We start from the raw sequence: 72,089 nt of genomic DNA on the forward strand, positions 1-72,089 counted from the left end.
AAACTGATAATATCAATATGTTTTTATGTTCATTGCTATGCAATCATCACCAATACCTAACCAAAAGCCTTGTACTCCAGCACAAGACATGTCGCCAGACAGGGATCAGGTGTCTATCCCCCAGGCGACATTGCAGGGCTAAAGCTGTACAGACACATCACAAGCCTGCAGGCTAGTAATGCATTCTGTTACTACTATGCAGGGGAGGTCCAATGCAGTGGTGCAGGAGTAACATCACGTGGTTGCTGGGGTTGCTGGGGTGAATGGGGAGAACAATGCTCTCAGCCAGCATTCATACGAATGGATCTGCCGGGCTGATCACTGGCCATGGGAATGGATGAAGTTGAGGGCCGATGTACTCACACTACAGCCATGGCAGTGGCTGTTGTTATTGGCTGCCTTAGCCAAGTTTCATCCAGCATGTGTACGAGGCTTTAAGGGCAATGACAATAAGAAGATTCATCTCTTGTGATTGATGCTTCTGCTCAGATTGGTTGGCCAGGAATTTCTGTATAACCTGTGGTAGTTTGCATCCTAAACCTGTGGTAGTTCCCAGGCCATCTCCCTATCTTCCTGTTATTTTCAAGATGCAGCAACAGTCATTTTAAATAGATGCAAAACGAGGATTCCATCTAGCAAAAAACTAACTCCCATACAATTGGCATAAAATTAAGTAAGCATTTTAATTTAACCACTTGAGGATCGCCTCACGGCAATTGGCGTGAGCATGGCGGCAGCCCCAGGACCACCTAACGCCAAGTGGCATGCAGTCCCGGGGGGTGGAGATTGCAGGAGATCGCGCGTGGTGTGAGCCATGAGGTGATCGCCGCTGGGAGACTGTTAGATGGCGAAATCGCCGTCTTTTATCAATGTACAGTGCTGCGATCTAAGGCAGCGCTGTACTGGGGACAGCTGTGTGACACGGCTGTCCCCCTGGTAGGCTTAGAGGTGATCCACTGTCATAGGCTGAAGCCTATGACAGCCGATCACAGTGATTAGCTGGCGGAGGGAGGGTGGGCTTGTAAAAAATAAAATATAAACAAAAAGGACATTTTTATTTAAAGAAAATCATATAAATATTTACTAAAAAATAAATAAACATTGGAGGAGTGATCAGACCCCACCAACAGAAAGCTCTGTTGGTGGGAAAGAAAGGGGGGAATCACTTGTGTGCTGACATGTGTGTGCGGCCCTGCAGCGAGGCCTTAAAGCTGCAATGGTCTAGTTATTGAAAAATGGTCTGGTCTTTAGGGGGGTTTAACACTGCGGTGGTAAAAAAAAAAAAGTTCAACAATGTATGAAAAGATGTGGAAAGCTGTAATTTATTGAATCAACCAGATGTGGAAATAAAAAAAAATCTACATAATGTTCTGCTGCAGTATGTAAAACTATGTTAGGTTCTTTCTTTCTTTCTTTCTTTCTTTCTTTCTTTCTTTCTTTCTTTCTTTCTTTCTTTCTTTCTTTCTTTCTTTCTTTCTTCTTCTCAAGAGAGGTCAAATTCAAAATCAGCACCAGAAGTTATGTTCTTTAAAAAACCCTATTTTAATTAGTGTTCATGTATAGTCCTTAGTATTTTTTTATTTAATTTTAATGAAGTCTTGAAGTCCACTTACTGGCTCAGCAGTTGAGAGCAGCACCATCTTGAGAAATATGAATGTACCATAGATGATGAGCCTCCCTCTCCATGTGTGGCCATGCAAGACTATGTTAACTGTATGATGATACTCACTAGACTAGAATAACTATATTATGTGGAATATCTGTAGAACATTATTGAAGAACCAATTGTCATACACTTAAAACACTAATTTCAAGTTACTGAGCCGAATCGGAATTACTTTTTTATATTAACAAAGAATTGACATCTAAGGGTCATGAGAACATGAGTCCTGTGGTGTATTGCAATTGAGGGGGAAAACCATAAAGGTCACGCGCTGCTGGGGAATGTCAGCTCTCTGATGAAGTCAGTATTCTACAGCTGGGAACTGACATCATTCTTTTTTTTTCTGTAAACCATTGTGTTTGACTATATTCTATGTCAGTAGGGTCCATTAGGGAGTGCTGAATCTGGATCATTGCTGGAAGGGATTTGTAAACACACTACTATATCTTTATGAAGTTACTTTCTCAACAACTTTCAAAGTTTGTAGACTAGAGTTTTATTTTTTGTTTTTGTTTTTACAGACTTGTCTGGAGCTCCCGCTAAGCACTGGCTATTAGAGGATCTTTCTTCTACACACCTATCTTTGTTTAATTGGAATATGTACAGTTTGAGCCACAGTGAAGTCTTTATATTTGAATTTAAACAGAAGAAAAAAAAAGATTTATTTAAAGTGCAATATTGCCTACTACTTCGGTAAATTATATGAAGCCTAGCTTTCTTTGCTCACACATGATTACTGATTCTGCTTTGGCAAATCATTTTGTCACAGTTAAAATCATACAGGGAGGAAGTGGCTAGTGCAACATAAGCAGCAGTATCGTGTGTGTGTGTGTGTGTGTGTGTGTGTGTGTGTGTGTGTGTGTGTGTGTGTGTGTGTGTGTGTTTTTAAGACCCATAACCACCATGCCATTTTCCTGACAATTTTTCCAAAGACTGGTGATTTTTTGAGCGACAAGTGGTGATTTCTGTGATGTTGCGATATGGGTATAGGCGCACGATCACATGACCGATGCTTAGTGACACCCCGATAACGACCGTCACGGTGGATCAGATCTTTAAGTTCCCCAGTGACTCAGAGCAAAGTACCACAATCGCTTGGCTTCCTGTTCGCACCTGTCATATGCTGTCGTGTAACGCTGTGTGATGTTGCAAGCAGGAAAAGAAGAACCAATGAACGCTTGTCGGTAGGGGAGTATTCTGCTTAAGATCAGTGATAAGGAACAACAAGTCTGAGTGAACAGAGAAAACATAAGTAATTATCTTTTTTTCCTGCTTTTTCTCCCTGGAGGTAATTTTTCATCCTCTCTTAAAAATAATTTTTCAGCACTTTGCAAGTGAAAACATATCAAAAAGTAGATGAAAAAGTACTATCAAAATATTTTTTTAGTATTGTATTGTTTGCTGGTGGTTTAAAGTGCATTATTTTTGACAAGGTGTTAACTATCACGTACCTGAATTGTAGGAGACGGATGTGTTAAGGGCAGCAACTATTACAACTAACTGACTGGAGTCCCAGGAGTTGGAACAGGGACCTACTGTAAGCAAGGGGAAGAAGCGCTTAAAGAACCGATAGTGTGATGAGCAGGCATGTGACCAGGAAGGTCCAGCAATGCTCCCACAGGTTCAGTCTAGTGATGCAATGATTCAACAACCAACCTGGTCAAGAGGTGAGCATAAGTTCGGCAACAAAGTTAATTGCATTAGTCAGACAAACCCTCAGCTTCTTCTTTCCCTATCAATTATTGAGACAGCTATGGTCCCTCAGCTACATACTGGGCCCATATATTGCAGATTACAATCAGAAAGGATTATGGGAAATGAAATGAAATAACTTTACAAACAAACTACAAGCGGCCAACTTTTTTGGGGGGGAATAATGAGCACAGAGATTTCAGCAACTCTGCTACAGATTCTGTTCATGCAGACAGGTTAATTAGAATTCCAATTTAAAGCATTTGCACCATAATCACCATCATGAAAAAATAAATAGCTTAAGGAAATATTGCCTGAAGTGATAAAATACCAGAACAAACACAGAACTTATTTGTACTCTTTGATTTATAACCAAGCATTGATGTGCATATGCTATAAATTAATTAACAAAAACAATGCTTTAAAACAAGAAAAATCCTTGCTGTGATTTGATATTTTGTGTTGTTCAGGCTGACAACTTAACCAGTTCACCCCCAAGGGTTTTTATCCTAACGGACCAGAGCAATTTTCAGTTGTCAGCGCTCCTCCCTTTTATTCCCTAATAACTTTATTACTACTTATCACAAGAAAATGATCTATACCTCGTTTTTTTCGCCACCAATTAGGCTTTCTGTGGATAGTACATTTTGCTAAGAATTTTTTTATTCTAAATGCATTTTAATGAGAAAAACAGAAAAAAAAAGAAAAAAATCATTATTTCTCAGTGTTCAGCCTTTATAGTTTTAAAATTAAACATTCTCCTGTGGATAAAACAAACACGTTGTATTTGCCCTGTGGTCCCGATAATTAAACCGTTTAGATTATGTCCCTACCACAATGTATGGCGACAGTATATTATTTTGAAATATAAGTGGTTATTTTTCTGTTTGTTCTGGCCATAATTACAAGCCCCTATGTAATAAATTAAAATTAATTTTCCCCCATAAAATATAGAATAAAAAAAGCTGAATCCCTAAGGCAACTATTTTTTTTTTTTTTTTAAGCTGATTTTTTTTTTACAAGTGTTTTTTTTGGGGGGGAGGGTTGGAAGTGTAATTTTATTAATGATGTGTATATACTTGAAAATGTATGTATTTTGTAAGTGTAATATACTTTTTGGCCACAAGATGGCGCTGGTGAACACTCATAGGACGTGTTCACTTTTTTTTTTTTTTTTTTTACACACTTTATTAAACTGTTACATTTCCTGTTTATGTGAACGGACGTAGCCGCTGTTCGCGGTCACGTCCATTCACTCCAGGCACTGCGATTGGGTAGAGGACTGTTCAGTCCTCTTCCCCAATCGCCCAGCACGGGATCCCGACGGTAATGGCGGCGGTAGCGGCGGACACACGGCGGTAGCAGCGGCGGGAATGCGCGACGTATTAAAACGTCATGTTGCTGTTAATAGCGGTAAGCATGACGTTTTAATACGTTAGGATGGCGGTAAATGGTTAAATAACTGGCTATTTGTGACATTAGAAAAAATATATGTAACTACATCTCTCAGAGTACTGAGGGTTCATTTCCCATCCCCATGAGGCAATATTGTCCACCACAATAAATATTTAAAATTAAACAAATACTTATGGAACTCATATACGGAATTGAACTGCACTGGCTAATTGATCTCCTGGATACTTGCATGACTAAAGTATTGTTCAACTCTGTGCTGTATTGTAGCTGTAGTTATGGTTTAATAATACTGACTGAATTCTTCTAAACTGAGAAAGCACTAGCAATGCCCAAGGGAGTTGATCAGGAAAAGGTTTAACACAAAAAAATAAAAACAATGCCCACTCATGAACTGATGGTAGATAATCGTCCACTTGATTAGTATAAGAAGAATGGGGACAAAAAAAAAACAGTAAGCAGTATTCAAGCTTTAAAACATTTTCTCCACACTGACATTGTGCTTTTCACTGGATGTTTTTAACTTGCTTTTGAGTCTGATGCGAATGTACTCACATGCTAATGCATTGAGTGAAAAATGAGTTGCTTTTATTATGTGTTCATGGCACATTGGTGATGTGACGGCAATAAATTTACAAAGCCTTCGTGGTGACAGCAATACAAGAAAAATAAGCCATTGAGATGCCGCACAATAGGATAGGTTGGATTTGATTTAGAATGACAGGTGCTAAGAAAACTGGAGAAAAACTGGAGCAGTTTAATGATCCTCATTAGAATCTGTTTTAATTTAATGAACAAAGTTGATTGGTTACTCTGGGAAAATGTCAATTTTTTTTCATTGCATCTGTTTTTGTAAATAAGCTCATTGCCATACAAGTGAAAGCATATCAAAATTTAAAAAAAAAAAAAAGCAGTACAGCATATAAGGCTTTCTAAACAGGCTAAATTGAAATTGGTCAAGGTGGCCATTAATGACCATCTCAGCCGAGATACAGTCTGTACCAGTGTCTTCCAATGTTGTTTAAAGTGTACATCAGATGAATAAAATGAATAAAAAAAATGTCATACATATCTAGGTCTTCCACCAGCCCCCTTGGCCTGATCGCTCCCCTGCCATGCTCCTTGTCCAGTCGAGGCCAGTCGGCTCTTTAGTACTGCGCAGGTACAGTACGATCCCAGTGACAGGAGCCACGTATGCGTAGTTAATGGGAGATTTGGGAACCATAACGGAGGTTCCAGAAGGTAGAGGATGACAAGGGAGCGACCAGGCCTAAGGGGGTCCCAGGTATGTATGATCTTTTTTTTTTTTTGTATTATTATTTATCGCAGGTTCTCTTTAAAGACTTGACAACCTGGATTTCTAAGCACTGGTAGTGAATGAGTGAATTATTCCCCTTTCTTATATTGGTTACACACTATGAGATTTTATGGTCGATTTACTGTCAGATCGATTATCTCCAACATGTCCGTTTTGCTTTCCGATCGATTTCCGAGCATTTTCCGATTGATTTCCTGTTAACGGAAATCTATCGGAAAATGCTCGGAAATTGATCGGAAAGCAAAACGGACATGTTGGAAATAATTGATCTGACAGTAAATCAACCATAAAATCTCATAGTGTGTACCCAGCATTACCTTATGGCCAAAAGTGAGTGCACCGTGCCATTGTCCCTCCTTCCATCCCCATAGCCACACTATGCAACAAATCCTTTGCCAGAGATCTGCACCTTGACAGTGGTTTTAACTTTTCCCTGTTGTACAATAACATTTGTATTTATTTCTGTACCTGTTGGGAAGACTTACCCACATCCTGTCAAGACTGACACTGAAGGGGGTTATCCAAGATCAATACACAAACAACCATAAAAACCTAAAAAAAGGTTTAAACTCTCATTTCTACACGATCAAGAACTAAAATAAATTATGTTTACCGGAGTCAGATATTAACCAGTTAGCGACTAAGGAGTTTTTCCCTTTATTGACCAGAACAATTTTCACCTGTCAGAGCTCCTCCCATTCATTTGTCAATAACTTTATTACTACGTATCACAACAAAATATTCTATATCTTTTTCTTTTGCCACCAATTAGGCTATTTTTGGGTGGTACATTTTGCTAAGTTATTTTATTCTAAATGCCTAAATGCATTTTAAAGGGACACTTAAGTGTGTGGAAAAAATGGAGTTTTACTCACCTGGGGCTTCCAGCAGCCCCCTACAGCTGTATCGTGCCCATGCAGACTTCATCAGATGCTCCTGGCCCGCGCCGGCAGCCACTTCCAGTTTCGGCGACAGGAGCCGACAGGCAGGGAACGCGAGTGATTCTTCGCGTTCCCAGCCACAATAGCGCCCTCTATGCGTTATGATATATACTCTATGCTATAGCAGCATAGAGGGCGCTATTGTGGCTGGGAACACGAAGAATAACTCCCATTCCCTGCCTGTTGGCTCCTGTCGCCGAAACTGGAAGTGGCTGCCGGCAGGGCCAGGAGCTTTTGATGGAGTCTGCGTGGGCACAATACAGCTGCAGGGGGCTGCTGGAAGTCCCAGGTGAGTAAAACTAATTTTTTTCAGTCATTATAGTTTTAAAATAATACATGCTACTGTAATTAAAACCCACGTATTTTACTTGCCCATTTGTTCGGGTTATTACACCATTTAAATTTTGTCCCTATCACAATGTATGGCGACAATATTTTGGGGGAAATAAAGGTGTATTTTTTCAGTTTTGCATCCTATTTACAAGCCCTTATTTGCAAAAGTATCAGTAAATAAACCCTCATGACATACATATTTTAAAAAGTTGAGTCCTTAAAGTAACTATTTATGTATTTTTTTTTAAAGTTACCTTTTTTATATACACAAGTGTTTTTTTTTGGTAACTATTGGAAGAGTGGGGGGAGCTAAGGGGTTTACTAATGGAGTATTTTATGTATTTTTATTCATTGGGATGTATGTAAGTGTAACTTTACTATTTGGATACTAGATGTGACCTCCACTTTATTCCTCCTGTGCACTGTGAGCAGTACACATGAAATAGCGTGTGTATGTTTTACTTTTGTCAATGACCACTGGCATCTCATTGATGCTGGTGAACACTTAGATCGGTGAATGGGAACTATGTTCACGTTTACTGATCAGTGTACTAACGAGCAGAAATGAGAATGAGCGTGGTCGATTGGCAGATGAATATCTGCATCCCTGGAACTTTACATGAAGTCCTGTGGGGTGCAGATATACTTCCACAGGAATATTAAGTAGTTATACTGCATGTAAAGCACACAATGTAATATATTAAGAAATACCAAACTGCCTGTTTGCTTAGAGGCATCCAACCATACACTAAATGAAATGAGACAAAGGACATTTTATAATTTCTTCATGTTAGTGGTCCTTTAAGGTTGAACATTAGAGTTAACTTTTCTCCTTAATTTTCTCCAGGGAGAAAAAGGTTTTCTTATTTACGGAAAAAAACGTTTCAATACCCGGTAATTGAAATTGTACTAAAAAGTGGGTAAAGAAGTAAAAATTAAAATGAGTTTGAGTATTTTTTTGCTAGCCAGGGGCTTAAAAGGTTTATTGATGAAATATGAAAAAATCTCATACGAGAAAACTCAGAAGAAAAGTTAATTGAATAGGGGCTGAGGAGACAGTTAATGGGCCTGATCTCATTCACTTTTCCTCCTATGTTTTCTCCTAGAAGATAAATGTTCATCTTCTCATTAAAGTAACTTTTCAAAAAAGTATTTTCTTGCTTGCTGGTGGCTTAAAAGACATTTTATTCAGAAGATGTGAAAATATCAACTAAGAGAAAACTCAGGAGAAAAAGTGGATTGGATCAGACACAAGGGCCCATATGCAATTCACCTTCTCTCCTGAGTTTTGTTCTAGGTGACATTTTCAAACTAGCCAATAAAATTCCTTTTAAACCACCAACAAACAAAAAAATACTCCAACTAATTTTGATAGTACTTTTTAACCATCTTTTAACTTTTTGGTACTTTTTCCATTGCAATCGAAGATGAAAAATGATCTCCTAGGAGAAAAAGTTAATTGCATATGAACCAATTAGTTAAAAGTTTGGGTAAGGCACAAAGCAGGTGGTTAGGGCTAAAAATTATTTGAACTCTTATGTTACCATCACGGCAATGCAGGAAAAACTTACAAAATTTAAATATCTATGCTGAAAGCTCAGCAGTGCACAGATAGCAAATTCTGTATATGTTGCAAAAAGGACAAATCTTGTTCCCACAACAACCACAGAATGATCAGCGTTTTCATAGAACTTCATCTGCTAAAAACAAATATAAATGGATATGTAATATTATTTAATTCTGATCTGATTAACAAAATAAAGTACAAAAACTATATTTTTGGTACTAAATGTAATGAGTAGATGCAAAAAAAAAGTAAAAACACAACCCCCCCCCCCCCTTCCACAAACACACAAATGTAGCACTTCCTTGTAATGAGAAAAGAAATGTTGTTTGCTAGCAACTGAACCAGCTTATTTGATGCTACATCAGAAGTCAATACGGCAAACTATTGACTGGGAGAAAGGAATGCACAGCAATTTGGTTCTAATTGGTGTAAGAAAAAAATTCTTAACTTTTAAACTTCAAAAGTAATTATTGTTTTTAATTGACGCATCAGTAAAGTTTACATAGCCAATACAAGTGACAAAGGGACAATAAGTTCACATAAAGGTCAAAGAAGCCAGCATTCCTGTTTTTTGTCAAGCTGTTCTGTACACTTGTGAGATAACACTATGGATAACAGGAGCATTCAAACACCTTTTAACAGCAGCTGTGGTATATCTGTTGTAAATGTACAGCATTTTGGACACAAACGAATGGAAATCGATCGGATAATCGATCGGCCAGTAAATCTGCCCAAAAAAAACCCTTATTGTGCAATTCATTGTTCCTGTTCTATGTAGTTTATATCAAAGGGATACTGACCAGGTTTAAAAAACACAAGTTGTACTTACCTGGGGCTTCCTCCAGCCCACCATAGGCCGCAAGATCTCCCAACATCCTCCTGGCTCCTCTCCCGGTCCTCCCGCTGGCAGCTTCATTGGTTTGAGACTTCTGCTTAACCTTGCCAGCACAAGTCCGCGCGGTGCACGTTACACGTCATCACGCCAGCCGCTGTGATGACATGTAGTGGCCGGCGTGAGCTGGTCAGTATCCCTTTAACTATTATAATAAATAAATAAACTTAAGAAACACATCAGCAGGCACAAAATCAAAACATATAGTCTGAATTTATTCAAATATATTACAAAGCTCAATAGTACTTTTTAAATTATGATACACAGTTCAATTAAATATATGCTGAATAAATACGAAATTAAATATTCCTCCCATAGGAAGGGTTAATCACATTGTATGTGTGCAATCCAACAAATTATTTTGCCAAATAAACAAGCCAACAAGTTATTGATGGGATGTTAGACAAGTCGCAATTAATGAAACAGAAACTAAAATGAAAGCATTTGTGCTGAAATGTAACATTGCTCTACTTGAATGCAGTTCTATGAAAACATCATCAGTTGTAGGATCTAAGGAAAAAAATGAAAAGAGTATTAGTTTTAAAATTATATACAGTTCTGTTCATCTTACTTCAATATTGGGTGCAAATTACAGTCAGGAGTGATGGATATTCACAGATAACTAGGTGCACAGCTGTCAGTCAATGGGTTTTTTTCCCTGTACAATGACAGTAATAATGTCTGCTTTCTATGAATCCCTTCATGTCTACTTTATCTAGAGTAAATATCACAGAGATAAGCTGTATTAAGATGAAATGTGAATAAAATGCAAGCTAAGTACTGTATAGAAAGAAAAAATGCATCAAACCTGCCCATTTTATGTCAAACTAAAAATGCTCAATAAATAAATGCTCAATGCAAATAAATACTCAACACAGTTCTCTACCGGATAATATTTTGCCAAGCATTCAGCTGAAATATGGATCAGTATCTATGGCGCTTAGGCACAGTAAAGTTTGGCACAGATATTTGGGGACCGTGCATTTTTGACACATGATAATCAGTATGGGCATATCCCTTCTTGCTAAGTTTTCCAAATATTTATTTGAATAGTGTGACCTACAAATTTGTAGATCAGAAAAATGGCACTGCTAATGAAGAAGAGTGTGATACATTCGTTTTAAAGGCCTAAGATTAGGACTACACATCACAGCACACAATAAAAATTATTTATTCCACATATAGTTGCTAAAGTAATTCACTTCTCTATGTTCTGTGTTTGTTTAGCCAGATCAAAATGTCTAATTTCTCATCAGCAACTATGAATAGACTGAAGGAGAGCTCTGACAAGGCAGCTCTCCCTACAGCAAACACTGAGGCTTTTCCTTTTCTGTGCTCCCTGCAAAAGTGAAACCGAGTAAAACTTCAGTGTTTTTTAAGGATTCTATAAATTGTACTAAAGATTTATTTTCCATAAAGGTTATCATGCTGTTGCTAATCTTTTAGAGCAGAGAGAAAATTCTGAGTTTAGTTACACTGGTTTGCTAAGTAAGGTACATGCTCACATCAAACTGTTTATGCCCTAATGGTCATTTATGATCTTTTTGGTAAATGCTTTAAAGGGACTCTGAGCACTTCTCATGGGCATGCCTTTAAGACTCCGACCAGTACGGCAAAGTACTTAAAGATGCATACCTTTCTGTAGCTTCTGCTCTCTACTTTCATTTGATTCCTGAATTACTGTTCTACACCAAATAGTTTTCGTTCAATTTAAATCAATTCTTGGCTATGTTATAACTTCCAGGTCACCCCGTCTTCTCAGTTAGAGAAGTGCATCACTGAATGAAGCAGGAAGAGGAAGTGACACACATGGCCTTTGCAAGAGGCTCCTCCAGAGGGGTCATAGCATGACTTTGTTGGAAGTCGTCTGTCTTAAAGGCATGCCCATGAGAGGTGCTCGGAGTTCCTTTAATGTCCTTTCAGTTATCCCCTCTCTTCTCCACTCATCTTTAGGGTTCATTCAAATAGACTGTTGTCAGACAATTTTATGCAGCGGAATGCCAGTGTCTTTAAACCCTACACATGTCAGGAATTGGCATGGAGTGAGGTTACGTGGCATTGTGCACTTCCTCAGCGCCTGGCAGGAGCACTGGAACAGATGACTGGTGGGGAGTTGGCCCTAATACAGGCAACGAGCAATCAACATGGACAAATATTTGTATATTATTTCTTTGTGCATGGGAGCCTCCTGCATCTAGTTCCCCTCCTCCCTCCATAGTACTTTAAATGCCACTTTACTAAGCCAAGCAGGCAACATGGTGACGTAGCCATTGTAGATAGCATTCTTGCCTTGCTGGGGTCTCTGATTCAAATCTGGGCCAGGAAACTATTTGCAAGAAGCTTGTATGTTCTCACTGTGTTGTGTGTGTTTCTTCTGAACACTCCAACTTCCTTCTAAATACCAAAAACATACATATAAGTTATTAAGTCCCCTTCAAAATTGTCCTAAGCCTATGTACACATCCTACACTGGTGCTGCTCATCAGAATTGAGCTTGCTCAAGCATGAGTGGTGTACAGACACATTAAGGGGGGTAAGGGCAGTCCCGGATTTACATCACAGGAGCCTATAGGCACAGATGTTCGAAGTTGTTTAAAGATCTGGCAAGGCTTTCTGATCTAGTTTTAGACTGAGAAGGTTGTTTAAAGATCTGGCAAGGTTTTTTGATCTGGTTTTAGACTGAGAAGGGCCCAAATGGCCACCTTGGCTTTTAGTTTAGTATTGCGTATAGCATGTGTATGCAGTTTTAGTCAGAGACAGGGACCATAGGGACATAGATGTATTTGGTTGTGAGCTATTCTTAGAAACAGTTATCGGCATAGCTATGTACTCCATGAATCACTGCAGAATATGTCAGCATTCTATGAATACATAGTTATAATAACTGTCAGCGGCAAACTGTTTGAAAAAATGATCGCAAACCTAAAAATAGTTGCATGTCTGTGTGTGATTTAGGTAAAAGAGAATGGGATGGTTAATGAAAGGTCAGGGGAAAATGTTAGTGTAAAGGTGTGTACATGCCTTCATTATGTGTTGTACGTCAAAACTGAGCCTGATTCTGCAGGAGACACTCTGAGGTAATATGCACATACATGCCCAATGCAAGGCTACAGCCAAGCAATGAATTTGTTGCCATGTGTGCTTCTAGCAGGCAGGATAAGGAGTGCTTAGTGGTCACAGTCACTTAAAAATCTTTAAATAAGATGAGGGGACGCATGCATGAAATAGAGTTTGAAAACTGGGTGACGGTGAAGCCAATAATGGTGTATACCATAAATACCATTGTGAATTGGGCATCAAATGAAAATGAACAAATATTTCTACTGGTAACGACGATTGTAAAACACTGATTATTTTACTACAACTAAACCTAACCCTGCTATCCCTCTGAATCCTAAGTTTAAAACCTCCCTTCCTGACGCCTAACCCTAAAACCACCTTCCTGACACCCAACTCTAAAACCCCGCCCACTGGTGCCTAACCTTAAGCCCCCCCTCCCTCCTTCCTTCCTAACCTTATCATTTTTAAACCGATAATTTGCAAAAACGAAAAAATTGTGGCACCCTTTCTAAAAGACAATTGTAGTGCCCTGTACAATCGATCAGGACACTTAGGGCAAAAGCTGACCCTGCTTAAAAGTTTGCTATATCTTACTTGTCTCTGGACTCTGGAGATGCCAAAACTGGATTTGCATAGCAATGCCACATTTTTCACTTGCAGCCTTTTTTGAAAAGTCAGTAGTTTCGTTTTACAGAAATGTTGTAAACAACAACGTCTCTTCCAGTGTCACATACGAGCCTGAAAACCGCCACTATATCTGTGTCACAAATACGACACACGGCAGGAATGGAATATTTGCAAAGCCCCAGCCTGTGGCACATACTCATTGTCAGGCAATTTCGTTTCTTCAGTAGTTTGAATGATAATGGTTGATTCTAATTTACTGTTAATGAGCTGTTAATATGTAACTCATCCTGGAAGTGTCTGCATAGTAGTGAGCTTCCTCTGGTTAAAAGATAATTCACTATTTGTCCATGGTTCAATCATTTATCACACTCACCTGTTCATTCTCTCATCACAAAGTAAACTTACCACAGTTAGTTTGCAGGTGTTCTGCCAAGCAGTGAAGAATACCATAAGTGCACCGGCACAATTTGCAGCCTTGTTGTACCCAGTCTCCATGTTTGACTTTCACAGCACAGTTCCTAAGTACCAAAACATATTTCATTCAACGTTCAATATTTCACATGCAAAACTAAACAAAATCATTAGTGTGATTCCTAATGGCAAGATTTTCATTGCGAGAGAATCAGGTTTTTGACTTTCTGGTGGACTGGACTATCGAGGGTGAGGATTGCTTTCACATTATATCAGATTTGCACTAAATAATTTTCATATTTGTCCAGAAGGCCTCCTAAAAATATATATAGCCTCTTTCAAAGGTAAGATTTGCCATTGATGTCCCAGGGTGGTCCCCTCTCACTTCCTGTCTATGTGACAGTTGATAGTGAAATAGACAGTAGCTGACAGCAGATATAATGATCTTTTCCCACTCAAACTGTACTTTAATGTTTAATGGTCATGCACACTGAGCCTCTGGTTTCTGAAGCCCCAATAAAATTTACGGTACTCAAAAACTGTCACCTGTTAAGACAAAAGCTTGCAATCCTAGAATAATCCACATAATAAGTTTGTAGTAGATCATGGAACCAGTTATTAATTCACTAACCTATACCTTGCACCACTTGATAAGATAAAATTTCAGAAGGAATCAGACCTAATTCCAAATACACAACTGATTAAAGGACTGAGCATCATTAAAGAGGGCCTTAGTTACTTTCTATTAGGTTTTTATTAGGTTCTATGCCTTCATTATAATATAATCTATTACATTTTAGTAAAGTGTATGGGTATCTTTACCTAGATCAAATCAGAATGCAGTAAGGGTTACTGAAAGGTGAGGGAAATAGCAGTCATGGAACTAGTCATGTGCAGCAACTTCCATGCAAATGTATTGTAGTAAATCTAGGTAGTCCTGGGGTTTTTACTTGAAGGATATTTCCGAGATTATAAAAAAATGAGATCTACTTACCTGGGGTTTCCTTTAGCCCCTGGAAGCTGATCTGTCCTTCACTGCAGCTCTGGTGTCCCGGTATCCCCTCCGTTGGTGATGCCGACCTTACCAGGTGGCCTGGAGTGCAGGCCACATGAGCACAATTGCAAGCGGTGCCGATCTGCACCTGTGCAAGCACAGAAGATCCTGACCTGGCGAGGTCAGCATCACCAATAGCGGGGATCCCAGGACGGCGAAGGACAGATCAGCTGCCAGGGGTTTAAGGAAGTCTCAGGAAAGTAGATCTTGTTTTTTTTAATCATCTCCGATGTATCCTTTAAAGTGTTCACTGCAGTCTAGGGGCAACTCTAGGCGTGGACCTCAAAGCTGAACTTCTGATTGCAGTACATATAGATTCATACACATACGTGTAACATTTGGGCTTTGATGCACTATACTGTACATTTTTTTTCCTGCATTTTCTCACAGGAGATATTTTCTTATCTCAACCTACAACATTTTTTTTCTTTCTTTCTTTTTTTTTTTTTTTTTAAAGCAGTGGGGACAGCCTAACTATTCCCGGGAAAAAAAGAACACCTATAAGTAGATAAAGTACATAAGTAGATAAATACCTGTTCTACTTACATTTAATTTTATATAGCAAATACAGAGAAAATTGTTCCAGGTATTTCCATCTTTACTGCCTCTGACTGAAGTCAATCCTGATGTCATTTCTTCCCTTACTCTTTTTTTTTCGCCTAGAAAAGGTGAGGTGTATGTCCCTTCTCAGCCTCCTGTCACACTGAACAGCCTCAGCCAATCAGTGAGGAGCAGGAATGGGGAAGGGGAGATAACAAGCTTCCTTCTACCCGGCAATGTACCAGAAAGGAGCATGGCTGACTGAGATAAGATTCATTACAGCAGAACCATTTATTATTATATTGGAATGCTTGCAATACAGACTGCATGTAGACTACATAATAAACACAGAAAAGTGGGTAAATGGAATTTGATTTTGTGGCTGACAATCCCGCTTTAAGTACTTGAAGTAGGTAAAAATAGTAATAGTTATTTTGACTTCTTTTTTTGCTTGCTGGGGCTGAAACAATATTGTATTACGGTTGAGAAATATATAGTGTGAGCTAACACAGGAAGTACAGTGGCTTTCAAAAGTATTTGGCCCCCTTGAAGTTTTCCACCATTTTGTCATATTACTGCCACAAAAATGAATCAATTTTATTGGAATTTCACGTGAAAGACCAGTACAAAGTGGTGTACACATGAGAAGTGGAACGAAAATCATACATGATTCCAAACATGTTTTACAAATCAATGACTGCAAAGTGGTGTGTGCGTAATTATTCAGCCCCCTTTGATCTGAGTGCAGTCAATTGCCCATAGACATTGCCTGATGAGTGCTAATGACTAAATAGAGTGCAGCTGTGTGCAATCTAATGTCAGTACAAATACAGCTGCTCTGTGACGGCCTCAGAGGTTGTCTAAGAGAATATTGGGAGCAACAACAACACCATGAAGTCCACAGAACACACCAGACAAGGTCAGGGATAAAGTTATTGAGAAATTTAAGGCAGGCTTAGGCTACAAAAAGATTTCCAAAGCTTTGAACATCCCACGGAGCACTGTTCAAGCGATCATTCAGAAACGGAAGGAGTATGGCACAACTGTAAACCTACCAAGACAAGGCCGTCCACCTAAACTCACAGGCCGAGCAAGGAGAGCGGTGATTAGAAATGCAGTCAAGAGGCCCATGGTGACTCTGGACGAGCTGCAGAGATCTTCAGCTCAGGTTGGGGAATCTGTCCATAGGACAACTATTAGTCGTGCACTGCACAAAGTTGGCTCTTATGGAAGAGTGACCAGAAGAAAGCCATTGTTAACAGAAAAGCATAAGAAGTCCCGTTTGCAGTTTGCCACAAGCCATGTGGGGGACACAGCAAACATGTGGAAGAAGGTGCTCTGGTCGGATGAGACCAAAATGGAATTTTTTGGCCAAAATGCAAAACGCTATGTGTGGCAGAAAACTAACACTGCATATCACTCAGAACACACCATCCCCACTGTCAAATATGGTGGTGGCAGCATCATGCTCTGGGGTTGCTTCTCTTCAGCAGGGACAGGGAAGCTGGTCCAAGTTGATAGGAAGATGGATGGAGCCAAATACAGGGCAATCTTGGAAGAAAACCTCTTGGAGTCTGCAAAAGACTTAAAAATGGGGCGGAGGTTCACCCTCCAGCAGCAGGGACGGATCTAGACCAAGTTTCGCCTGGGGCAAGGTCAGATTTTGGCGCCTAAAGGTCAGGTTTTGGCCCCTAAACTGCCATTCATTTTGCCGCCTTTTTAAGAATTCAACAAACTGCGCCTGGGGCAAGAGACCCGCTTGCCCCCCCCTAGATCCGTCCCTGTAGCAGGCAGAGGTGGCCTTTGGGGGGGACAAGTGGGGCGATCGCCCCAGGCCCCGCGCCTCAAAGGGGCCCCGCAATCATGCCCACAATTCCCATTTTGGTGGTGGTGTAGGAAAGGGCTACAGAAGTCTAACTGTTTGAGTTCTGAAGAGTAGTAAGTCATTTACGAATACCCAGATCTTCCTATTTTGTTTTATGCACCTTATATTTTGCACCGACCTTCCTTTTATTGCTTAGGTTTTTGTCTTCAGCATGCTTTACTATACTATGCCGTTTGCATTTTTGTAATGAATTTCTACACTGACATGAAGCTTGCCAAATGTCAGATTAAGTTACGTGCAAGAGCCTCAGCCCAAAGCCGAGCATGGACTGGAGTCGGAGGGGGCACAGGCTGGAGCCTCCAGACTGGCTGGCGATGGGTGCTAGGCTGGATGGGGTACTAGGCAATGGCATACATAGAGGCTGACTGTGGGGCTAGGGGTGTGTACCAGACTCACTGGGGATGGCTGCTATGCTGGCTGGGGAGATGGAAATGGGTGCTAGGCTGCCTTGGAGAGCTGGTGATGTGTGCTAGGCTAGCTGAAGAGCTGGGGATGGGTACTAGGCTGGCTGGGGATGGGTAGTAGGGTGGCTGAGGAGCTGGGGATGGGTACTAGGCTGGCTGGGGATGGGTAGTAGGCTGGCTGAGGAACTGGGGATGGGTACTAGCCTGGCTGAGGAGCTGGGGATGGATGTAGACTGGTTGGGGATGGTGCTAGGCTGGCTGAAGAATTTGAGATGGGTACTAGGCTGGCTGGGGAGCATGTCTGGATAGAAATACAAACTTAAACTTCCCATTCAGCCTAGCACCTATCAGTCAGTTAAAGGCCACTAAGCCAATATAAGAATAATTACAATATATAATGTGATCAAACGGCGAATGGTAGTACCATTGGCTGTTTGATTACATTACGTATTGTAATTGTTCTTATATTGGTTGGCTTAGTGGCCTTAATTGTTTTTAAACAATAAAAAGGTGTACTGCATTAGAGGCGGACAAGCCCGTGGGCATGGTGGTACGGTAACGTATATGGCCTACACTTATGGCTGTAAACCCGCATATGACACTCGCCCCAGGCCCCGTGTACTCTAAGGCCGCCTCTGCAGCAGGACAACGACCCTAAACATAAAGCCAGGGCAACAATGGAATGGTTTAAAACAAAGCATATCCATGTGTTAGAATGGCCCAGTCAAAGTCCAGATCTAAATCCAATCAAGAATCTGTGGCAAGATCTGAAAACTGCTGTTCACAAACGCTGTCCATCTAATCTGACTGAGCTGGAGCTGTTTTGCAAAGAAGAATGGGCAAGGATTTCAGTCTCTAGATGTGCAAAGCTGGTAGAGACATACCCTAAAAGACTGGCAGCTTTAATTGCAGCAAAAGGTGGTTCTACAAAGTTGACTCAGGGGGCCGAATAATTACGCACACCCCACTTTGCAGTTATTTATTTGCAAAAAATGTTTGGAATCATGTATGAATTTTCGTTCCACTTCTCACATGTACACCACTTTGTATTGGTCTTTCACGTGGAATTCCAATAAAATTGATTCATGTTTGTGGCAGTAATGTGACAAAATGTGGCAAACTTCAAGGGGGCCGAATACTTTTGCAAACCGCTGTAAGTTTAATGAATCAGTGAGCGAGTGTATCCAGTAAACACCAGTAAAATTGCTGTGCACAGGAAGTGCACTACTTGTACCAGCACTTGTGACATAGCATGATCTACATATTACCTACGTAATGCATATATTACCAAGGTACTGTGTGATATGCAAGTACCCTAGAATTGTGCAAGTTACCTAGATGACTTTTACTGTGTACACCCCATCAATACCAGGTAGCAAAGAGAAGATATTTAAAATCATAATTTTTTTCTGAAAACCTTTGTTTCCCTGAACATCTTACTTTTTCCTTTCATCAGATTCGCAATACCGTCCAGTGAAATGCTTTGGGCAAGTGCAGAAACTTCCTAAGATGCACGTTCCTCCATTCATGCAGCAGTTTCTGTTGAGCTTACTGCCTTGAAGTAAAAAGGAAATTGTTACAGGGACACACTTAGCAACTCTGCCTACAGATAAATCTCTTTTTTTGTCTCTTGTCACCATGGAGTCTTTAAAGGTTTACATTTATTGTCTTGTAAAACAATAAAATTAGCTGCATGTTTGAAGTGTTGGATCAGGGAAGACAGGGTTGTTTGTACAAGGATTAAAGGACAACTACCACAGATTAGTGCCTCTCTCTGGACTTTCCAAATAGATTCTAGCCTGGGGGAGGTATGGCTGGCCTAATTATTTATGTTACTCGTAAATAGCATCTTATGAGCAAGAGTATGGAGCCATATAGGCCATAAAGGGTGTAATATTCTGCAGCCATAATACTATATGTGAAAGAAGGTTTAATGTATCTGGCATTACCTAGGTAATACCAGAGAGGGGTCAAGGCCCATTCATCCCAGTCCAATACAACTGATTATTTCTGAGTCAGTCTATATATAACAGATTCCTTAAAAAACTGAATTTAAAAAAAAAATACCTAACTTTATTAACAGAAATTTAAAAACATTTGAGGAAATTGTAATTTTGTCGGAATCGGAAATTGTAATTTTCGAACATCCATACTTTTTATCTCTAAGCTTGTGCACAGGACTAGGGGACATGATGTGCACATGGAGGAAAAAAAGATGTTGCCATTTTTTTAGAAAAGGGGTCTTACAATAAGGGATTAAATGCGGAATGTATTACCAGGGCCGTTTCTTCCACCGTGCGGGCCGTGCGACTGCACTGAGCGCAGACCAGCAGGTGAAGGAAGGGGCGCAGGATCATGGAGGACACTGCTAGAGGAAGCCAGTGACACGCTGTGCAGGGCTGATTACACAAGCACGATCACCGTGCTTCACACACTCCTCCTGGGCTGGGGCAGCCGCACAAATTATCTCTGTAGCAGTCTGTACTACTCTCTCGGAGAGAGAGTGTTTACAATAGTTGCCTTGACCACGATAAAGCTGCGGCGCTGCCCCCTGCTCTCTCCAGCCAGGCATGTTGCTAGTGTGCGGTGCCTATGCTTCCTGGTAGTTTTCCCATGGGCTGCTCTTGTATCTTGTTACAGACAGGCAGTGCCGCCCCTCCTCCTGATTCCTCCTGATTCCTCCATGGGCACTGCCTGTCATGATGTGTGTCACTGGCCAGCGCGAAAATTCAAGAGAGATGGAGGAGACAGATTCAAGAGAGAAGGAAGGACAGAATCTGTAAGCGCTGGAGTGTGTCTCAGCTACAGCACAGGGAGCAGTGAGCCTTCACTGACAGGAGGGGGGAGATAAGAGACACAGATAAGAGCCAGCATGTCTGAGGGAGTCACACGGAGGACAGAGCCAGCCCACAGCCCAGCAGTGAGTTCCAGAGAGCAGCAGAGGCCAGGCTAATCACCAAAAAGGCAGAGGTAAAATTGTATGTCATGTTATCTTTTATCTATAGGCATTCTCTCTACCTTTTACCACCTTCTGTCAGTCTCTCCTTCTCAACTTCTCCATCTCTTTCCACCACTGCCCGCTAGGTCTGAACGATTTTAGGAAAAAATTGAAATGAGTGATTTCTGTCCCAAATCACGATTTCGATTTGATTCACGATTTACTTTAAAGTAAGCTTTGTTCTCCCTCTGTGCCTCTCTGTCCCGTCTCTTTTTGCACCCTCTGTGTCCCCTTTGTCTCTCTGTGCCTCCTCTAGGTCTCTCTCTGCACCCCCTTTGTCTCTCTGCCCCCAATGGGCCTCTCTCTTGCCCCCTTTGTTCTCTTTGTGCCCCCTTAGTCTCTCTGTGCCCCTTCTGGGTCTCTCTCTTTCCCCCTTTGTGCACCTTTTGTCTCTCTCTGTGCCCGCTCTGTCCCCAAGCTGCAGCAGTGCTGGACATACCTTCCAGCATGAATCCAACGATGCCCATCTGTCCACTTCGCCTACTGCATGCACGGCATACTTCCTGTATGTCATGTGACATACAGGAACCAGGAAGTATGCCGTGCCCTAGAGAGGCGATAGAGGACGGACAGCATTGGACTCGTGTGGAAGGTATGTCCAACACTGCGGGCCGCAGACCCGCCGGGACTTGGGGGAAGTTTGTAGCTGTGTCTCCAAACTGCCCCCATGCGGAAATGACGTCATCACGATAATTGCCACTTCGACGATTTCGAAATCGTGATCTTGGTGATCGCGATTTCGGTTTAAATTTGATTTATCTTTCAGGCCTACTGCCCGCCCTGTCACACTCACCCTCTGGACGCCCCAGTATTGGTCACAGTTCTGTCAGTTAGTCTAGACCTCTTGAGAAAGCGGCGACCCTGCGATACGCGTGGAGGGGACACCTGGGGCACTTACCACTGGTCTAGGCACGGAACAGGTAATTATCCACTATTTTTCAGATCCAATTTCTGTTTCTTTTCTGACACCGCCACAACTACGGGGCTGTTTGGTTTGTGCAGCAGCATATGTTTATACAGATATTTATGCAAGAGGTTTGGGATTTTTCTTGGTAACATAACATCCAGCTTTGTTTTTGTGGAGTATTTATGAGTATATGATACATTTTTGCACACTTGTAGTGTGCGTGCAGGGTGTTAGTTTTATTTGGCCATATTGTACCTGAGTTTTTGATAGGTTATGTAGCATTTTGTGTCCGTGCCTTATTGTATATTCACAAATTTTTTGAGATGTGCTGTTGATATCTCTGTAACATATTATGATTGGACCAGAACCCCCATTGTCTGTGTTTTCTCATTTTTAAGTAATTTTAGATTTTATTGTGTTAAGGTGTATTCAATAAAGATTTATACATGGAAGCTAAAACTAGTCCATATGCATATTATCATTTTTTCTCAGACAGATGATCTTTTTCTTCAAGTGTTTATTCTGTCATTTAGTCCAGTCGCTTGTCTGTCAGTCATTTCAGTCCACGAGGCGCTACACCTGCTATTGACGAAATTCTGTTTTGTCCCCACTTTTATTGCCTGATTAAGCGGGCGGGGCCCGCGAAACGTGTTGCACTGTTTTGGGGTACCGTATAATAAATGTATTGATTTATATGAAGACAGGATCTCGTGTCTGCTTTTGGGAGGCAAGCCCACCACTTCCTCAAAGCAATTTTTAAAAATTGTATTGACTTTTATCCTGCTGGCTCCTCTGTTCTACATACAAATACTCTGTGTCCACTCCTGGTGGAGGGGAGTGCTACCCTCTTTCTTGTTTCTTTACTACACAGAGCGATTTCTTAATCCTGAGTGAGGACAGGTCTAATCTCCTCACCTGCCTATTGAGTGGTTGCCTGAATGGTAACCCATGTTTGTGAGTATAAAGTCTCTCACTAAACCACTTACCAATTGTCTTTAGCATACTACACCATATTGGGCTCTCGTTTTTTTCTATTTTATTTCTGTCCATGAGCCTGTCCTGTCATTCATTCCAGTCCACCAGCCTGTCCTGTCATTCATTCCAGTCCACCAGCCTGTCCTGTCATTCATTCCAGTCCACGAGCCTGTCCTGTCATTCACTCCAGTCCACGAGCCTGTCCTGTCATTCACTCCAGTCCACGAGCCTGTCCTGTCATTCACTCCAGTCCACGAGCCTGTCCTGTCATTCACTCCAGTCCACGAGCCTGTCCTGTCATTCACTCCAGTCCACGAGCCTGTCCTGTCATTCACTCCAGTCCACGAGCCTGTCCTGCCATTCACTCCAGTCCACGAGCCTGTCCTGTCATTCACTCCAGTCCACGAGCCTGTCCTGCCATTCACTCCAGTCCACGAGCCTGTCCTGTCATTCATTCCAGTCCACCAGCCTGTCCTGTCATTCATTCCAGTCCACGAGCCTGTCCTGTCATTCATTCCAGTCCACCAGCCTGTCCTGTCATTCACTCCAGTCCACGAGCCTGTCCTGTCATTCACTCCAGTCCACGAGCCTGTCCTGTCATTCACTCCAGTCCACGAGCCTGTCCTGTCATTCACTCCAGTCCACGAGACTGTCCTGTCATTCACTCCAGTCCACGAGCCTGTCCTGTCATTCACTCCAGTCCACGAGCCTGTCCTGCCATTCACTCCAGTCCACGAGCCTGTCCTGTCATTCACTCCAGTCCACGAGCCTGTCCTGCCATTCACTCCAGTCCACGAGCCTGTCCTGTCATTCATTCCAGTCCACCAGCCTGTCCTGTCATTCATTCCAGTCCACGTGCCTGTCCTGTCATTCATTCCAGTCCACCAGCCTGTCCTGTCATTCATTCCAGTCCACCAGCCTGTCCTGTCATTCATTCCAGTCCACGAGCCTGTCCTGTCATTCACTCCAGTCCACCAGCCTGTCCTGTCATTCATTCCAGTCCACCAGCCTGTCCTGTCATTCATTCCAGTCCACGAGCCTGTCCTGTCATTCATTCCAGTCCACCAGCCTGTCCTGTCATTCATTCCCAGTCCACCAGCCTGTCCTGTCATTCACTCCAGTCCATGAGCCTGTCCTGTCATTCATTCCAGTCCACCAACCTGTTTTGCAGTTCAGTGTTCCCCAACCCTGTCCTCAAGGCCCACCAACAGTGCATGTGTTTTGGAAATCCACAGAGTTTGTTAATCAGCTCTGCTGAGACACTCATTACCTCACCTTTGCATGTTTGTGGTTTTCTGCAAAATGTACTGTTGGTGGGCCTTGAGGACAGGGTTGGGGAGCTCTGCATGTAGTTCATTCCAGTCCGCCAAACTATCTTTCAGGTGTCAGAGTCTTCTGATGATGAGGGGGATGTGGGGGTTGTTTGTTTTTAGCAGTGTGCCCGATTCCCTGATTTGCCTGGGGTGTCAGAGCCCTGGGGTGCTAGGGTGGCTGCCAGTGCCACACAATTACTTGGGAAGGTGGGGGTGGGGTGGAGGGTACCGGGGTCTCTTTGGCTGAGGGGATTTTGGAAGACCTGCATGGGCCACTTGGGGGAAGGGGGGCTCTCGAGCTAAAGGAGGTTTGTTGGCCAGCTGGGGAGCTAGGGTGGCTGTCACACAATTTCTTGGGGGGGGGGGGCGTATTTTTTGACACTCGCCCTGGGAGAAATTTAACCTAGAAACTGCACTGTGTATTACCACAGGAAGTAGTTATGGCAAATTCTATATCTGTGTTTAAAGAGGGCTTGGATGCTTTCCCCTTGTATTGAAGGACATCCATGGCTACACACTATCCAGGGTAGGTTGACTAAACAGTGGAAACAGTGCATACAGCCCATGGAAAGTCTACTGGTGTTTAAAAGTTAAGGTTTGGGCAAACAGTGTAAGAAGTGGTGCACAAATAGCAACTTGAGTTGCATAAATAACATGCATATAATAAGCATTGTACATGCAACAGGCACTTTATGTATATAACGCAAGTTGCATATGGCATTATGTAACTTATGTGGTATGTGTAAACATGTGGATTTTACTATTGCTGTGCTTGCTGCCTCTAAGTGACTGACAGCAAAATAACTATGGAGAGTATATTCCAAGCATCACATCATCAGAGAAAACAAAAGTTGTTTATACATAGCAATGTGATTCAGTACAGCTATAGGAAAATGTCAAGCTAAATTACCTGCTATTAATATAAAACCTTTCCTTTTTACAAATAATTGTATGCCCTCGTCAGCTAAACACTTTTAATTACAAATTATCTTATAAATGTCTCTAAAATCTATTAATGTGGCATGCTGCTGCAACATCCCTCCTTAACCCTTCAGTAGAGCATTTATTTGATATGTAATGTAATGAAACATGCATCAGTTTTCTAAGCAAAAACAAGCAAAAATAACATTGTGTCTACCTTTAGACTCACTATTGCTCTGATATGAACACTGTAAAAGGCATGTTTCCAAAAACAGTATATTGAATGGCAATGTCTTTAAACATTGTTACTACTGTTGAGCGAGGCAGGTGAGGGTGCTGGGTGAGTGTGCAGATGCAAGTGAGGGTGCTAGGTGAGGAAAGTGTGGGTGCTGCGTGGGTGTGCAGATGCAGGTGAGGGTGCTGGGTGGGTGCGCAGTTGTAGGTGAGGGTTCTGGGCGGGAGAGGCAGGTCAGGGTGCTGGGTGGAAGAGGCTGGTCAGGATGCTGGGAGAGAGAGGCAGATCAGGGTGCTAGGAGGAAGAGGCAGGTGAGGGTGGTGGGTGGAAGATGCAGGTGAGGGTACTGGGTGGGAGATGCAAGTCAGGGTGTTAGTTGGGAAAGGTAGATCTGTGTGCTGGGTGGGAAAGGAAGATAATTGTGCTGGATGGGAGAAGCAGATCAGTGTGTTGGGTGGAAGGTGCAGGTCATAGTGTTGGGTGGGAGAGGCAGGTCAGGGTGTTGGGTGGGAGAGGCAGGTCAGGGTGTTGGGTGGGAGAGGCAAGTCAGAGTACTGGGTGTGAGATACAGGTTAGGGTGCTGTGTGGAAGAGGCCGGAGGAGTTTGGCTGAGACAGGTGAGGCATTACATCGCAGTCTCACAACATGCTAATGCCGCAGTGGCACAGTCACTCACTCGCCATAGGATCTTCTTTCATGGTCTTCTTTTTTTCCAGACCCGCTTCCCTGAGCTAGTGTGTAATCACTGAAAGGAGGGAGGCAGGGCTTACTGGACAGAGGCAGGGGAGGGTATAAGGGACAGAGAGATTGAGCACCATGCAGTGCACAGGGGGTGGAAATGAGGATGCACCAGCCACATTTTTTTTAATCAATCTGTTGCCCATGCCTAGTGCGGGACTTGGCCGAAATCATACCCAGAGCCGCCGCAACACATTCACGCAGGTTGGGAACACTGGTCTATATAGACTACTCCAATGATAAATGTACCACATTTAAAGGAAAAATGGAAAAGCTGACTTTTTTGTTCCACATTTTTTGGCCTAAAAAAAAATGTGTGTGTGTGCGTGCGTGCGTGCGTGCATGCGCGTGTGTGTGTGTGTGTGTGTGTGTGTGTGCGTGCGTGCGTGCGTGCGTGCGTGTGTGTGTGTGTGTGTTATCTACAGACAATATGTGTCACTTCCCTATACAGAGTATTCAATGCATACCCATAACCATAGCTTCCTCTCCTCACTCCAGCTCAAGTACAGTGGCTTGCAAAAGTATTCGGCCCCCTTGAAGTTTTCCACATTTTGTCATATTACTGCCACAAACATGAATCAATTTTATTAGAATTTCACATGAAAGACCAATACAAAGTGGTGTAAACATGAGAAGTGAAATTAAAATCATACATGATTCTGAACATTTTTTTACAAATAAATAACTGGAAAGTGGGGTGTGTGTAATTATTCAGCCCCCTTTGGTCTGAGTGCAGTCAGTTGCCCATAGACATTGCCTGATGAGTGCTAATGACTAAATAGAGTGCACCTGTGTGTAATCTAATGTCAGTACAAATACAGCTGCTCTGTGACGGCCTCAGAGGTTGTCTAAGAGAATATTGGGAGCAACAACACCATGAAGTCCAAAGAACACACCAGACAGGTCAGGGATAAAGTTATTGAGAAATTTTAAACAGGCTTAGGCTACAAAAAGATTTCCAAAGCCTTGAAAATCCCATGGAGCACTGTTCAAGTGATCATTCAGAAATGGAAGGAGTATGGCACAACTGTAAACCTACCAAGACAAGGCCGTCCACCTAAATTCACAGGCCGAACAAGGAGAGCGCTGATCAGAAATGCAATCAAGAGGCCCATCGTGACTCTGGACGAGCTGCAGAGATCTACAGCTCAGGTGGGGGAATCTGTCCATAGGACAACTATTAGTCGTGCACTGCACAAAGTTGGCCTTTGAGTGGAAAGAAGAAAGCCATTGTTAACAGAAAAGCATAAGAAGTCCCGTTTGCAGTTTGCCACAAGCCATGTGGGGGACACAGCAACCATGTGGAAGAAGGTGCTCTGGTCAGATGAGACCAAAATGGAACTTTTTGGCCAAAATGCAAAACGCTATGTGTGGCGGAAAACTAACACTGCACATCACTCAGAATGCACCATCCCCACTGTCAAATATTCTCTTCAGCAGGAACAGGGAAGCTGGTCAGAGTTGATGGGAAGATGGACGGAGCCAAATACAGGGCAATCTTGGAAGAAAACCTCTTGGAGTCTGCAAAAGACTTGAGACTGGGGCGAAGGTTCACCTTCCAGTAGGACAACGACCCTAAACATAAAGCCCAGGCAACAATGGAATGGTTTAAAACAAAACATATCCATGTGTTAGAATGGCCCAGTCAAAGTCCAGATGTAAATCCAATTGAGAATCTGTGGCAAGATCTGAAAACATGCTGTTCACAAACGCTATCCATCTAACTTGACTGAGCTGGAGCTGTTTTGCAAAGAAGAATGGGCAAGGATTTCAGCCTCTAGATGTGCAAAGCTGGTAGAGACATACCCTAAAAGACTGGCATCTGTAATTGCAGCAAACGGTGGTTCTACAAAGTATTGACTCAGGGGGCCGAATAATTACCCCCCACTTTGCAGTTATTTATTTGTAAAAAATGTTTGGAATCATGTATGATTTTCGTTCCACTTCTCACGTGTACTCCACTTTGTATTGGTCTTTCATGTGAAATTCAAATAAAATTGATTCGTGTTTGTGGCAGTAATGTGACAAAATGTGGAAAACTTCAAGGGGGCCAAATACTTTTGCAAGCCACTGTACTTGTATCTCCCTAGCAGTTTCATAAATTGCTGCTAGAGCACTAACCCCATTGCAGTCACGTGACAGTAGGCCTGGAGCTCAAGTGCAGAGTTCGGGCTCTTTCAGACGAAAGGCTGAACTGCTCGCTTGTCTTTCAGTTCAGCATCTCATTTGCTGTCCAAGAGGGCTATTTGAATGCAATTAAAATTTACCTAGCAGAAGAGAATTGCCAAATGCTGCATATGAGCATGGCTGCAGCTATTGCACAGAGTGACTCCATGGGGGGCTGCCTGTCTATTGCTGGTACTGAGCACTAAAAACCATCCGTTCAGTGCAAGAGAGCAGCTGACAGGCGGTGAATTCACCACCTTCAGCTGTACGTATGAAAGAGCCCTTACAAAACTTCAGGGAAGTCCAAGGACTCAAGTTGGAGTAAGGAGATGTAGCTATACTGCGTGGCACACTTCCAATATATGGTTTGCATGGCGGGGAGGGCGTTCTAGGGTAGCACATGGGGGAGAGGGGGGGGGAGGCCTAGTGGATGGTTACTGAATTTGGTGTAAAGTGTGTGTGTGTGGGGGGGGGGCTTATGCAGGGTCAATTATTATGGTCAATTATTTTCATGCATGCATGATTTGTAATATGCACATACTAGAATAAGAATACTAACAATGAAGTGTATAGCACAGAAGAAAATATGTTCACATACCTCTGTTTACTATTTTTGTGTATTTAACTGACTGTGAAGAATGAACCTGCTGTGGTTTATTTTTGTTGACAGGAGACTAATTATGTGTGTATCACCTCCTGAAATGTCATTCTAATTAAAATAAATTCATTATGCTATTTGTATTTATCTCGGATCCATTAGTGGTCATTTATTGTAAATAAATGAAATGCAGGCCGGGTACTTACTGTCGGTTAGTCCAGTGAAAGGTATAAGTGCTTCTTTATTTGGCTGCCTTCTGATCGCAGTACTTCTATTCATTTCCATTAATGTGTCCATTACCCGGCTATGATTTATCTGTTGAGGTTCTGACTTTGCATTTAGGTTGCTAAAGGCTTCAGATTTCTCCTTGGCACTTCCTATAATTTTAAAATTAGACTTTATAAATAAGAGACTTATGATAAACATTTTTGCGCAAGACAAAAAACAGGGATCTGTTGTATTTACGCCTTCTGACCAGCCAAAACCTTAAAATCACCTGACAACTGATGTGCATGTCCTCTGTTTGGCATTAAAATATCTCTGAGTGGATGCCACAGTGGCCTCAATTCACTAAGCTTTATCAATCACTTTATCAAACGTTTGATAATTTACCTCATGGGTAAAATCTAATTTTGAATTCACGAAGGTGTTATAGATTTATCGAATGTTTTATCGATAAAATGTTCATTAAATCTATAACACCTTAGTGAATTCAAAATTAGATTTTACTCATGAGGTAAATTATCAAACGTTTGATAAAGCTTAGTGAATTGAGGCCATTGACTCTGAGGCTGGTTTTACCGCACCACATCGCACCGCAGGAATAAGGCTTCATATGACCCTGCGCCACTGTGCGGTAACAGGGTCGCCCAGGCTAGTGACATACCCCCTGCTTGGCAGGAAGTATGTCACTGGGATTCCCGTTGTTTTAACGCATCACACCACACTCCTGTTGTGCACACTGCTTGCGTTGCTCATTGACTTTTTTCGATTCATGAGGTAACATGCTGCAGACACTACATTGGGACTACAGCGATTTTGATACTTCTGCCGCGTTGTATCGCAAGAACTGTGCAAGTCTCCTTAGACCATAATATGCACAAGGGCTCTGTAGGAAACAGAGAGGCTAGCATGGCGGAGCTCCATACCAGCCTGTGTGGGGGACAACGGGTAAAGAAAATGTAAAAGGTGGGGGTAATACATGCAATTTTTTTTCAATCAAAAAGAACATATCCCCAGCCCAGGCATAGACCCTGAACAAGCATGCAGATCCGATGATTGAAGATCGACGGGATTTGCAGCGTGTTTATTACAGGTGGTTGATTCAGATACTACTGATGCATGTAAGATCAGCAGAAGTACTAATCAACTAGTATTGTAAGGAAATAAATATGGCAGCTTTCACATCCCTCTCACTTTAGGTAAATAAATAAATAAATAAGTAAATTTATGGAAAATATATACATATATATACATATATATATATATATATATATATATATATATATATATATATATATATATATACTGTATACATATATATATATATATATATATATATATATATATATATATATATATATATATATATATATATATATATATACACAAAACAAACACTGCACAAGGGATCAGAGCCCACCAACAGAAAGCTCTGTTATTCAGACACTACTGCAGCCAAATAGATCAGCAGGTCTGCCAGGCAACCTGAACTCTTGCACAGGACAGATGGAAAACAGTGAAATGCACCCTATATGTAGTTAGAGATTTTATCCTGTATCATTTCCCCTCATTTATGTCTAATCACAAGTTGTAATTTGATCTCTCCCCTGTGTCACATGACTGCCATTGCAGATAAGGCAGATAAGCCCATTTGAAACCACAGGCTGTTAACAATATGTCTGCTTACATGAATCAGGAGGTAGAAACAGTACAGATTTATTTTAGGATTTATATTAGCTGTAACAAAGATGTTTTGTTTGTTTATTTTAAGGTTATTATGCTGTTGCGTATCTTTTAAAGAGAGGAAGTTCTGAGTTCAGTAATTATGGCAGCCTCTCTATTCTTCTCACCAACCAACATTTAATTACTCAACCAGCTTCTCTCAAGACAACTGCTGATCAAATCTTCTATCACTCTCAAACATCATTCTACAGGTATTTGATTTTGTACAAAGAATCAATAAAACACTATCAGTTGATTTTAGTTTAATGAAAACACTTTAAATAGAATCACCAAATTTGCCTTAAATGTACATAATGCTTAAAATCCTAGGGGAAATATTTTTAGTTTAGGATGGTCTGTAGGAAGTATGGTCAGCTGTTGGATAGGAACATATAAAGAGTTGAATAAATCTTACCTTTGTGAAAGGGAAAAGCCAACACTGTCAATGTTATTACAATGAGCCTGATAAACAAAGAGAAAACACAAAGTGTCAGTGATGTTAGTGTCATGACCCACTATGTCAACAAACCATCAAATACTTTTCAACAGAGGAACCTGAGGACTTTGAAGGAAAGATACCGGCCTAAGAGGACAAGTTATTATGGAATTCAGAAGCCAGACTGCCTAATCCAGGAGCCATCAGGATTTAAATTATTCTATAAACAACAAAAAGATAAAAAATGACTACAACTATGGTAGGGATTAGACTGTGGATTCCTTTAATGCTGGGCATACACGGCGGTGTATGTTCTTATCAATCGAGCCGCTGATGGCTCGATTGATAATTTCCGACGTGTCCGTTCACCGTGTGGATCGATTCCCGGCTCGATCCCCGCGGGCGGACAATGGGCAAAAACAAAGCGCTGATAAGGAAGTGCCCGCGGGGACGAGCGGGAATCGATCCCCATGCACGGACGAGTGGTGACGCGCCGGCATCGAGCCGTTGGCTCGATTCCGGCGCATAAACATACCGTCTATGCCCAGCATTTCAGATTGTTAAAGTGTAGTTATGCCTGGTACACACCATGCAATTCCCCATTAGATTGACAGATCAATCAATTATTTCCTACAGGTCTGACCTGATTTCCAATCATTTTTCTGATCGATTTTCTTCTGTACAAAATCAATCAGAAAAACTATGAGAAATCATATTGGAAATTATCGATTTGGCACATTGATTTGATGGGAAATTGCATAGTGTGTACCAGGCATAAGGCCTCATTCACACTGGAGTGTTTTACTAGCGATTTCAGCTTCTCTGTAAATTGCTAGCAATTGAAAAAGTGTTATGGCAATGCAAATCAATGGTAGTGTTTACAATGCGTCGATCGCCAGCGATTAGCGATTTGCTGAAATTGTAAACATTGTGCATGCAGCATTTTTAGCAATTTCGGAGCAATTGCATTTCAATGTTAAAGAATCACAAAACGCAATCGCTCCAAATCGTTTTCCTGCACAGTGAAAAATCACAGGAAAATCACTTTGCAAAACACTAGCGATTTTGCTAGCGTTTTGCGACTCCCAGTGTGGATGAGGCCAAAAGGGATTTTTTTTTAATGGTTATCTTCATAATATATGAAGTCTTCAGACCTCTCCAGGCCCCTTATTGTTCTCCCCCCATCTTGCTGCTAAAGCCACCATTCGTAGCTCTAACTGGTCCCATAAACTACAGTGTATAGTTTTGTTTTTGAACAGCACTGAAAATTACATTATGATTGACATCATAATCAAAATCACCAAGAACCGACATTGCGGTTCTGTATTTAGATCACAAACACAATTTTTTTTTCTCAGTGAGACATTCTTTTCTGATCAAATGTCTAATTGGGCACAAATTGTATAGTGTACAGCTACTGTTAAAACATGATTTATGCTTGCCATCTTTTGTTTCGGCACCAGCAGCCCGAATGGCTGGACCCCGCGGCTCGACATTCTCACAGCCCGGCAGATGTCTCAAAGTGGATTCCAGAATGCCTCAAGTTTTTAACAAATTTACAGGTGTGTACATTAGCTGTCTTCATTACCTCAGCAATGCAAAAATATGTAGTTATGGCATTCCATGGCAATTGAGCTAGTCCTTGTCAGCTTCTTATAAAGAGCTAGCCAAGGGTTAACTCTAGATCCCACCCTGTGGGTGTACCGTGAGTGTGTCATGTCTGACAATCACATGTGGGGGCTCACGGAATTTGGCTATTGGCCCCTGTGGTCATGTGGTTGATAAGACGCTTAGTGCAGCCGTAAATGTGGCTGGCCCTATATGGAACTTCCTTCCGTCCAGAAATCACATTACAGAAATCACATTACATTCCTAAATTAGTGGCATAAAATGCTTTAAAAAATCCGGCATGTGTACACGTCAATCAGGTAGCGTAAGGGTTACGCCCGCTTCTCACTGACACACGAAACGCCGCGTTTAACGCACTGCAGTCTGCAAACAACTGCAAAGACCTTTAGTGATTACGTCAGGTGAGCATATATTTGTTTTTACCAGTTGACATCTCCAGGACATAAATGTTAGTCCTCTTGGCGGCAATCTTTGTGTAGTGTGTAGTGGCTGCTGTGCTTGTGCCCACAATCATGGGAGTGCAGGCGATCGATCGCAGTTTTCCAGCCTTTATGATCAGGCTGAGGTAGTTAAATGACAGTTAAGTGACCAAAAAACATTGATTCTGCACCGAGGACTTATACAGGGGGCAGTAGTGGATACTAGATGCCAGTAGTGGGGGTGAAGGATTATTGGGTTAGGGTCGGTGTACTACTTGGACCAGCAGAGCAGACCTGTCTCCAACACGACTGAGGTCTTATACAGGGGTCAGTAGTGGATACTACAGTGCTGCCCATAATTATTTATACCCGTGGCAAATTTTGACTTAAAGTTGCTTTTATTCAACCAGCAAGTAATTGTTTGACGAGAAATTACATAGGTGTTTCCCAAATGATAAGAAGACAATGTACAAGAGGCAATATTATGGGAAAAACATTTCTCAGCTTTTATTTACATTTGAGCAAAAAGTGTCCAGTCCAAAATTATTCATAGCCTATTACAGCAATCAAATGCTTCCTATAATTGTAGACCAGCTTTTTTTGCATGTCTCCACAGATATATTTGCCAGTTCATCTTTAGCAATGACCTCCAAAACTTTCAGGTTGGAGGGTCTTCTTGTCATCACCCTGATCTTTAGCTCGCTCCACAGATTCTCAATTGGATTCAAGTCAGGACTCTGGCGGGGCCACTCTAAAACATTAAATGTTGTTGTCTGCTAGCCATTTCTTCACCACTTTTGCTGTGTGTTTTGTGTCATTGTCATACTGAAATGTCCACTGGTGCCCAAGGCCAAGTTTCTCTGCAGACTGCCTGATGTTGTCGTTGAAAATCCCCATGTATTGCTCTTTTTTTTATGGTGCCATTTACTGTGATTAGGTTCCCTAGTCCATTGGCTGAAAAACACCCCCAAAGCATTAGGTTCCCACCACCATGTTTGACAGTAGGGATGGTGTTCTTTGGGTTGAAGGTGTCTCCTTTTTACGCTAAATGAAGGAAACATCATTGGGACCAAACAATTCAATTTTTGTTTCATCTGATCATAACACAGAAGACCGTAAGTCTTCTTTGTTGTCCAGATGAGCATTTGCAAAGACCAAGCAAGCTTTTGTGTGCCTTATCTAGAAAAGTGGCATCCTCCTTGGTCTGCATCTGTGGAACCCAGCGGTGTGCAGTGTCTGTTGAATTGTCCGCCTTGAGACATTGCCACCAGCAGAGCCCAGATAAGATTCACCATGATGGCCTTGGTGGTGATCCTTGGATTTTTTTTTTCACCTCTCTCACTATCCTCCTGGCCAGAACAGGTGTCACTTTTGGCTTCTGACCATGTCCTCTGAGATTTTCCACAGTGCGGAACATCTTGGGCTTGATTCACAAAGCGGTGCTAACTGTTAGCACGCCTGTGAAAACCCCCTTAGTACGTCTAAACAAGCTTTTCGCGCATAAAACTTTACGCGCGCAAAACTTTATGCGCGTACTGCACAGAGCACAGGGCGCACAGCGCGAAGTGCCCATTAAAGCCTATGGGACTTAGCACGCGTAAAAACTTTGCGCACGATCTGATTGAGAAATACGGTGCTAACCTACTTAGCACCCTGGTTAGCGCGTCTAAAGACTTTAGACGTGCTAAGTAGGTTAGCACCGCTTTGTGAATCAAGCCCCTTGTATTTTTTTAATACTTTGCACTGTAGCCACTGGAACTTGAAAATATTTAGAAATTGCCTTGTAGCCCCTTTCCTGACTTGTGAGCAGCCACAATGCGCAGCCGCAGAGCTTCACTGAGCTCCTTTGTCTTAGCCATGTCTGTCCACAAACCAACTGCAGAGAGCTGCTGTTTTTCACCTGTTGAGTTAATTAAAACAGTTGTTCCCAATTAATCAGGGTAGTTAGGATGCTTTAGAACAGCTTGGACTATTTGAAATGGTATAGAACTTTGGATTTTTCCACAGACTGTGACAGTTTGTGAAGGGTATGAATAATTTTGGACTGGACACTTTTTGCTCAAATATAAATAAAACATTTTTCCCACAATAATGCCTCTTGTACATCGTCTGATTATTTTTGGGAGACACTTATGTTATTTCCCGTCAAAAAAATTACTTGCTGGTTGAATAAAATTAACTTTAAGTCAAAAGTTGCCAGGGGTATGAATAATTATGGGCAGCACTGTAGATGCCAGTAGTGGTGTGAAGGATTACTGGGTTATGGTCGGTGTACTACTAGGACCAGCAGACCTGTCTCCTCCAGCAATGAGGTTTTACACAAGAGCCAGTGGATACTAGATGCCGGTAGTGGTGTGAAGGTGGAAATGGTCGGTGCACTATTAGGACCAGCAGACCTGTCTCCAACAGCTAACTAAACAGCTAAAAAAATGGGGAGTGTGGGAGGTAATGAGTTAATTTTTTGTGTATAAGTAATTCATTTGTATGTGAAAAATGTTTAGGGTGTAGTTTTACTATTTGGCCACAAGATAGCAACAGTAACTTTTTGTTTAATGCGACCTCCAAGCGTCCCTACGGACGCTTGGAGGAAGTACAAGGAGGTTGGTAACATGTTTTTTTTTTCCACAATGATCGCGCTGCTCATCGGAGAGCAGCGGATAATTGCGGGGCTTAGATCAACGAACGGGAATGGATTTTCCCGTTCATTGATCTCCGGGCGAGCGGGCGGCGGCGTGTTTACAAGCGGCCGGCGGCGTGTTTACAAGCGGGAGCGCGGGCAGCGGCGGGAGTGCGGAAAGTACGGATTTCTCCGTCCCTGGGGGTTAAAGGATGGAAAAAGGGACGGAGAAATTCATACGGGCGGGGGTAAAATGGTTAAAATATTAAGACCTATTTGGAAAAATGTAAACTGACCTGATATTGGCTGCTGAAGCAGCTATATTATGGAACTCTGGAAGATATATGAAATAAACTCGACTTCTGAAGTTTGGGCAAAGTTTCCAGGAAGAAAGATGGTGCCTGTAGGAACGTCAGATGACCGGAAACTCTGAGTATAAAGGGAGAAACCACCCCTCCTCACCTTAAGCCACACCCAGAGGAAGGCCATTGGTCGAAACATGTCTGTGGGAGGAGCTACCTGAGGTCGGCCTCTTCCATCACCTCGCTCCACGCCGTTGTGAGTGTGATCCCCGCTGTTGCGCTGTCACATGGGCGCGTGCGGGTAGATCCACCACACTAGCTATCGCCAACAGCAATCAATCACAGGACTATGCAGTGCCGAGTAACGTTGGAAGAGAGGTATTGTATATCCCTGGGGGACTGATACAATAGGGACATAGCAACCCCTTAACAAGGCTGGTGAATGAAGCGGACTCTCTGACTCTGGCTATGCATGTTTAACGCTATGCTGAAACTACAAAACTGCTGTAACTACTAACTGCTGCCTAATCATGCTTATTAATCTGAAAAGCTGTGCTATGAGCTGAGCTTGATTGTAGCAAAAGTTGGACTGCTTCTCTATGCACATTAGTGCTAACTGCTGGCTAAAGGATTGCAGATATAAACTACCAGCAGGGACGGATCTAGACCAAGTTGCCCCAAGGTGCGCCTGGGGCAAGGTCAGGTTTTGGCGCCTAAACTTCCATTCCCCATCCAAATTTTGCCGCCTTTTTAAGAATTCAACAAACTGCGCCTGAGGCAATAGATCCGCTTGCCCCCCCCCCCCCCCCCCCCCTAGATCCGTCCCTGACTACCCATGACAATCTTTAACCTGGAGACAGCGTGTTTTTACTGGACTTTGTAGGTCTGGAATTTTTCTAGCAAATAGTGAATTTTTGACCAGCACGTAAATTTTTTTTCGAAGTCATGACAACCATTGTAATGCATGCATCATTTTCTGTGGAATCAATGGCGTGTGTGGATGAATGTATGGAGCAATTGAGGTGGGGATTTGCTGTGCATTCTCTGGGGTTTCTAGAGTGTTTTTAATGGTTTTAGATGTAGTGGTACTGTTTCACAACCCTTGATTGCCTTATTCACAATAAATTATTTTTTGATATTGGCAAGTGAGGCCTGTTTAAACTTCTTTTTGTGGGTGTAGAAGTTGCATTCGTGTCGCAGTGTGCATGCATGGTAGCAAGTTTTGTCAATACAGAGAGAGCCTCACTTAAATCAGGGAAAATTTAATAAAATAAGTGCTACTTACCGGGGGCTTCCTCCAGCCCCAAACTCCCAGCATGTCCCTCGCCGCAGCTCTCCCCGTAGCCGTTCGCCGCAGCTTACTCCTGGTCCCCAGCGATGACGTCAGGCCGACCTCCAGGTCGGCCTGTACTGCACATGCGCGAGCGGCGCTGTCAATCACCTCCACGTGGGCTGGAGTGGACTGCGCAGGAAATGTCTTTATAAAGAATAAAGGCCATGCTGAGAACCCCTATGGAGAGATGGACTAGCCCAAAACCTGTCGGTAATGTCAGATTTCTACTACTTACTGTAAGTGACAGCAACATAGGAGAGAAGTAATGTATGGCTCATTTTATTTCGGAAGAAACATACTTTTTATTTGTATGTGTTTTAAATTTTAAGATTTTCGTGACAGTTCCTCTTTAAGACTGGTACACATCTTCAATTTTGGGCAATTTTACACCTCCGTGTCATATGATAATTTACAGAAAGTGAATACTATGACAAAATAGTGTAGGTAAACTCTCATAATACATGGAGGTGAAACAATTGGGGCCTGATTCACAAAGCGGTGCTAACAGTTAGCACCCTGGTGAAAAGCCCTTTATCATGCCTAAACTCAGTTTAGGCATGATAAGTTTAGGTGTGATAAGTTTAGGTGTGATAAGTTTAGGCATGATAAGTTTAGGTGTGATAAGTTTAGGTGTGATAAGTTTAAGCGCCAACTGCGTTAGCACCGCAGTGCACAGCTGATCAAAAGTTTTACGCTAGCAAAGACTGGTGCACTTCGTATAAAGTTTAATGGCGCTGCTTTGCGTGCGGGACTTTGCAAGTGATCTAAACTTATCTAAACTTATCATGCCTAAACTTATCACACCTAAACTTATCATGCCTAAACTTATCACACCTAAACTGGCTTTTCACCAGAGTGGTGCAATGGTTATCATGCCTAAAGTCTCTAACTGGGTTAGCACCGCTTTGTGAATCGAGCCCTTGGTCTGTGATTGGCCCATCAAAATTGGAGGTGTGTGGCAGCCTAAAATTGCAGAGGAAAACTAGATGAGCAACAAAAAGAAGATTCATCAAATTATTTTTATTTTGCTGCACTGATAAGTGTCAAGGAATTATTTCCTTCAAAGGTCAAAGTAAGCATTGAAAGCTATTCCAAACACAAGTTTACCTGTATAATAAATAGCATTGCTGCACACATTGATCCAGCAACAATGTTCTTGCTTTGTGGTCTGCCTTGTGTGCACATGAATGTTCCTGAAGATCATAAAGCCCTGGTGCTGGATTGTACCAGAGCTTTAGTCATGTATCATACAAGTTACAACATGCTTTGGTGGTTATATTCTATCTTTGACTTTCAACATTCTAACAAAACATGTGGATTCTCTGTTTCAACAGTCCTGCTTGATGTATGAAAGCTTCACAAGATCTGTAGGAATTCATGTTTTACCTGAAAGTATTAATAGACAAGAAGAAATGTATGCCAGTTGGGCAAGAACAGCTTAAAGGATGGGGATAGTAGATAGTTAAAAGAATATACACAATACTGAGGCTGAACTTTGTAAGAATTATTTGTAGTAGGATATTGTGTACAGGTTGGAGGTGACATACAACCTTGGACCAATATGTCTGATTTCACTGGGGAAATAGCACATATTTATGGGTACTCAACAGTTAACAAATAACTGACTATTCCCTTAGAAAAAAAAGTGAGCAAAGCCCAGGGAGATAACAATTTGGTTGTTTTACCATCTGAAGCCTGGTACACAAATCCAAATTTTGAATGGCCTCTGATGGGTTAATTTTACCACTTCCATGTAGTATGAGGGCCAACAGATTTTGCATACTTTAACCAGGCTCGGACTGAGCCACCAAACCACCGATGGTCCCATCGGTGAGCTCTGACTGCCCCGCCTCCTGGGGGCCCCAGAGCTAAGAGGGAGGGGGGCACAGCTTGGAAGGGGGGAAATTGGGCACAAAGCGGCGGGGAGGGGGGAAGCCTCCCCCCCCTCCCTCACCTAGGGGCCCCCCCTTCCGCGCACCCACCTCCTCCAGAAGTGCAGCCAGCAGCGAGCGGAGAATAGCTACAGAGCTTCAGATGATGCTAGCTCCGCTCCACATGCTGTTGCTGCCCTGCTGGTCTCTGTCTCCTACAGTGACGCTGTCCAATCACGCTCTCGCGGTACTTCCTGCGAGAGTGTGATTGGACAGCGTCGCTACAGGAGACGGAGACCAGCAGGGCAGCAGCAGCAGCATGCGGAGCGGAGCTAGCATCATCTGAAGCTCGGTAAGCTATTCTCCGCTAGCTGCTGGCTGAACTTCTGGAGGAGGGGGGTGCGCGGAAGGGGGGGCCCTAGGTGAGGGAGGGGGGGAGGCTTACCCGCTGATCTGTGCCCGCTGACCCCCCTTCCAAGCTGGGGGGTCACTTGCATTTTGTGGGGGTATCTGCCACCAACCTGATTGCATTTTGTGGGGGTATCTGCCAAACACTTGATTGCATTGTGTGGGGGTATCTGCAGCCAACCTGATTGCATTTTGTGAGGGTATCTTCAGCCAACCTGATTGAATTTTGTGGGGGTATCTGCAGCCAACCTGTTTGCATTTTGTGGGGGTATCTGCAGCCAACGTGTTTGCATTTTGTGGGGGTATCTGTAGCCAACCTGTTTGCATTTTGTGGGGGTATCTGCAGCCAACCTGATTGCATTTTGTGGGGGTATCTGCCACCAACCTGATTCCATTGTGTGGGGGTATCTGCAGCCAACCTGATTGCATTTTGTGGGGGTATTTTCCGTCAACCTGATTGCATTTTGTGGGGGTATCTGCAGCCAACCTGATTGCATTTTGTGGGGGTATCTGCAGCCAACCTGATTGCATTTTGTGGGGGTATCTGCCACTAACCTGATTGCATTGTGTGGGGGTATCTGCAGCCAACCTGATTGCATTGTGTGGGGGTATCTGCAGCCAACCTGATTGCATTTTGTGGGGGTATCTGCAGCCAACCTGATTGCATTGTGTGGGGGTATCTGCAGCCAACCTGATTGCATTGTGTGGGGGTATCTGCCGTCAACCTGATTGCATTTTGTGGGGGTATCTGCAGCCAACCTGATTGCATTTTGTGGGGGTATCTGCAGCCAACCCGATTGCATTGTGTGGGGGTATCTGCAGCCAACCTGATTGCATTGTGTGGGGGTATCTGCAGCCAACCTGATTGCATTTTGTGGGGGTATCTGCAGCCAACCTGATTGCATTGTGTGGGGGTATCTGCAGCCAACCTGATTGCATTGTGTGGGGGTATCTGCCGTCAACCTGATTGCATTTTGTGGGGGTATCTGCAGCCAACCTGATTGCATTTTGTGGGGGTATCTGCAGCCAACCTGATTGCATTTTGTGGGGGTATCTGCAGCCAACCTGATTGCATTTTGTGGGGGCATCTGCCTTCAACCTGATTCCATTGTGTGGGGGTATCTGCAGCCAACCTGATTGCATTTTGTGGGGGTATTTTCCGTCAACCTGATTGCATTTTGTGGGGGTATCTGCAGCCAACCTGATTGCATTTTGTGGGGGTATCTGCAGCCAACCTGATTGCATTTTGTGGGGGTATCTGCCACTAACCTGATTGCATTATGTGGGGGTATCTGCAGCCAACCTGATTGCATTGTGTGGGGGTATCTGCAGCCAACCTGATTGCATTTTGTGGGGGTATCTGCAGCCAACCTGATTGCATTGTGTGGGGGTATCTGCAGCCAACCTGATTGCATTGTGTGGGGGTATCTGCCGTCAACCTGATTGCATTTTGTGGGGGTATCTGCAGCCAACCTGATTGCATTTTGTGGGGGTATCTGCAGCCAACCCGATTGCATTGTGTGGGGGTATCTGCAGCCAACCTGATTGCATTGTGTGGGGGTATCTGCAGCCAACCTGATTGCATTTTGTGGGGGTATCTGCAGCCAACCTGATTGCATTGTGTGGGGTATCTGCAGCCAACCTGATTGCATTTTGTGGGGGTATCTGCAGCCAACCCGATTGCATTGTGTGGGGGTATCTGCAGCCAACCTGATTGCATTGTGTGGGGGTATCTGCAGCCAACCTGATTGCATTTTGTGGGGGTATCTGCAGCCAACCTGATTGCATTGTGTGGGGTATCTGCAGCCAACCTGATTGCATTGTGTGGGGGTATCTGCCATCAACCTGATTGCATTTTGTGGGGGTATCTGCAGCCAACCTGATTGCATTTTGTGGGGGTATCTGCAGCCAACCTGATTGCATTTTGTGGGGGTATCTGCCGCCAACCTGATTGCATTTTGTGGGGGCATCTGCCTTCAACCTGATTGCATTTTGTGGGGGCATCTGTCGGCAACCTGATTGCATTTTGTGGGGGTATCTGCTGCCATTTGACTACTTTATGAATTATCATGAGGCATGTAACTACTTGAATATTTTATCTAAAATGTATCTGGTCAGACCTAATCTCTGTGAATAACACTGCTACTTATTTTGTGTTTTGTATTTTTTTTTTAGGTCTGCCCATGACTCATCATGACCACGCCGATGTTCCAGTGCGTGGTGACACCCATTTAGTTTTGCTGCGCGCGCCGCATTTAGACATATCCCTATTGGAGACTGTCCTCAGAATTGCTCAAAATCTATTCCCTACCATAAAGTCATGCAAAATTTCTAGAGTACATGTGTATGTGAGCCTAAAATGGGGGATGGGAAGGAGGAGAGGGGGCGGGCCCCAGGCTGAAACTTCCTTGGTGGGCCCTTGGTGTCCCAGTCCGACCCTGACTTTAACCACTTAAGGACCACAGTCTTTTAAGGACCAGAGCCTTTTTTTCCACTCACTGCAGCTTCAACGGTTTATTGCTCGGTCATACAACCTACCATCTAAATGAATTTTACCTCCTTTTCTTGTCACTAATACAGCTTTCTTTTGGTGCTATTTGATTGCTGTTGCGAGTTATAGTTTTTATTATATTCATCAAAAAAGACATGAATTTTGTCAAATAAAGTAAAATTTCTGTATACATTTTTGTCCAAATTTATTCTGCCACATGTCTTTGATTATAAAAAAAACAACATTTAGTGTATATTTATTGGTTTGGGTAAAAGTTATAGCGTTTACAAACTATGGTGCCAAAAGTGAATTTTCCCATTTTGAAGCATCTCTGACTTTTCTGAGCACCTGTCAGGTTTCATGAGGTGCTAAAATTCCAGGATAGTATAAATACCCCTTAAATGGCCCCATTTTGGAAAGAAGACATCCCAAAGTATTCACTGAGAGGCATGGTGAGTTCATAGAATATTTTATTTTTTGTCACAAGTTAGCGGAAAATGACACTTTGTGACAAAAAAAAAAAAGTTTCCATTTCTGCTAACCTGTGACAAAAAAAAATTAAATCTGCCACGGACTCACCATGCCCCTCTCTGAATACCTTGAAGTGTCTAATTTCCAAAATGGGGTCATTTGTGGGGTGTATTTACTGTCCTGGCATTTTTGGGGTTGCTAAATTGTAAGCACCCCTGTGAAACCTAAAGGTGCTCATTGGACTTTGGGCCCCTTAGCGCAGTTAGGCTGCAAAAAAGTGCCACACATGTGGTATTGCCGTACTCAGGAGAAGTAGTATAATGTGTTTTGGGGTGTATTTTTACATATACCCATGCTGGGTGGGAGAAATATCTCTGTAAATGACAATGTTTTTGATTTTTTTTTTACACACAATTGTCCATTTACAGATGGATTTCTCCCACCTAGCATGGGTATGTGTAAAAATACACCCCAAAACACATTATACTACTTCTCCTGAGTACAGCGATACCACATGTGTGGCACTTTTTTGCACCCTAACTGCGCTAAGGGGCCCAAAGTCCAATGAGTACCTTTAGGATTTCACAGGTCATTTTGAGACATTTGGTTTCAAGACTACTCCTCACGGTTTAGGGCCCCTAAAATGCCAGGGCAGTTTAGGAACCCCACAAGTGACCCCATACACCTAACGGAATACCTTGGGGTGTCTTTTTTCTAAAATGGGGTCACTTGTGGGGATCCTATACTGCCCTAGCATTTTAGGGGCCCAAAACCGTGAGTAGTCTGGAAACCAAATGCCTCAAAATGACTGTTCAGGGGTATAAGCATCTGCAAATTTTGATGACAGGTGGTCTATGAGGGGGCAAATTTTGAGGAACCCGTCATAAGCAGGGTGGCCTCTTAGATGACAGGTTGTATTGGCACTGAAGTGCAGGAAGTGCAGGATGTTCTCAAATCATGACCTGGACATGGCAGCAGAGAACATGGGCATGTGATTGATGGGTGTGTCAGGGGGTGATTAAAGGGGAAAATAGATGCAATCAATGCACTGGAAAGGTGATCGGAAGGGGGTCTGAGGGGGATCTGAGGGTTTGGCCGAGTGACCAGGAGCCCACACGGGGCAAATTAGGGCCTGATCTGATGGGTAGGTGTACTAGGGGGTGACAGGTGGTGACAAGAGGTGATTGATGGGTGTCTCAAGGTGTGATTAGAGGGGGGAATAGATGCAAGCAATGCACTGGCGAGGTCATCAGGGCTGGGGTCTGAGAGCGTTCTGAGGGTTTGGGCGGGTGATTGGGTGTCCAAAGGGCAGATTAGGGTCTGATCTGATGGGTAGCAGTGACAGGTGATGACAGGGGATGATTTATGGGTGATCAGTGGGTGATTAGATGGCAGAACAGATGTAAACAATGCACTTTGGAGGTGATCTGAGGGTGGGTCTGCGGGCGATCTAATGGTGTGGGTGGGTGATCAGATGCCCGTAAGAGGCAGGTTAGGGTCTGATCTGATGGGTGGCAGTGACAGGTGGTGACGGGGTGATTGACGGGTGATTGACAGATGATTACAGGGGAGAATAGATGTATACAGTACACAGGGGGGGAGGTCTGGGGGTCTGAGGTCATTCTGAGGGTGTGGGCGGGTGATTGGGTGCCCTAGGGGCAGATAGGGGTCTGATCTGATGGGTAGCAGTGACAGGTGGTGACAGGGGGTGATTGATGGGTGATTTATGGGTGATCAATGTGTGATAAGACGGCAGAACAGATGTAAACAATGCACTTTGGAGGTGATCTGCGGGTGGGTCTGCGGTCGATCTGATAGTGTGGGTGGGTGATAAGATGCCCGTAAGAGGCAGGTTAGGGTCTGATCTGATGGGAGGCATCTGTCACTAGGTGGTGACAGGATGATTGACGGGTGATTGACAGGTGATTGGCAGATGATTACAGGGGAGAATAGATGTATACAGTACACAGGGGGGAGGTCTGGGGGGTATGAGGTCATTCTGAGGGTGTGGGCGGGTGATTGGGTGCCCTAGGGGCAGATAGGGGTCTGATCTGATGGGTAGCAGTGACAGGTGGTGACAGGGGGTGATTGATGGGTGATCAGTGGGTGATTAGATGGCAGAACAGATGTAAACAATGCACTTTGGAGGTGATCTGAGGGTAGGTCTGCAGGCGATCTGATGGTGTGGGTGGGTGATCAGATGCCCGTAAGAGGCAGGTTAGGGTCTGATCTGATAGGTGGCAGTGACAGGTGGCGATTGACGGGTGAGTGACAGGTGATTGACAGGTGATTACAGGGGAGGATAGATTCATACAGTACGGGGGGGGGGTCTCGGGAGGTCTGGGGAGGATCTGAGAGTGTGGGGGGGGGGTGATCAGGAGCCCCCAGGGGGCAGTTTAGGGACTAATAAAAAAAATAGTGCTGACAGATAGTGACAGGGAGTGATTAATGGGTGATTAGGGGGGTGATTGGGTGTAAACAGGGGTCTGAGGGGTGGGCAGGGGGGGACTGAGGGGTCTGCAGGCGATCAGAGGGAAGGGGGGGGCAGATCAGTATGCTTGGGTGCTTACCTGGGGGGCTGCAGCCTGCCCTGGTGGTCCCTCGATCACTGGGACCACCAGGGCAGGAGGCAGCCTGTATAATATACTTTGTATACATTACAAAGCGTATTATACAGTTTCAATGCAGCGATCGGGCAGCTAGCTAGTAACCCGTCGGCGCTTCCGAACGGCCGGTGGGTTACTGCGCAAGAGGGGTGGAGCCTGTCACGGACGGCTGATCGCGTCACACATGACGCGATCGCTGCATAACCATGCCCACCGCCGATGGGCGTATTGCGGTCGTTTGGGCCCAGCCCTTGCCGCCGCCCATCGGCTGTGGGCGGTTGGCAAGTGGTTAAACAGATAGTGTAGGTTAACTCTCATACTACTGTACATGGAGGTAGTAAAATCGGCCAATCAAAATTGGATGTGTGTAAGCACGGTAATAAATTGAAGTTTACCAAAGTGGTAATTTTTTTTTTCTTGTCCAGCGATGTACACTCTTTCACATCCATGGAAACTAAAATCCTGTTGTTCACCTAATTAGATGTTTGATACAAACAGATGCAGAGGGATAAAGGCAACAAATATACCTTAAAGAAGTTAAATGTACTTTAAAAGTAAAGATAGCTGGGATTTGATATGGGTCTCGATTCCAGAGGAGAAAGTGAAAGTGGCAGCCAGTTTCCAATAGCCAGCATCCAATCAGATACTTGCTGTCATTTTTTAACCTGCTCAAGAATGACAATGGAATGTGATTGAATGCCATGGGTAAGTCATCTATTTCTCATTTTGGTAAAATTAGGCAATTGGTATGTGTCAAAGTAAATCTGGTAAAAGCTAAACTGTTACTTTTTCTTTTTGAATTTCTTCCACTAGATATTACTATTTATTCAAACATATCAGGAATGAAAAAAAGTTGACAAAAATAAAACTACATCCAAGGCTCCAATATAATTTCTGATGCAGGGCCAGAGAATTCACCGTGGACTCGTACTGACCATTATTTTTGTTAACCCCCTTGGGGGTATGATTATGGTGCAGGCATGGTTCACACTAGCACGTTTGCGATAAAGGAGTACATTTTGAAGCAGAATCACGCGATGTGCAGACTGATCACCTAGGGAGTAGCTGACAAGTCTCAGAAATTCCTCACTAATGGCTAGACCCACTAGTGAGGATAGGATGGTCAGACAAGCAGGGTCCACAACGTACGGACAGATAAGGTACAGAGACGGAAGGCTGATTCAGAGTTAGGTTCAGGCAGGGCCGGCAACAGTAATCAGTTAGGCAGAAGTACCGAATCAGCAAACAGGAGAGTAGTCAGGAAAGCAGAAGATCATAACAGATAATAGTAGCAATATAGCAATATCCTAGTCTAGGTGTGAAGTCCTTGGTTTCAACACCTGGGATCTAGACTAAAGAATAGTACACAGATATCACAATGCAATTAGTATTTTAAGCTATTAACAGAAACTGGCTAAGTGTGAATTCCCAACTCCAGCTGGTTCTAACACATTGTAAGATCTGACTAAGGTCTAAACGCTAGCACGTTAGCGTTTGCAACAGCAGACAACCAGCAACTGACAGGCAGGTCCTATATATACTCAGAGTGCTCCACAGTGCCGCCCAGTCACTCAGCCAATCCGGAGCACTACTGGAGTCAGCTGACCGGCTGATCAGCTGACTCCTCTTTTACTTGCATAAAGGTCCTGTCGCCTGGCGCGTAGCTCTCAATCTATGTGCACTAGACGGACCAGTCAAAGCAGCAGCATGTAGCTGCGCGGCAGAGGCCGCCGGCTGACACGCGGAGATAGCCGCCATGCCGCTTGGCCATGCGGCGGTATCTCCACTATCCTTTACAGTATGTTAAAAAGTGGGGTGACTGTAGCATTGGTCTTCTAATTGCTGAAGGTTTTGCCAGTTGTGATTGCTGTATGAAATATTCATACATGACTTCACAATGGTGTGGAGTGTCAGTGGTCACTTTGATAATGGCCTCATACTATCATCCTCCTGCTCTGACAATGCACAGAGATATCATTTCTGGTACTTCTCACAACCCATTGTCTCTGTTACAATCCTAACTGTTCTCCTAAATAACAAGAAGGTTTGACTTACTGATTTAAAGACAAAATGACTGTAATCACTGTTATCCTTTTAGATGTAGGGAAATATAATAATTGGGGTCAGATTGAAACATGGATAAAAAAAAAATAGTTGGAGGGAGAAGGCGAAAAATACACAGACACACACACGCGCGCGCGCACACACACAGTAGATAGATAAATAGATAGATAGATAGATAGATAGATAGATAGAATCGGAAGTGATGAGAGAAAATGCCAATATTCTTTTGCATTGATTTTCAAGTGAAGATTCCATTGAAAATAAGTTTTGTTATTTTTCACGTTTTCGTGAATTTTCACTATAAAAAATGTTGTTTTTGTGGAAAAATAGTCGTGGTAAAAATGTCATTTTTTTGCATTTTCGCAGTAAAAATATCAATGTTTTCACAGTAAAATACAGTTTCCGTGAACATTTAAAGGACCACTATTGTGAAAATTGTAAAAATTTTAAATAACGTGAGCACATACAAATAAGAAGCACATTTCTTCCAGAGTAAAATGAGGCATAAATCATTTTCCTCCTATGCTGCTGTCACTTACAGTAGATAGTAGAAATCTGACAGAACTGACAGGTTTTGGACTAGCCCAGCTCCTTACGGGGAATTCTAAGGGTTTTGTTTATTTTCAAAAGCACATAGTGAATGACAGTCGCTCTTCCCAACTGCCAAAAAAGTGTGCAAACAGGTAGCAGGGCCATCTGAAGCTTTATATAAATCATTTTCAGGGATTGTCTCTTTAGAAATAATAAAGGCCATGTGGAGAATACCCCATGATGAGATGGACTAGTCCAAAACCTGTCGGTAAAGTCAGATTTCTACTACTTAATGTAAGTGAGTGACACACACGCACAGTCACACACACACACACGCACACACACACACACACACGCACACACACACACACACACACACACACACACACACACACACACACACAGTCACACACACAGTCACACACACACAGTCACACACACAGTCACACACACGCACACACGCACAGTCACACACAGACAGTCACACACACACACGCACACACAGTCACACACACACACACGCAGAGTCACACACACACACAAACATACACAAACACACCAACCAGTGGCGTAGCTAGAAATTATGGAGCCCCATAGCACATTTTTGATGAAGCCCTAGAAAGTAGGCACTCTTGAGCGATGCCATTACCCGATGGATATGAGTAAACCGGGCAATTTCAATTTCTATGCAATGTACACTGTGTATCGTTCATGGGCACTGAGACAAAGTCAGACGGTGGAGAAACAAATTAAACACATCATATTGCTATGCCCCTGACACCAACCAGCCAGTGTGAAAAATCTATTTCCCTAGCAGGTGACTAGCAGGTGACTATACAGCCACCCAGACATATCACTGTGAGAAAACGCGGAAAAGCCGCCGCGAGTACTCAGAGTAAGGCGGCTAATTCCGCGGCCAACATGGCATCCACTAGCCTGACAGAGCGCGGAGAAACCACCACATGCCCAGTGAACAGGGCGTCCGACGCGGCGGTTTGCATGCATGGGCCTACCATTAGCAGTATGGCTGAACGCGGGGAAACCGCCGCATGCTCTGACAGCGGTGCGGCTGGCCCCGCGTTCAAACCAGCAGATACATTACAACACATGTCTGGTGTGGCTGGGACTGATAGTCCACACAGGTTCAGAAGGACGCGCGTGCACGCTGAGAGGCAGAGCCTTTATGACAGTCAGAAGGGTGTCAGGTGATCCAGCCGATCAGCTGACAATTCTATCAGGTTTCATTGGTCCAGCACTTGGGGAGGCGCCGGAGAGCGCTTGTGTATATATACTGGGTGCTGGTCATTTCTCTGGTGTCTGGCGTTGCGATCACTACATGGTAGCACTCAGACCTTATCAGAATCTGTAATATTTTCTGTACTACCATTCTGTTATACTTCAGACTAGTTCCAGGGTATTGATGATCAAGGAGCTCACACCCAAGAGTAGGGAACTGTATTAACATTCTGTTATACTTCAGACTAGTTCCAGGGTGTTGATGATCAAGGAACTCACACCCAAGACTAGGGAACTGTATTACCATTCTGTTATACTTCAGACTAGTTCCAGGGTGTTGATGATCAAGGAACTCACACCCAAGACTAGGGAACTGTATTATCACTCTGTTATATATCAGACTAGTTCCCGGGTGTTGATGATCACGGAGCTCACACCTAAGACTAGGCATTGTTATTACCTGTTATGACTTTCTGCTTTCCTGACCACTCTCTTGATCTCTGATTTGGTACTTCGCTATATCTGATACTCTGTTGCTGAACCCTGCTTGTCTTAAGATTCCGTATCTGTCTCATGTCTCTGTACCTGATCTGTCTGTCTGTTGCCGACCTGGCCTGTCTGACCTCGAGAACTATCTTCCCTGTTTGGAGATAGTTCACAGACCTGTCAGTGACACTTCACCATTGGTGTCACTCACTCTCTGGTCCTTCCCACTCTCAGCCTGGCTCCGCCCCTTGGGGAGCATCAGGCCATTGAGAGGAATCTGTTCTCTGAGCAGTATCTCTTATTGCTTTGCACCCTCTATACGGGTGCTCTCCTCAAAGTATTGCTGTTGCACCAACCACTCCTATCACTCAGGTGTCCAGAGGTTAGAAATATATCTGATTATCGGTGATACTGCAGATCACCGATGATCAGATCCTCTCTGTGTTACACCGATCGTTACAATCACTCTATTTCCTAGATATTCCTCCCTCCCTACTATATAATCAAAAATCCCTGATTGTGAGAGTACCCAAATCCTATGATGAGATTAGACTGGTTGCTGTGTAATCTAGGGAGGTGCAGTTCTTGCACTACAGCACTGAAATAGTTTCACTATCTGTGATGCCTCATTCAAATTTCCTCAAAGCCAAAATAGATCCGGGGGCCAAAATACCTTTGTGTCGCATAGTGCGGTCTCAAAAGTGGAGGCAGAACAATGTTTCTATTGCAGAAAACCTGCTTTTAAAAATGTGCATCCTAAAGCTGCTGAAAGTGATGAAAATGATGATAAACACGGGGCCAGGGCAGATTTTTTGCTTAGCCTTCAAAAATAAAAAATGGAATTTCATAACATTTTGAGTTTTTCCATTTATGTAATATGAAGCAAAACACTGAGCTGCCATCAGACAGGACCGACCCTGGATCATTCATGTGATTAGCCGTAAACTTTATTTCATAATAACAGATATATGAAAAACCAATATTATTTCCCTTCCCTTTTCCCCTCGGGGCAAATACATCAATAATACAGTATAGCAGCCACTTCAATGCTGCCGGGATCACTGATAATTAGATATCCCGAGCATCAAGGCTGTAACGCTAAGCTGCAGGAGCAGCGGCAATGAAACATTTAATCAGGGTGACAAAGGAATAGGAAGGGGAGATGTAGTGAAAGGCAGCCCAGATACCTGAACTGAGGGAGTTGGTAATGAAAAGTAACAAAAGTGGTACAGCAGCTTCTTGCTTGTGCAGTCATGTGTGAAAATGAAAATCTTAAAAGCCCAAGGCTATATTTACAGGTCATTGCAAAACTCCATCAGAAAGCAGGCCTCTTAACACACTGTACTAGGAAAACTCTGAAACAATTAGTATTAGCATGAGAGCACAGCACAGTTGATTTGGCAGAAAAGTTAATTGTTTTTATCCACCCGCTTAACAGAGTAATTTTGTCTCAGCAAACATCAATACCAAATCATTCCCTGCTTCTTTGTGGCCGCTTTCGGAACTCCGCTCAGGCCTCTATCTGCGCACCGCACTGAGAGCTCTCCTAATTGGAAATTGACATTTTCAATGTAGCAATTGACATCCAAATCTGTAGATTCCCACTGTTTAAAAAAAAAAACATTTCGGAGACGCTCAAAATGTTGCATTGCCTTCGCTGCATTCACTTCTAATAGATAAAATATACAGTACCTCATGAAATTAAGATTGTGCCTGGAGAGTCCCTATCATCTGGCATTCAGAAAACACATTAGGAGGCAGCAAAGCAGGCTGTGGGGACTTTTTATGTTTTTGGAAGGTAATACAGAGAACCATTCCAGTAAAATATGACATCTGCAGATAAAGGCAGACAGCTGTATCAGAGCATTGATTAAAACACACATCTCCAAGGTGTGTTTTTGTAGAATTAAATTACATTAAACATCCTTTCTAAACTACAATTATTGAATATAGTTTCCATTTTATCAAACTGGCATTTAAAGAATGATTTATAATTCTCTATATTGGCTTGTTGGCCTTTCTAAAATTCATAGGATAGGGACGGTCACTGTTAGGGTACCACGGTAGCCTGTGTGACAAAGACAAGACCACGAGCCAAATGGTGCAGTATTGTAGGATGAAATTAGCTCCATATTACAAGAGTAGTTATATTCACAAAGCCACCTGTTTAGTCTAGCATTTATGATCACATAACTTTTTCCCCTATAACACATCGCTATGTACTGCTCTGAGACAAGCTTATGTGCGTTGGGTCTTACTGGAGAAAAGCACTTTGCAAATGTTTTGTTGTGGAGCCAGGTAGCCCAAGTGCCATAAAAAATACAGTGAGCGCATAGCTTTTACGTTTTCTGGAGCAGGCTCCTAAACATTTTCTGCTGGCTCCTGAACGAGGCTAGAAACCCACTAGGAGTGATTTTCTGAGCGCTTTGTGATTTGAAAAGCTGTTGCTAATGTAATGCTATCGGTGTGATTCCCCCTTGAGCGATTTGATTTTATAAAAATCCCCATAGCATTGCATTAGCAAGAGCTTTTGCAAATCACTAGCGATTAGAAATCACTCCTAGTGGGTTTCTGGCCTTAGACAGGTTGGTTTCACAATTACATATTCATTTTCCAATCCTTCAACTTATTTCTTCATTTTATTTCCTCATATTTATCTTGCGGAGTTGGTGGTCGGGGGTTGCTGTACACGTCTGATTATCGGCTGAGGCGGTTGTTATCTGCCGACTCAGCTGACTCTGATCATGTGTGTGTGTGTGTGTGTGTGTGTGTGTGTGTGTGTGTGTGTGTGTACGTGTGTGTGTGTGTGTGTGTGTGTGTGTGTGTGTGTGTGTGTGTGTGTGTGTGTGTGTGTACGTGTGTGTGTGTGTGTGTGTGTGTGTGTGTGTGTGTGTGTGTGTGTGTGTGTGTGTGTGTGTGTGTGTGTGTGTACTAGAATTATGGCTCATACACGCGGGGCACAATTGTCTGCTGACCAGGGAGCGATAGCTCCCTGGCGGCGACAGCTATCCACACGTCTCACCAGAAAGGCAGAGACACGGCGGAAGCTGTCTGTGAAGGGAGCATCCCCCGGCCGGATGCTCCATTCACTTGCCTTCGTCTCCTGTCGCTAGTCCGCACACACACGCAGGACACGTGGCAGACTAGCGACAGTTGCGGAGACAGAAGTTGCCAACGATTGAACTTTTCAATCGCATGACAACTTTACTATTCGGCGACAGTTCGTGGCGTGTGCGTCATACACACGGGGCAACTGTCTCTCAGACATGCGGGTGCCACGTGTTTGTGGCGACAGTTGTTCCCCGTGTGTATGAGCCATAAGACTCCAGACCAGGAGGGAGAGAGCAGTCAGCTGCCATGGAGGAGGACTATCAGCAGGCACAGCACTGGAAGATGTAAGAATCCATCACTGTCATTATGCTTTCTTTTGCATGGGAGGTGGGGAGGGTAAGCAGTGACTAATGGGGGAGTAGAGGAATTTTTTGTCCAATTTTACTATTTCTCTGTATTATAAGGAACTGCCCAAAGTATCCTTTCAATATATTCACTCAATCAGTTCTCCCTTCTAATACATAGATTTGGTAAGATTGTACAAAAAAAATTGGATCATTATTAGTGGCCAATCCTCAGTGATAACTGCACTCAAACTAAAGGTAACGATACATGGGCTGATTCTGGGCCAAATGTACTATTGATTAATTCTCCCTGACAAAGAAAAAAAGAAGCTTGGTTGAGAAGCAATCGATCAATCTAGCATTTTACTAGAGATTTCAGAACCGCTTTCAATCGTTGGTGATCCCTAGCGGTTTGAAAAGGGCTACTGCAATGTTAAGTGTATGGCAGTGTTTTCACTGTAGCGATTTTGGAGCAATTGCATTTCAATGTTAAACAATCGCAAAGTGCAATTGCTCAAAATCGCTTTCCTAATACAGTGAATATAGCAGGAAAACGCTTTGCAAAACACTTCCCAGGGTGAATGGGCCTAAATCAGTTAGATATTAATTTGCATCAGAGAAGATTACTGGTATTCATCAAAGTCTCTTACTGAACACATGATCATGGCTGGATAGTGTACTGGTTGAGGGCTCTGCCAATGACACAGGAGAACCGGGTTTGAATCTTGGCTCTTCCTGTTCAGTAAGCCAGCACCTATTCAGCAGGAGACCTTGGGCAAGACTCCCTAACACTGCTACTGCTTATAGAGCGCGTCCTAGTGGCTGCAGCTCTGGCGCTTTCAGTCTGCCAGGAGAAAAGCGCAATATAAATGTTCTGTCTCCTGTCTATCATATCTACAGGAAAAACTGACCCCTGTATGGGTACCTTTAAATTAAGTTATTCACTGCTCCATGAGTATTTTACAATAGTCATTTCAACTCAGTACTGAGTGACCGAGCTGTGTTTTATATATACAGCACTGCACAGAACAAAATCAGATTGTATCAGATCAGAGATGTTGATTGAACAAGGCTTTGGACTATTATCACTAAATATAACTTCTCCATACTCAAAATCACATTATTATAACCCAATATAAATGAGTATAACTGCATACATTAATCAACAGTATAACAAGCAAATACTAATAACTCCAATGTATAAACTTTACATGAAACCGGTTTAGTCTAGGTTTAACAGAAAAATCTCGCATGCCAGGTCACTGTAACCAGCTCTTACCTCACATGGTCTCTCCAGTACATTTTCCAGAAAGGCCAGGGCTTCATGTGAAATCAGCTCTGTCTTAACAGCTGATCAGTGTTATCAGTAAAGTTAGGAGGAAAAAAGTTTTTGTGTTTGTTCCCAAAAGAATAAGTTAATCCATGTTCATACAAACTCTTGGAATAAAGACTTCCCAGAAAACAGTTAATATTAGAAGTTTCTTCCTTTTCTCCATAGCATACAGAGGTAATCAGTTCCAGTAATAAGTCTTCTGTGGTCCAGGCAAGAGACAGACAGTTTGTCCTCTCTGCCCAATGAATGCTCCTCCCTATATCTAATTAACAAGAGGTGGAGAAGGCCACACAGGGTTCCTGTTCTGTTTATTCTGTGTAAACAAGCTGGCTATATACTGCTTTTAGCAAGTGATATTTAACAGATCAGTCCAGAGAAAATGCTAAAATTAGCTATAAACCTAACAGTTATCTCATGCAAAACTTTTTAAGTTGGGGATGCTTATAAGCAATTGTTTCTAGTTATAGATTTTCTAACTTTTTCATTGCAATGAAGGCATTTAGCTATAGACTACAAGTTGCAATTACTATAATGAAAAGAATAAAAGTAATGTGGATTTATATATATATTAAGTGTCTATATGGAGAAAAACGTGAAGTGTGGAAAAAAAAAAAAAAAACAAATAATTTATTGTAAAACGTTTCCACTTTGACAATTGACAAATTAAAAGTCAGTTGCATTGTTTTAAGGCCTGTACCCATCTCGCAATTTTTCTGATGATTTTCCCGACGATCGGTGATTTTTTGAGCGAGGAGTGGTCCTTTCCGCGATCTTGCAATGTGTGTACAGGTGCTTGATCACGCAAATGTAGCTTTGCATTGTGCGGCAATAAAAACCGTCACGGTGGATCAAATCTTTAAGATCCCCGACGACTCCCACGCAAAGATCCTCGATTGCTTGAAGTCTCGTTCGTGCCCGTTGTGTAATGTCACATAATGTTGCACCTAACCCGCCAGTCGGTAGCTGGATCAAAGAGCACTCATCGTCAGGGAAACGTCACTGCAACCATCTTCCTCATTGCTGCGGTGAGTATTCAGCTTTACTTTCTTATTAGGTACATAGTTTTACATTCATATACAGCAGTTGTAGAAGGTGATATATCAATGTTTTACTTTAGCACACAACCTAAACTTGGTACCATCACGAGTTACCTATGATCATAAGCTGTTTTACCTGATCACGAGGTCGAATTCCAAATTCGTGATCACTTCTCGATCACGGATTCAGTTCTGAATGCACCCGTGATCGTGGTCCAAATCCGGCTTGTGATCACAGATTTAGCCATGATCACGGGCCGTGATTATTACTTGAAAACCCGACAACTTTAACGGTTAATAGCAAAGCCCCTTTACATGCTAGATACACCAAATTTGCAACAAAAAATAATGTTTTCAAAGAGACCTTATAGTTTTTTGAGAAAATCGATTTTAAAGTTTCAAAGGAAAAAAAGTATACATTTAAATGCAATAAATGACAGTTAATGTATTTACTGCATTTACATGTATACTTTTTTCCTTTGAAACTTTAAAATTGATTTTCTCAAAAAGGTGTTCCATGTATAATGTTTGTTTGGAAAATGTGCAAAACGGGAACTGTGCGTATATGAATATGTAATGAGAGTGATACAACAAGGTGAGGTGAGGCGCACCAAAGTACCAACAGGTGTGCCTCGACCCCGTCCCAGTGTCTCTTGGGACCAATACAGCAAAAGAAGAGTGGATCGGCACCACCAAATGTATCAAAAAAGCTCTTTTAATGAACCATACAACAGCAGTGACAGACGCTGTTTCGGGCTAATAAGCCAAGGGCTTGTTAGCCCAAAACAGCGTCTGTCACTGCTGTTGTATGGTTCATTAAAAGAGCTTTAGTTTGACGAAGGGCTTATTAGCCCGAAACAGCGTCTGTCACAGCTGTTGTATGGTTCATTAAAAGAGCTTTTTTGATACATTTGGTGGTGCTGACCCACTCTTCTTTTGTTTTTATGTAATGAGAGTGGGATATTTTAACTCACTGAGCCCAGTCCTGCCCATGGCCCGATGAGTCATAGAGACGAAACATGTAGGGCGTGGTTTGATGGGCAGGAGCAGCTCAGCGGAGGAGACATCCTCGTTTTACTATATGCTTGATCTTATTTACGTTTGTAAGTAGTACTACTTTTTATATCAATAAATATGGATGGGTTTACGCTATGAGATGTGTTTTTAGTTGGCAGACTTGTGGAAAAATAACTTGCAAAGCTGCAGCAGAGAAGTTCCCCTACCTGAACACTTGTGTGAACCAGGGCTGTGCATATGACTGATTTGAGCTGTCTGTTAGTCTGGGCAGCACAGTCCCTGCAGGTGGAGGACACAGATCCTGGTTGGCCCCATCATCGTTTATACACGTGGTTTTAAGTAATTGGTGATTGGGTGTCCAGATATAGGAATTGCAACAGTCTGCACAATGAATATGTCGTTTTAATGTTTTCTGCCATAAATGCTGGATGAGGGTGACCGGTTGAGTTCAGGGAAGTGTGAAGCCAAGGTCGTGGTTTATGTGCAAGCTGGTGGTGCTGTCTGTGGGTCTGGGCAGCTACCACAAAAGGTGAGCAAGGTCCAACAGGTGGAGGCCTCACGAGTATCTGGGTAAACCCTTCGAAAGCAACACAGTGTTTTTACTTACCTGGATAGTGATTGGTCCTAATGGTTCATACATCTATGCGATGATACCTAAGCCTAAACTAATGTCCAGCACTGCATAATATGTTGGCGCTTTATAAATACAATAAATAAATGGTGGTTTTATAATTTTGTATTTTTTGAGGATCACTGGATATTTAGAGGAAGAAAACTACCGAAGGACTCGCTAATTTGGTTCAACGGACTGTAGTGTGGACTGGTTTGATAAAATCCACTATCAGTTAATGTTTGAAATTGTGGAGTAGCGCACTTCTCTTTTAGTATTGTTTATAAATGAGAGGTTACTCACATAGCTCTCGGCATTCTACTCATGAGATCTCCCTTCAGTCAAAGGCACCACTAGCTGCTTGATACTGAGGGTACCCGTGGCTACCTAATAGTAAGGGCAGGGGAAGTAAAGGAGATGTGACGGCTGGGCCAGCCAGCACACTTGCGGTGCAGTTCGGTGGGGGGTTGTAGGTTCACGGAGGGTGAAGTCTGTGTGCTAGGACATCTGTGCCTATAGGCTCCTGTAATGTAAATCCAGGCCTGGAGCTAAGATCTTATTGGGCTAAAATAGGGTTAACAGTTACAGTCAGAAGAATTTCTCAAGTAGGTTAGGGTAATTGGAAAGGCCAGAGATACTCCATATTGACAGTGACTGATACCTAGTCAAACCAAGCTGTAACTGTGCAAACACAGCCAAGTAACCTGTTCTGTTCTATAAAGTGAGGAAGGAGGAATGACAAGAGATCTGAGCCTATGGCAGTAACAGCAATTATTATGGTTATCATTTAGTTTTCATATAGCGTCAACATCTTCCACAGCGCTGTACATGGTATATTGTCTTGTCACTTATCTGTCCCTCAGAAAGGCTCACAATCTAATCCCTACCATTGTCATATGTCTAAGTATGTATCATGTAGTGTATGTATCGTAGTTTAACCACCTGAGCGGTCTGGACGAGCTCAGCTCGTCCAACACCACCGGAGGCTGCCGCTCAGGCCCTGCTGGGCCGATTTTAATGAAATAAAAAGCAGCACACGCAGCCGGCACTTTGCCAGCCGCGTGTGCTACCTGATCGCCGCCGCAGCGCGGCGATCCGCCGCGTGCAGCGGCGAAAGAGGGTCCCCCCAGCCGCCCGAGCCCAGCGTAGCCGGAACAAACAGTTCCGGCCAGCGCTAAGGGCTGGATCGGAGGCGGCTGACGTCAGGACGTCGGCTGACGTCCATGACGTCACTCCGCTCGTCGCCATGGCGACGAGGTAAGCGAAACACGGAAGGCCGCTCATTGCGGCCTTCCGTGTTACTTCTGGCCGCTGGAGGCGATCAGAAGAACGCATCCGGAGCGCCATCTAGTGGGCTTTCATGCAGCCAACTTTCAGTTGGCTGCATGGAATAGTTTTTTTTTATTTAAAAAAAACCCTCCCGCAGCCGCCCTGGCGATCTTATCAGAACGCCAGGGTGGTTAAGGCCAATTTAGGGGGAAGCCAATTAACTTATTTGTATGTTTTTGGGATGTAGGAGAAAACCAAAGTGCCCAGAAGAAAGTCACACAGACACAGGGAGAACCTACAAACTCTAAGAGGATTGTTCCCTGGCTGGGATTTGAACCAGGGACCCAGTGCAGCAAGGTGAGAGCACTAACCACTACCCCACCATGCAGAACAATGTTTTTGTTTGTATTCATCATTTGCCATTTAGCAATAAAAATCTGGCGTTGCCCACCCAGGTTTTGCTTTCTGGTCCATATGTTTAAGTTATACTGTTTTCCGTAATTATAACTGCTAATGACGGTCTCTAACTTTATGCATGAAAAGGGATCAGAGCCGGGACAAGGTCCTCCAGCACCCAAGGCTGAGACACCAAAGTGCGCCCCTCCATCCCTCCACCCCAGCTGTCACACACTGATTTCTCTTAGACTAAGAGGCACCCCAGGGCCCCCAACACCTTAATTATTATTATTATTATTTAGTATTTATATAGCGCCGACATATTACGCAGCGCTGTACAGTGTATATATATATATATTGTCACTAACTGTCCCTCAAAGGAGCGCACAATCTAATCCCTACCATTGCCATATGTCTATATATTATGTAGTGTAAGTACTGTAGTCTAGGGCCAATTTTCTTTTTTTTTTTTTAGGGGGAGCCAATTAACTTATCTGTATGTTTTTGGAATGTGGGAGGAAACCGGAGTGCCTGGAGGAAACCCACGCAGACACGGAGAGAACATACAAACTCTTTGCAGATAGTGCCCTGGCTGGGATTCGAACCAGGGACCCAGCGCTGCAAGGCGAGAGAGCTAACCACTACGCCACCGTGCTGCCCTAATCTCTAGTTATCTGGCTTGTAGTCACTTCCATGTATCTCCTTTTCTTATTTCTTTCTGCTTCAAACACAATTAGGAATGACAGCTGAATGAATTGTGCGCCCCCTCCTACACTGCGCCCTGAGGCTGGAGCCTCTCCAGCCTATGCCTCGGCCCGGCCCTGAAAGGGATTATACAACCAAAAGATATAACCAACTGGACATTATGTCAATGTAGTTGATGCAAACATTTATTTGCCATATTTGTAATTTTTTTATTGAAAAGGTATGTTTGATGCTCAGACAGCGTACACCAAGCCATGAAACTGAGAATCCAATTTCAACAGCACGTGTATCGTCATTGCTTTCATGAAACCTTATTTTGCAGTGCGCTCAAATATATCAAGATTTCAGTAGCTATTTTAGAAACAGTAAACAAAGAAGTATTATTCCAAATTTGCTGTGAAATATCGCTTGCTTTAAAGAATGTCTGACACAGGCCTCAGAAGTACTGCAGATTCACAGCACAGACAAAACCCGAGCTGCTATTAGCGTGCCACAGATGGCAGCCAGGAAAGTTAAACAACCCATTGTCAATAAAGGGAATGACATTCCTGTTTCAATATATCTTGGTATCATTTAAAATTTATCTTAAAAATGTAACTAGCTTAAATAATTTTCATCTTCTCTTCTGTGCCGAGGGAGATGCAGTGCAGAGACACAAGGAAAACCAAAATAAGTGTCATGAGCTACACGTGGAGCCATTTGTTACTGGAGCTGAAGCCAGCCTTAGGAAGTCAAAGAGCTAGGAAGTCATAAAACAGTTGATGGATGCTTTTTGACTGGGGTATTTGTAGCCTTTCCTTTCTCCTTTCTGTTTATATAAGTAAATACACTGGTCTGAGCAAGATAGTACAGATGTGCTGTTGCTAGGATTCTGTGTTTGATGAGCAATAACATCACTGTCACCCCGAGCTAACAAATAAAAAAACTCTCATCAACAGTCTGCAAGAGAAATCAAATGGGCAAATGGTCAATAACTTCCCTTTAAGATGCACTTAGGGCCCGTTTCCACTATCGCAAATCCGCATGCGTTGCCCGCATGCGGATTCGCACAGTCAGTACAAGTGGATGGGACTGTTTCCACTTGTGCATTTCCCCGCACGTTTTTCTGTGCAGAAAAAATCTGCAGGGTAGGGTCCTCAGAATTCGCCTGCGTGTGGAATGCAGGCGAATCGCACGCAATGTATTTAATAGGGAAATCGCATGCGTTTTCCCCATGCGTTTTTTGCCGCGATTTCGCATGCGATTTCGCATAGGTATTAATGTTAATTTACACAGGCAGTGACATGGTTAAATTCGCATACAGCCTTACCTATGCGAAATCGCATGCGAAATCGCGGCAAAAAACGCATGCGGAATCGCACCCGCATGCGATTTGCCTGCGGTGATTCGCCGGCGATTCCGCAACGCTAAAGTGGAAACGGGCCCTTATAGAATATCATTCACATAATAAAAAAAATAGTACAATATTATTCAATAATACTATGTTATTATTTAGTATTGATATAGCGCCAACATCTTCTTTAGCGCTTTTACAGGGCATATATAGTCGTATCACTAGCTGTCCCTCAGTGTGGCACACGATGTAATCCCTACCATAGTCATACATTCATCATAGTGTATGGCCAATTTTTAGGCAGAAGCCAATTAACTTCTCTGTATGTTTTTGGGATGTGGGATGAATCCTGAGTGCCCAGAGGAAACCCACAAAGACACAACACAATAACATTTAAACTCAATGTACCTGGATTAGTCTCAGATCAATACAATGTTCCTTTACAATGTATCATGTTTCTAATTTTATGAATCGCACAGCGACTTCAGAGAAGAGAACATCAGGTGTGGTCTAACTAACCTTGTCCCTCACATGTACATGTAAAAATGAAGCCCAGGTAATTATGGCGCTGGATGAAAACAGTAAATTATTGCCTGTGGATAGAATGTTGGTAAGTGTATCAATATTCCTCTAAGGAAGTACTCACCAAACGATGCAGGGAGATGGATCGAGCGCTGTCTCCCTGATGACGAATGCTTCTCCGATCCATCTTCCTCCATCTTTCGGCCTTTTATGTGTGATGTTACAGACGGGCGCGACGAGCCTTCAAGCGATTGCAGTACTTTGCCAGGGAGTCATTACGGATCTTAAAGATCCGCCATGATGGACATTATTGCCAAACGACGCTAAGCGATGTTTGCATGTTGCAAAATAACGTGAAGAACTGCTCGTTGCGAAAATTGTCAGAAAAATCTCCCCTACCTATGCCCAACACAACATCCCTTCCACCCTACACACACACACACACGCACACGCACACGCACACGCACACGCACACACACACACACACACACACACACACACCTACCTACTCCTAACTAACACTAGCTGTGTGTGAACTTAGATGATTACATATAGTTAATGTTAAGAGGAACATAATATTACCCCGTAGTAAGGGTTGAAGTTGTCCCAGTAATGTTAATCTATATCAAAACAGATAATTTGTGTATGGCCAAAATACATAGCCACATATGTTGATATTGTGTACACACTTGCATTAATGGGTGTCCAAAAAAGATCACTCTTGATCATTTTTATATAGGGCCCATTCACACTTAGAAGCGCAAAACGCCCGCGATTTCACATGGAAAAATCACTGGACAGTGTAGCGATTTCTCCGCGATCGCGTTTAGCACCTCTATAGCACTGAAACGCGATCGCTGGGAAATCGCCTGAAAATGGTGCAGGCTACCCGTTTGCATTTCATGTTTTTGGGCGATTTGCAGAGATTACCGCAAATTGCCCAAGTAAGAACGGGCCCATAGAGTTTTATTACACTAGCGCTTTCAAAAGTGCTAGTGTTTGAGCATTTTGGCGAAATCGCCGGCAAAATGCTCAAGTGTGAATGGGCCCTTACAGACTGCCCAGCAAGCTTATGGTTAATAAAAATTCCTAGGAGTGTGTATAAGGGTAGCCATACACTGGTCGATTTGCCATCAGATTCGACCAACAGATAGATCACTCTCTGATCGAATCTGATCAAAGAGGGATTGTATAGCTGCCTTACTGCAAACAGATTGTGAAGCGATTTCAGCCTCAAGCCGTTCACAATCTGTGGTGGTGGTGCTGCCGCCGCTCCCCATCCCCCCCCCCCGCATACATTACCTGCTCCACCTACGCGACTCCCCAGGTCTCCGCTGTCTTCTCCGCTCTGGTCTGGTCTGATCTCCGGCATGCTTCACTTCTTCCTTGCCCGGCAGGAAGTTTAAACAGTAGAGCGCCCTCTACTGTTTAAACTTCCTGCCGGGACAGGACGAAGTGAAGCATGCAGGACCCAGAGGCCAGACCAGAGCGAAGAAGACAGTGGAGACCTGGGGAGTAGCGCTGGCGGAGCAGGTAATGTATTGTCCACTGTCCAGTGATCGAATCTGCTGTCGATCGGCGGGGAATCAGCCTAGTGTATGGCCAGCTTAAGTGTCTATACAAAGAGATAGCTGAACAGTGTGTTCTGCTTTATGGAGAGGGAAGAGGTAGGATAAGCAGAACAATCTTCATACAATCTGCAGCAAGAAATAACAATAGTAATCAGGCACAGATTTCCACTGTGTCTGATCTGTAATGTGTGTGTCAGGTGCCATCTGTGTATATTGCTTGTGTGTAGTGGCACAAATGGAGACGTATGTGATCAGTTTTATCAGGTGATACATTTATAAGGCTATGATTTGCAGTGATTACTTTCTGCCTTAACATAAACATGAAATAGAAGCAACACATGATCATAAAAAGCAATTAGGCTCCATTCACAAAGACGATCGCAAAACGCTAGTGATTATAGTTAGTGTTTTTGTCATGGCGATTTTTTCATGATTAGCGCGTATTGTTCATTGTACATTTACACAATTTTTGAGCGATAGTGTTTTAGATCTTCAATATATTGCAATTGTGATAGCTCTAAAATCGAAAATAAATAATGCTGTATGTAGCGCGTTTGCATTTACTGTGAGTCGCAAATCACCAGCGATTGTGGCAGTGAGATCACTGCCATACAGTTTACATTATTCTAATGCTTTAAAAAGCGCTAGCGATCGCCGGCGATTCAGCGATTAGCGGTAAACGGCCCCTAATGCCCCAGTGTGAATGGGCCCTTATGGGCAACTCTGTTACCTGACTGAACAGATCACATGCTTCTCGGCGAGTTCTGCTACACACAAGCAACTCTGTAAACATTTTTACTGCATGAAAGGTCCTTTCGTATTTAGGGTCACTCTCTCTCAAAAATGTATACTGCCAAAATGCCTTAAAGGACCACTATCATAAATAAATGTACCTAGAGAAATATACACTATAAATGACTTATTTCCAATGTTGTGGTCATCGACAGCATGTCGCAAAAAAAGCTGACAGATCTGACAGATTTTGGACTTGTCCATCTCCTAATGGGGGATTCTCAGTATCTTCTTTATTTTTTACAAAAACACTCCCTGGAAAGCATCTATACAAAGCTTCCCTATTCTTTTGCACATTATTTTAGCAGTTGGACTCAGCAACAACAGTTCAGTACATGCTTTTGGAAATAAATACCTGATACCCATGAGCAGATGGACTAGTCCAAAACCTGTCAGATCTGTCATATTTTCACAGTCTACTGTAAGTGGCAGACAGGGACATAGGAAAAAAGTAATTTATAGTGCAGTGTGCTCTGGGAGAAATGCATGTTTATGTATGTAAAAGTTTACAGTGGTTTGCAAGAGTTGTCTTCCTTTAAACTGTGACTTCTTTCAGATATCATCCCGAGATTCTTGTGCTGCATGACTGTAAAATGCATAGTGCTTTCAGCATTCTAGTTAAGTTGTAATAAAGCAGCAGCATTATGAGAACTGTATCCTGCTGTGCATGAGCAAGCATACACTAGATAATGCCATCATTCAGAAATAATGATAGCAATAGCTCTTAGAATCAATGCTTTTACTGTTTAGAACTAATTACCACTTGAGGAATACTATTACAAGATTTCCTCTTTTTTATTTTTTTTCTGCTACTGCAACATATTATGTTGAAATATTCATTTATCACAGAACTTTAATTATTTTGCTTTAACAGTCTAGTAAATGAGAACTGTAATAAAACTAATCAGAATGAAGTACAAGTGCAGAAGCTGCAGGAGATATTGCACAGCTGAAAGCTACAAAAAACAGACTAGTTGTTCCCCATAGCCAGTTACTTACAATAAGGTGATTTTATTTCATATAAAATAACAGTTAATTGAATTTTGGTGGAAATTGTTAACTATACTACATACAGGGATGTGCAATGTAATGGTTAGCAGTATTTAAATTGATTTTTTCGAATGTATTTATTATGTGATACATGCAAGGATATAAAATGTAATAATCTGTGTTTTTTAACACAATGTTTTTGTTTTTGCTAGCTAATACGTAATCTCCCAGTGGAGCATCGTTTCATCTTTATTTTAAGTAAACATTGCATTAGTAATTATACCAAAACCTAACATAATTTTGTGATTACAAACACTACAATGTTTCTGTACATATAACTTTTTTTTTGTAAAGTGGACCTGAACTCTTGCCCAGCACACAATGAAAAGTATTTATTCCACCTATAGTTGATGAAGAAATTCACTTCTCTGTGTTCTGTATTTGTGTAGGCAGAATAAGGTCTCTAATTGGTTCTTATCAGCAACTGTAAATGGACTGCGGGAGAGCTCTGCCTAGGCAGCTCTCCATAAAGTTCACATTGAGGCTTAAAGTAAGCCAGAGCTGATAAAACATAAACGTTTTATACATACCTGGAACTTCCTCCAGCCCCATGAGCATGGATCGCTCCCCGTATGTATAAAACTTTTATAGCTTATCAGCTCTGGTACACTTTAACCCTTTCAATTTCTTATGAAAATGTGAAACCAAGCAAAACTTCAGTTTTTTTTTATTTTTCTTTGGGGGGGGGGGGGGGGGGGAGGGCCGTCTCTGCCGCTGACGCCACTCGGTGTCCGCAAAAATGTGCTGCCCTGCCGCCTCTATGACGGCAGAGCACTGTGAGCCGGGCAGGAGCCGTTTTCATTGGCTCCTGGCCCTGTCATTCATGTAAGCCGTTCCCATTGGCTTACATGGAGTGACAGGGTCAGGAGCCAATGAAAACGGCTCCTGACCGGCGCACAGCACTCTGCCGTCATACCGACGGCAGAGAGAGCAGCCTGCGGAGGGGACAGAGCGGTGTGACCGTCGGGAGTGGCGGATTTTCGCGTCGATTTGTCGGGAAGCGGCGGTTTACTGGACCAGCACCCTCTGGTCCTTAAGGGGGCAGAGGGTGCTGGTCCCGAAGTGGTTAACCCCTTATGGAAATGGGTAAGGGGTACTTTGTACCTCTAAACTCATTTCTCCTGGGAGGGAAGCGGGCATCTATGGTCCCCTTCTTAAAGGGGTCTCCCAGATGCCACAATGAACCCCCCAGGGAGTCATCACCCCCATCATCTCCTGGGGAACCGGAGGTGGGGAAGAGCCCCTTGTCCATGGATTGGACAAGGGCTCAGGGGGAAAAGGGAAGGCTTGGCCGCCCCTCTTTCCCAGATCCCCCCCCCATACCATGGACCATGCGGGCTGGTGTAGCTCAGGGTGCGAAGCCCCATGCATTCAGGGCTTCGCATTCTGGCTATCCCTCCCAGCCTGTATGGGAGACAAGGGTGCTTGATAGGGGGGACCACGCGCCATTTTTTTTTCAATTTCCCACACTTAGCACATGAGAAAAAAATAAAACATTTAAAAAAAAATAGGAAAATAATATTTTTTCCCACTATCTTTTTCACATATCCTGAAAATTTGGTGTTTCTACCATGTAAGGGGGCTTTGCTATTAACCTCTAAAGTCGGTGGGTTTTGTTTCATAAGAACTGTCATTTACCGCATTTAAAAGTATATTTTTTCCTTTGAAATTTTAAAATCGGTTTTCTCAAAAAGTATAAGGTCTTTTTGAAAAAATGTTTTCCTCTTGTAGTCACTGTTCCCCTCCACATAACCTGCAAATTTGGTGTTTTTGGCATTTACTGCTATTACCGCTAAAGTCGGTGGGCGTTTAATATTCCCACGGTCAGAAGGAGAACTTTAAAATCGATTTTCTCAAAAACTATATGGTCTTTTTGAAAAAACATTTTACTCTTGTAGTCACTGTCCCTCTCCCCATACCCTGCAAATTTGGTGTTTCTAGCACGTAATGGGGGCTTAGCCATTAATTGTTAAAGTCGGCGGACGCTCGCCTGCCATTAAAGTCTATGGGAACAATGAGAACGCAAACTTTTTTCAAAAAAATCCACTTCCCGCCGTGGACTCAAACAGCTAAAGTTTGCGCGAACTACCTGCCGGGCGAACTGTTCAGGCCATCTATGGTTAGACCCTTTGAAACAAGTTTTCCATCACTTTTGTGGCCAGAACAGTCTTTGTAAGACTCTAAATTCGCCTGCCCATTGAAGTCTATGGAGTTTTTCAATATTCACCTGTTCGCGAACATTTGTGGAAGTTCGCATTCGCATACTGAAATTTTGATGTTTGTGACATCTCTAATCATGGTGTGGCTAATCTTTTGGAGCAGAGAGGAAGTCCTGAGTTTAGTTTATTGATCCTGCATAATTCTAAACTGGAAAAGGGTTCACTCTGTGAACCAAGGCGTCAGTTGCGTACACACGCACTACAACAGCCAACGACGGGTCCGTCGGCACCTCCCCTGTGTACGCACTGTTGGCGGACTAATAAGGCTCTTCCTGAACGATCCGCCCGGCGGATCATTCAGGAACAGCCTTATCAGTCCGCCGACAGTGCATACACACGCACTACAGTCTGCTGAAAACCCGCCAAGCGGGAGGTGCCGACGGACCCGTCGTTGGCTGCTGTAGTGCGTGTGTACGCACCTTTACTCTCATCACTGAGATGTTGCTCCAGTCTGAAATGTGACCACACATATGGAGAATGCTATATTTATTTCCATTTAAACAATGTCAATTGCTTTGCTGTCCTGCTGGTCTTCATTGCTTCACTAGTGGTTGAGTTACTTATCTGAAACAAGCATGTGGTTAATATGCTCAGACTGTGTTTAGAACTGACCTGCATAGTTGCATATTAGGAGGAGAACCTTTTCACTTGTCAGTGCTGCCAAGAATCTTGGTTGAATGCAGCCCATAGAGTTCAGTATCAAATGCCAATTCAAATACATTTTTTGAGAACCAATTATTTTCGGATCTGCAGTTTATTACCTCAACTGTTAGGGTCCTGTTCCGCTACCAGCATTTGGCGATCCGATCCTGATCGTGAATTAATTGCAAAATGCTAGGTACAAAAGGACTTATGTAAATCATGGCAACTGTTTCCATTAGTGCGATCTACTTGCGGTGTGATTGTTTTTCAGAACACAATCATCATTTTTCCGCATTTTGCCTGCGATTTGTCTGCTACAGTTTGTATAGGAGTGCATAAAAATTACATAGCAATTGCACTGCAATGTGATTTTCCTTGTGATTCGGCAATTCCCCACTTTTCATGGTGTCGTAAATTGGAAAGAAACACAATCCAATCACAACCAGCACACTTCTTGGTGGAAAAGAGCCCTTATCTTTGTCAAATACCACTCCCACTTAATTTATGTATATAGTGTTGACATCTTTACCAGTACTCTACAGAGTACATAGTCCTATGTCTCAGAGAGGATCACAGTCTTATACCTGCTATAGTCATATGTCCGTCATAGTCTAGGGTCAATGTTTTATTTTTTATTTTTTTTGGGGGGGGGGGACCCAATCAACAGCACTGTGGAAGATGATAGTTCTATATAAATCATTAATAGGCATGACCAAACATTGCAATCTTGCATTTGTGGATGTTTGTGAATTTTACCGCAGAAACATCAAAAATGTTCAGGGCATCTCTGCAGCCATTTATCATTTCATTTATCTGCTTAAAATGGTTATGTGCAACCAGTGTCTGAGAAGCCTGAAAATTCCTTTCATTTATTTGCCTAAACAAATTGCAGCCACAATTCTTGAGGCCTGAAAAATGTGTCAATTACCTGCCTAAAAATGTTTTTGTTGCCACACTGTAGGCCTGAAAAAATTTTCACTTACCTGCCAAATAAATATTTTGGCAGTAACACTGTAGGCCTGAAAATTTGTCAGTTACCCGCCTAAAATATTTTTGGCAGCCACACTGGAGGCCTGAAAAAGTTGTCAATTACCTGCCGAAAAACTATTTTAACTTCAGCCTCTGTATGAGACAAAAGCCAGAAAAATTGGGCAATTTTTCGCCAAATACATATCTGAATTTCAGCCTCTGTATGAGACAAATGCCTGAAGTAACTATCATGCATTATGGTAATAATATTAATATTTTTTGTGGGGGTAAAGCCAATCAAATCACGACCAAATGAGAAACTGGGTGCCTTGCTGGTGGTGGTGCAGAATAGCTGTGCCTGTGGCCATGGTGGACATGAATCTGGGAGTAACTAGCAGGGTAATTATATATATACTTTTTTGGGGGGTGGAGGTGTACAGCCAATCATCGTAGGACCAAATGAGATACTGGGTGCTGTGCTGTTGGTGGTTCAGAATAGCTGTGCCTGTGGCTAGGAGCAGCTGGCATGTAACGGGTTAAAAATATTTCACTTTTAGTTTGGGTAAAGCCAATCGAAGTAGCCCCAAATTAGATATTTGGTGCTGTGCTGGTGGTGGTTCAAAATTACTAATAGATTACATGAAATCAATTGAATATCCAATTGAATAACATATGGCCATAATTGCAAAATCTTATGTGAAATTGTGCATGGCATATACAGGGGAGAGGTCCCGAAATGACGGGCTGTAGCCACACTACAGCTATGTTTTGTTGCCCTCTGTAACCAATTTTAATGTTTTTCTAATAAAGTGGACATTTTATGGAAGTGGTACTGGATTCCACTTGGTGAAGGTCTAGAGGTCCTAATGGTACACAGGGCCATTCCATTGCACACTTCAGCCCTGTCATTTGAGTGCGGCTTCCTCCTGCCTTGGTGCCTTACTAAGGTGCATGCAGTGGTATGCTTTCACAGTGACAGTGTTATCTTATCATTCCACTCCTTAGGTTATCAGCTTTGTAGTTACTCCCACATGCAGTAGACACAGAGGTTAGGAGTGCACACAGGCAGGATATAGCTCCACACCTCCAGCTGCCTCCTCTGCCAGCGAGATTAGAGCCGGTGTTGTGTCTGATTACGCTGCCTGCTGATTTGCGCTGCCCCGCATGTGTAGTAGGAGACTGTGCGGCCACATTTCCTATTGAATGATGCTGCTGCTGGTACAATACTAAATATCTCCGCTCCCACACCTCTTACACTCCCCAAATTTTCAGGGTAGGGAGGGAACCCCCAGAACTACCCCTATGCCAAATTGCAGTCCCCAAGCCCCGCTGGTTCCCGAGATAGGTTTCTGTAATCTATCTCCTGAACCAGCGGGGCTTGGGGGCTGCAATTTGGCATAGAGGTAGATCGGGCGTTCCCCACCCTACCCTGAAAATTTGGGGAGTGTAGGATGTGAGGAAGCGGAGATATTTAGTATTTTACCATCAGCAGCATCAGGATTGGATGAGGTAAATTGCTTAGTGAATACTGAATTATTTATCACCATGGTAATAACAGATAAAAACTGTTCAGAATTGTTATTACAGCCAGGAGATAAGCTTAGTGAATTGAGGCCAATACCAGTTGTCTGGCTGTCCTGCTGATCCTCTGCCTCTAATATGTTTAGCCACAGACCCTAAACAAGCATATAGATCAGGTGTTTTTAAAATTAAGTCTGGCTGGATTATCTGCATGCTTGTTTCAGGTGTGTGAATCAGACACTACTAACCACAATGAACAGCAGGACTAACAGGCAACTGGTATTGTTTAAAAGGAAACAAATATGGTAGCCTCCATATACCTCTTGGTTCAGGTTTCCTTAAACTCCCACTAGCACTAACCCTAATTGTTACATCTAAATCCCCAATATTTCTCCTAAAATGAACTGCCTACAGTAGAAACTACCCTTAGCCAATACTCACCTTTCATTACCAGCAGCCAAATCAATCAGCTTGTGCCCGTGAGCTACAATACCTGTGAAATTGCATCAGGTGTAGTGCAGCGCTAGATAACTGGCATTCTATACACCTGCTTCATACTCCAGGCATCTTAGAAGCAGACTGAATCATAAACTTTACTTACATGTAGACAGATGGGAAGGATGCTGAGCAAATAGCAGGCAGCAGACAATGCTTACACAACTTATCCATGGAAGTAAGGACAGCAAACACTGCTGGCACAGGTTATCTGCAGGGAAAACCACTTTGCACCCTGCAGGGGAAATAAGGTCAAGCAAACATCCCGTGCAATCTAAATGTAATGCAGCTGGATCAAAGAATTGATTTCATTTTATTAACATTTATGAGGACGACATTTACAGGACATTTATGTTTTGCATGCCTTTTGGGGTGTTCTGCTTGTTTGGACAGTCATTGTGCTTTCAAACCTTTTCATTTTGTGCACAGGATAAGACCCATTAGCACTGGACATGGATACATGGAAACAGATGAGGGTCTGCATTCATCCTGTATTTGTCTTTCTTTTTGCAGTAGGAGTACACAATCTGTGCACAGTGTTAACTGATCAATGGGATATCAGCCTGCTGTGACCAGTGAAAGGAAAGAGAACATCACTGAAGACAGTCAAATCCTCATAAGTTAAGTTGTCCCATAATGTTAAGACTTTTGTAAGAAATGATCCCCTTTCTCTTTATTTATAGGAGTATCACATAAAGAGGCTTACTGGATAATACCAGAGTTGTTTTAATTATTTGCCTCTATGGATTAGTCAAACCCCGCTAGCTTCAAATTACATTGTGCTCAAATGGCTGCAAGGAATGCATCCTATGAAAATGCACACAGAAAAGATGCTTTTAAACCGCTCTTATATAGTTCTCTGTGTTTAGTGATAGCGCTTTCCTCATGTAAATGAGGCACATGTTAATATACGATATGCAGGTATGAGCCAGGAGAACTAGGGCATCCAAGTCATTATTACTATTCGCCGAATTCGGAGTGTACAGCTGAAATGGCAAGGTTTAAAAATAAAGCCATGCTATCTATGTACAGCCCTTTACTTCTTCAAGTTAAACAATTAGGACTGAGATGTGTCCCTGTTGCTTTATCTCAACCATAAATGTTCCTAGGAATATTCTAAGTTAAGTATAATTATTGCTGTTGTTGTTATTATTCATATAGTGTCGACATCTTCAACAGCACTGTACAGAGTATATTGTCTTGTCACTGACTGTCCCTCAGAGGGGCTCACAATCTACTAACATAGTAATATGTTTTTGTATGTATTGTGTAGCGTATGTACCATAGTCTAGGGCCAAATTGGGGGGAAACCAATTATTTTTGTATATTTGCATATTTTTGGGATGTGGGAGGAAACCGGAGTGCCCAGAGGAAACCCAGACAGACACGTAGGAGAACATACTGTACAAACTCCATGCAGATAGGGCCCAGGATGGCATTTGAACCAGGGGCCCAGCGCTGTAAGGCGAGAGCGCTAACCACTACGCCATTGTGCTGTCCCAGGTAAAGAACACATCAATTTTCCCAGTCGTTTACCGGCAGATTCGATCTCCGGCAAATCTGCTGTGAATCTATAGAACAAAATTTCACACTAAACATCAATTTTGATTGGGGGTGGTGTAGGGGAGAAGGTATATAGACGGCCCATAGCGTTGCACGCCATTCAATAATGCAGTAAAGAATAAATCCTTGTTTATTCACTCAACGTGACACACATT

The 72,089-nt window shown here is 43.0% G+C and overlaps 1 protein-coding gene across 1 annotated transcript; it reads right to left on the reverse strand.

Annotated features, from left to right (window-relative positions):
• Positions 1 to 10,171: 10,171 nt before the first annotated feature.
• LOC137553191 (cryptic protein-like) lies at positions 10,172 to 54,378 on the reverse strand. Its single transcript, XM_068271437.1, has 6 exons — positions 54,170 to 54,378; positions 31,011 to 31,057; positions 28,858 to 29,028; positions 19,241 to 19,355; positions 13,912 to 14,024; positions 10,172 to 10,329 (listed from the first exon to the last, which is right to left on the reverse strand). Exons 1-6 carry the CDS (start codon positions 54,214 to 54,216, stop codon positions 10,205 to 10,207), a joined length of 618 nt encoding a protein of 205 aa, XP_068127538.1. The 5' UTR covers positions 54,217 to 54,378; the 3' UTR covers positions 10,172 to 10,204.
• Positions 54,379 to 72,089: the final 17,711 nt, after the last annotated feature.

This window comes from Hyperolius riggenbachi, chromosome 1 (genome assembly GCF_040937935.1).
Source record: "Hyperolius riggenbachi isolate aHypRig1 chromosome 1, aHypRig1.pri, whole genome shotgun sequence".
NCBI classification, from domain to species: Eukaryota; Metazoa; Chordata; class Amphibia; order Anura; family Hyperoliidae; genus Hyperolius; species Hyperolius riggenbachi.

Excerpts from the sequence above, each read along its gene's own strand:
- LOC137553191 (XM_068271437.1), bottom strand. The coding sequence starts at position 54,216 with ATGAAGCCCTGGCCTTTCTGGAAAATGTACTGGAGAGACCATGTGAG. Across the intron at positions 31,058-54,169 it reads TACTGGAGAGACCATGTGAG|GCTCATTGTAATAACATTGA; the intron begins GTAAGAGCTGGT and ends TTTGTTTATCAG. Across the intron at positions 19,356-28,857 it reads TTTCACTGGACTAACCGACA|GCAGTAAGCTCAACAGAAAC; the intron begins GTAAGTACCCGG and ends TTTTACTTCAAG.